This window comes from Haliotis asinina, chromosome 4, assembly GCF_037392515.1.
Source record: "Haliotis asinina isolate JCU_RB_2024 chromosome 4, JCU_Hal_asi_v2, whole genome shotgun sequence".
Taxonomy (NCBI): Eukaryota; Metazoa; Mollusca; class Gastropoda; order Lepetellida; family Haliotidae; genus Haliotis; species Haliotis asinina.
Window position 1 is genome coordinate 17,152,023 of NC_090283.1, and position 72,089 is coordinate 17,224,111.

Consider the following 72,089-nt stretch of genomic DNA (forward strand, 5'->3'; position numbering starts at 1 on the left):
AATATGTAAATCTGGACCAGACAACTCAGTGACTGAGATCCTGAGCTAATCTACACAAGTTGGGCATAATGAATTGCATTACACAGAAACACACCTGTTCCACTTTGGTCTTATAACCAGCAAATGACGCTGGAGAACTTCAAGTCTATCACAACACTGGCATGGAATAGATGTATTGATTATGCCTTTTCTTCAAATGGTCAAGTGGTTGACTCTGGATATATCCTAGTATGGGTGGATCTAGATAGCCTTCAGAGTGACCATACACGCCACAGACCATTCACATATTGAATTGGTAATACAGAGTTTCTAAAGGGTTCCATATCTTTAAGGTAGTTTGTGTAGCTTCAAGGAGAGTTGTGTGTGGTTTTGTACGTAGTGGATGGTCAACATAGGGTGAATGGTCTCTGTATGGTGAATGGTCTATATAGGATGTATGGTCACAACAGGGTGCATGGGCTCAGAAGGGTGGAGGATGATGATATAAGGTAAGGGCGTTGCACTCGGGTAATATCTGAGGGGTAAAGGTACCCCATTAGTAGCCAGGTGGTATATAACCTGAGCACTCTGTTGTGACCTTTGCACAATGCAGGTGAACTGAATCTATAATGAAAATTACTGTTTGCTGAAATTATGATATTTTTCTGTGGGTTCAGATATGTATGGGCTATTAAGTGTTGTGTGTTGGTGGTGTCCACGTTAGCGACAGGTATGGATAACATTATTCACACTGTCACATTACATTAGAATATCTTCATTATTCCAATCTTTGCTTTAAACATTGTCATGACAGACAGGGACACACCAGCCACATGTTGTCCTGGGCGAGAAATATATTGTGGTATGGGTAGAGTTCTCAAGAAAGGAAATGACGTTAGTAAGTACATTACATATTGGTGGAGTGGAGGTCAGAAATAAAAGCGTTGAAATATTTGTTTGGTGGTGTTTATTGGCCGCTAAAGTTAGTCCCTTGAGTTGGGTCAATAAGCTTGTACACTCACTACGATGACTGTAACAGGTGCCAAACTTTACACTGGAAATAGCCTGCTCACAAATTATGCCCCAGTGTATTTGAAGAATATGGCTTTAAACGTGTATTCTTCCTGTGTGTGTATTCCTTAAGTCTCAAAATGGCGCTGGAAATTACACCTATTTGTGCCACTTACCAGCACTGACATCTAGGCTATGTATTTTTCAATTGTAAACAAATACTTGGTGAAAATACGGCAACACTGAAATTACGAGCGAACACGAATCTGTAACATTTGTCCTTGTTAAACATTGCTCGTTGCAACAAAAACAAATGTGATACATAGTACCAATGGTCTAAGTGTGAAATGGCATCATCGAACTCGCTGTGGCCCTCTCGCCGGTTCTCAAACATGGCGCTGATCACGTGACTTGGTAGATCGAACGTTCAGCGTAATATAGCTCTTTTTCAGTATATAACTCCCTTTGAAAAATCACCCCTGTCTATATTAATGCGTGACAATTAGGAGAAAAATTATGGCAGTTGTTCAACTCCAAATATGATACCATACACATACACGCTAGGCAGAAAACGCTTTCTAAAATTTACCAGTTTTCTGGCAGAGGTCGCTTGAAATTTGGGCATACTGAGTGACACTTTTTCCGACCACTGCACCAAGGTTCCAGTACATTGGTCATGATCGCCTGATCTGACGTCACGGGGTTCAAGTCGGCTGAGGGCTTGATTATTCTGGCGCAGTCATGCGGCCGTGCCCAAGTCGATGCTGTAAGCTTGGTTTCGGAGCGTCCCAAATATCACTATTTTCTTATCAACTCAACACAAAACATTTTCTTGACATTTCGTAACAGTTTCTTTAATTTAAAAACATGAGTACTTGTGTAGCCTTTTAAATATGTTTCGCAACTCTGAAAATGCTGACCCGTGAAGGTCCCGGGGTAGAATAGGCCTTCAGCAACCCATGCTTGCCATAAAAGGTGACTATGCTTGTCGTAAGAGGCGACTAACGGGATCGGGTGGTCAGGCTCACTGACTTGGTTGACTCATGTCATCGGTTCCCAATTGCGCAGATCGATGCTCATGTTGTTGATCACTGGATTGTCTGGTCCAGACTTGATTATTTACAGACCGTCGCCATATAGCTGGAATATTGCTAAGTGCGACGTAAAACTAAACTCACTCACTCACTCACTGAAAATGCTATTGAAATGTTCTGAAGAAATTCTGTTTATATTTAGTCATGTTTAACAAAAACATTCTGGATACTACCAAAACGTACAAATAAGGTGTGAGTGTCTCACAACTGATATATTTGAAATCCTCCTTCATATGTGAATTGTGCTTTAAATTTTGTTAATATGTTAATTGTGAATTTCAATCAGCAATTTCTTGACAGAAAACCTTTCCTGAAAGAGAGAGCGAGTTATGTTTTAACCTTGAAAACAATTTTGATTGTTGCCAAAGGGATTCGAAACAGAGTCTTTGGGATGACTAAGTAAATGTCCATCCACTAGATTACCCACACGGTCCGACCTAGAATTTGTACTTTACTAAGAAAGTGAAATGAAAGTCTGCACCAGACAATGCAGTAATCATTATGAAAAAGAGAATGGTTGCCTGGCGCAGTGTGTAGGCTCGTAACAACAATGCATTGAGTTCGGGGCCAACTGCATGAAACCAAACGTCTGTTATTCACGACACGACATCATATCATGAATATATAAGCGGTTAGCCGTACTTCAGGGGTACCAGGCAGTAAGAATCCACGTACATGTCGCAGCATACAGGACGTCCGCACGCTCCCGCGCATTAAAACCGGGGCTGGTGTTCACACGTATCCCGGCCTTCATGGCAAATATTACACCTTACGTTTCTACCTCCACGTCCACCCACAATTTCCCATCCAAACTGATTGGTCCAGACAAACAAATGACTGATATTATTATTGATGCTATGACGATCTTTCTCCGGCGCTAAGTAGCGGTCATTCTAAACATTCTGTATCTATCTGTAAAGATACACCAGCACGTCTCTTCAGTTTGGAAGCTCTATAGTACAGCACGGTGACTTCAGCACGTGACACTCACGTGGCTTCAAAACGTTGCTGAGGTTTGGGTTAATCTAGTTTGTAAAGCCACTTTTGTGTGCACTCTTATCGTGTTTTCACCACCCTCTGTATACAGTGCACATCCCTGTGCACTTAAATGAACCCACGAATCCGTTGGTATATGACCAGATGATGGCCACATGAATATGTCTAAACATTCAGTTGGAGGTACAGTGAACTTGGACAAAGTACTGTGATTATGTGAGTCCACCCAGCTGTGAATGGGCACCTTCTTAGGGGATGATAGCCACAATAAACTCGGTGCACATGGCGGCAACAGTTGTATATTCCCCGAAGATTTGAGATTGATAATACAATGTGACATTGAAATGGATAGCCAATGACCGAGGGAAACAAATATCAGCACCTTGAGCAGACACTAGTTGCATGTGTATGTGAGCTATGTAAATACCCTGTAATATAAATAAACGTTGAATGTTATTATCATGTTGGAAATTCCCACAGTCCTTTCAAAGATTTTGTGTATAAATAGTAAAATTTACAATGTGTAGGGTAGTGTGGACTGTGGCGGAGTAGGTCACTTCACTGTGAGTCTGAAACCGCTCACAGAAACACATGTAGACGCTCTATGCCTGTGTGTTTGGAGTAACATAGGTGTGCTTTGCTATCACACACTCGCTCGTTGGGCAGAAAACTTCCTCAAAAGTTCACCATTGTGTCAAATGTCGAATTTGACTGAAATGTCTGCACAGAAAGTGTCACTTTGCGCTGTCTTAGGATCTCACCATGCCATTCTACATCTCACCATGCTATTCTACTTCTCACCATGCCATTCTACATCCCACCATGCCAAGCTACATCCCACCATGCCATTCTACAGCTCACCATGCCATTCTTCATCTCACCACGCCATTCTATATCTCACCATGCCATGACACATCCCACCATGCCATGACACATCCCACCATGCCATACCACATCTGACCACGTCATGCCACAACCTCCATGCCGTGCCACATCCCACCAAGCCACATCTTACCATGCCATGCCAACCCCTATCCCAATACGACATGCCACACGTGCCGCCATGCTACATTTCACATGATATAACTCTCCATGTCATGCCGCATCCTACTATCCCACTTCACAGCATGCCATATCCCAGCGTGTCTCATACCACCATGCCATGGCACATGATGATGATGATGATGATGATGTTCAGGTATGACAAGGGAAAAAGTCAACAAATAGGTGCACGTTACTTTTCTTCTAAAGAATACGCGAACCGTGATATTCTCTTCATCTTCACATCTTAAATTATATGGGAAAACTCGTAAGTTTGCACAGGACAAGATGCCACAGTGTCACGAAGCTACATCTTACCATGCCATGCCACACCCTACTATCCCATTTCACAGCATGCCATGCCACACCCCACTATCCCACTTCACAGCATGCCATATCCCAGGATGTCTCATCCCACCATGCCACAGTCTCAGACTTAGGCTTCGTGGTTTTGGGAACGCATCTTCTTCAGATATTTCTCTGACGCTTCAGTCACTTTGCGCTGCTCGCCACACTATGCATACACGAGCAACCATGCCATCATGCATTTCATGAAACCTGCTATGTAGTACCTGCACAGGGCAGTTTCTGTCATATAGAAGATTAGGTCGGGTGTCAAGATAGTAACAGACTTTGTTCTTATTTTCCATGTATTGATCGCATTGATATAATATAACATTCGAGTATATGTGGCCGCTGATACCATGTTCAAAATTGTGCAACATTATCCTTCTCCCCTTCCATGAACACAATGTAGAAAGACGTTTTTGAATGTTGCTACACCCTCACAATTATATCAACTAGCTCCTGGCTCCTGGACACCAGTTAATTCCGGGATTTGCCTCTAGTAAATGGTTCAGGCGAACGACTGGCCACTTTTCAGTAATTTGTATGCCGTGTCCATGAATTAAAAAGCCCGTCATGGATGAAATGGTTTGGTTTAGTTTGCATGCTGTTCAAGGTCTCACGCAGCAATGTTCTTGCTTTATGCGGCGGTCTGTGAATGATCCAGACAATCCAGTGATCAACAGCATGAATCTTAATGTATGTAGTTGGGATACGGAGACATGTGACAACCATGTGAGAAAGAGCCTGACCACCCGATCAATTCTAAGCCCAGATTTTCAGGGGGTTGTCATGGACAGACGGACGCACGCACGCACGCACGCAGACACGCACAGAGACCAAATACATGTATAGCTTATAAATTCCAATCATCTTGATATAATAAAGCATGTGTGGTTGTTTTGCCAATGACACAATGTACATAGCATGTCCAACGTTGTCCAACATGTTGCAACATTGGCCGGAGTCAAGCGACCATTCTGCCTTACCGCCCATGAGATACGAGATTTATTCATCCCCTCCGTTACCACAATGTAGTTAGAATTTCAATGTAAACCTCGAAAGGAGAGGAGCCAGTGTTGAGTAGCCAACAGGTCTTTACATGTATGCTTACGGACCGTTCATACGTTGTGGGTAAGTGCGTGTGCGTGTGCGTGTGCGTGTGCGCGCGTGTGTGTGTATGAGGAAGAAAGTCATGTTCTGGGGCTTTTATTCTTATTGGAAATGTGTGAGAGGTATAATCCCTTTCTTGCAAATCCTGATGATGATGATAGGTATCAATGTAGCATTTGATCTGGGCCTCAATGGGTTGCACTTTAAACAAATTGTTAAGAAACTGCAAAAGTACGCCCCTCAAGAAATATCACAGGTAACATGTCATATTTACCAAAATCGCCACACATAATAAAAATACCAGGTGAGTAATTACCCTGAATATCGATGAACTACCGTATACTTGTGTTTGTGATTCATCTGTGATCAAGAATTGTAACGAAGCATGAGGTTGATACTCAAATATTGGTAAGGCTTAAACATTTCTGCAATGCTTAAGCCTACAATCACCCAGATTAGTGTACATTGTATATACATTCCATATATCTTTAAAACGTGTCATTGGACCACGTGTTTCATGCTTCTAAAAGTGCTGTTTGTGTGATGTGTAAGATTAAAGTGTATGAAAATATTACACACAACGTAGATGCAGATTAAAAGCTAATTCTGACATTGATTTGACATATGGCAGACAGAGGTTTGAGTGAGTGAGTTTTAGCTTTATGCCGCACTCGTGAACGGGGCATCAAAGATTATTACCTGGATGGTTTCACTAGAGAGCTAACCTTCTGAGAAACCATACCGCGTTGTATTATGCCGAGCGCCAGGCACAGCAATAGCAAGTAATATCACTTTAGTGTTATGTGATGAAGTTTGGGATGATGAATGCATTGATAACAACAGATTTGAGCTGCTGATAAAGACACTGATTTTTATGTTACTGTTAAAGGTTCACCTGAATGATGTCTTTGGTGTGCCACACTTATCATGTGAATGGCCTTGGGTCAGTTCTCCTGTCACCATGTAGCTGCTGCACTTCTCTTTGGGTAAGTTTCAATGACAGACAGACAGAGGGCTAACTGTCGATATGGATGTTGTGGCTTAGTGTGTTGTGGGCGCAGTCCGTTTGATAACATTTTAGACTGATGAATTGCTCGCCCACACAAAATCGAATAACTGCAACAGAACCACATTTTGCACAGTCACAGACCAACTCTGATTTCTTGTCTCATAAGTTTGTTGATAACCTGGCTGTTAGAACACATTATTGATATATTACTATATTGCAGAAATTGTATATACATGTAGATAGAACTCCCCTTGGAGCTATAGTGAGAGAGTTTAGTTGTACGCCGCACTTGGCAATATTGGCGGTGGTTGTAAATGACCGAGTCTGCACCAGACAATCCAGTGATCAATAGCATGAACATCGATCTGCGCAATTGGGAACTGATGACGTGTCAACTAAGTCAGCGAGCCTGACCACCCGATCCCGTTAGTCGCCTTTTACCACAATATCAGAATATTTGTAGGTGGTTGGTTTGAGGTTTTCCGGGTTTCCTTGTTTGTTTCGTTTCTTTTTTTATTTTTGTGTATGGTAATGTAATGGTTATTAACTCCAATCTGTTCTCAAAAGTGTATTCACCAACATTTACAACTGTTTTATAACTCGTTTGTTTCTTGTAATACCAGGGGCGGTGGGGTTTTCCTTCATCTAATCAGCTTCTAAAATGCCTTTCACAAAAGTGATCATGTACATGTATTTTGGAATCAGCATATTTTGAGCTCACTCACTCACTCACTCACTCACTCACTCACTCACTCACTCACTCACTCACTCACTCACTCACTCACTCACAGGCCAGGGAGTTTCCGGAGCATCATCACCGACTCCGCGAAGACGGTCACATACCGCCAGGTACCCGCTGTTGCTATTGGCGACTTCATCATGTGCGCAGACTGCATCGCAGTGGACATGTACAACATCATTTTAGACGCTTTGCCCCCAAAACCTCGATATCCAAACACCAGAGGTGAGAACTGTTCCGTTTTCTAACGTTTAGGTGCCTGTAACGTCTAGGTGTCTGTAACGTTAAGGTGTCTGTAACGTCAAGGTGTCTGTAACGTTAAGGTCACGGTAACGTTAAGGTGTCTGTAACGTTAAGGTCACTGTAACGTCAAGGTGTCTGTAACGTTGAGGTCACTGTAACGTTAAGGTGTCTGTAACGTGTAGGTCACTGTAACGTTAAGGTCACTGTAACGTCAAGGTGTCTGCAACGTTAAGGTGTCTGTAACGTGTAGGTCACTGTAACGTTAAGGTCACTGTAACGTCAAGGTGTCTGTAACGTTAAGGTGTCTGTAACGTTAAGGTCACGGTAACGTTAAGGTGTCTGTAACGTTAAGGTCACGGTAACGTTAAGGTCACGGTAACGTTAAGGTGTCTGTAACGTTAAGGTGTCTGTAACGTTAAGGTGTCTGTAACGTTAAGGTCACGGTAACGTTAAGGTGTCTGTGACGTTAAGGTGTCTGTAACGTTAAGATCACTGTAACGTTAAGGTGTCTGTGACGTTAAGGTGTCTGTAAGCTCACTGTAACGTTAAGGTGTCTGTAACGTTAAGCGACCGACCGATGGCTCAAAGAGTAAGTGGCTGGGTTGGGGTTACGCTGCTTTAAGTAATATTCGAACAATATTCCTGTCTGCACTGTCTTTCTGTTCAATGAAGAATTGACTATAAATTATTGGGGTTTTTTTTGTGTGTGTGTACAAACCTTCAAAGACGCAGTTCCGGAATGCTTAGAATTGCCCCTAACGGCCCAGAAAGACAACTCGTCATGAAATTGCTCTTCATGGCTCGTTTTGGAAGGAAACCCTTTGCTTGTTCTACCCCTATACTTTGGAACTCTCTCCATAAAACCATTAAATCAGCAGTTGACTTTAATTCTCTCAAACGCTTGCTCAAAACGGACCTGTTTTCACTGTATTATGACATGCCACTATTACCTCATTGTATATATTATATGTATCCATTCACTGTGTTAGCACTTTGAACATGTGGAAAGGCCGCATTATACATTCACATTTATTAATATTATTTTTATTGTTACCATAGTGACACCGGAAATGGGCTTCAAACATTGTACCCACGCGGGGAGTCAATTTGCTCCAAGAATACTAGAGATAAATAAATTGGTAAAACTAGCAAATTTCACAAACATTAAGAACTATTAACCGGATATCTTGCATAGTGAGTAATGCCGACAGGAAAAATAATATACGCCGGCTTAGGAGATTACATTCATTCATCGATTAAAATCACCCCAGTGTCAGTGAAGTTGGAATATATTTTAGCAAGCGGCATATGTCACGTGTCAGCTGTCTTGAAAAGACTTAATTTCATAAAACGTTTAACCTTTTTTAAACTTACACATAAATCAGTCACGAACAAGTATCAATTTCATGAAAGTGTACGGTATCTGTCATCATGTTTTCCGCGTATTTCGTTGTGTCCAGCCTCCTAGGTTCGAATCCCGTACCGTATGGAATATGCTGTTGAAAGCAGCGGAAATCCAAGTTCTGCAGCCATGGTATACAATCAGCTTGCCCCAAAAATATGCTGTAAAACTGAACTTGAACAAAAAAACTGAAACTCAAGACACAATACACAATAATGATTCAGTGCATCTCCCCTAGTAAACATTTATCGTTTTTATATTTGGCATAAATGAAATTTGGAAATTTCATTTACCCAGGACCTTACAGAATTATGTCAGAAAAAATATTTTTGATATTAACCATCCCCATTTTCCCTCTATGAAAGGATCCATGTAACGTCACAGCATATTTTTTTACAGAAACTTAACACAATTCCTGCTTATTCCGTTCCCTGACGCCAAAGTGACGCGATACAGTATTTCCTTCAAAGAGATGGTCTCCCAGCAATATTTGACCTACATTTGCGTATTTGATGTTAAACTAGGATCTCTTTCCCCGATCTATTTTGATTGATCTATTTCTATTAAAGGAAAAGTTTTTTTACGACTTGGTTGCCATAGATGTGTAACTGATATGAAATGACAACAAAAAATGAACTAAAAGACGGAAGTAGGACACGAGGCTGCTGGAAAAAAGTAGGCCCAAAGACAATAGCGGTTAACGCCCTTGATCGTCACGCAGAAGTTAAGATCTCCACGTATGTACAATGTGTGAAGCCATTTCTGGTATCCCTCGTGATATTGATGGAATATTGCTTAAAGCGTCGTAAAACCTATTCATTTATTGGGTCACAAGGGTATTTCGACAATGTCAATTGTCCTCGAACATTGCATTATGCACATTCTGATATGAATTCCAGGACTCTTCGACCCAAGAACTTATCAGTCTCAGTTCGTCCACCTGTTAACTGCCTTTCAAGAACTGAATTCTGTTGAATTCTCAGCATAAACCTCTCTGATTCTATGACAACTTTGTCAGGATACCAAGTCTTCTAAACCCACCCAACGGACACGGGCACATCATAAATATTCATTATTTTATCATAACAGTTGCATAATGTTTAGACCCGTGAAGGTCCGCGGTAGAATAGGCCTTCATCAACCCATGTTTGCCATAAAAGGCGACTGTGCTTGTCACAGCTGGAAATGCCGATGACGTCATATTTATGTTTATTTTCTGACCAACAATATGTCAATTCACATGGGCGTGTGAACATTTTCCCCGACGTTTTCCCTTCACAGAGACAACAGAATCCGACGTTTCTATCGCAGTCTCAACACCTGCACAAGGTAATGCCATGTTTAGTTTAAATGCCTCTCCCCCCGCCCCCCTCCCGGAATATGTGGTTTAATGTGATTTCATTCCCCGAACTGAGTGGTGATCCTGTGCATAAAGCTTAGGTCATAACCAGGTAAAGTTGAGCAACCATGGGCACAGGCAGTGCACGGATGGGTCACCGGCAGCTTAATTCCTGAGAGTTTCTAGGACTTCAGTCCTGTCCCACAACCAAGCACATGACACATGTGCCCCTGTTCACACAGCAGAAAATGGGTACCCGGTGGGATAAGTAACCTTCTAGCGCCTAACAGGCAGCTTGGGTTATCCGGGGTAATAATATGCCTGCTTTGGCTGTTAACGCTATGAGCATTCACCCCGTGAGTGGAGTTTGGCGCATTATAAATTTCTGCGATTCAGGGGGTTATGTGTGTGTTTTGGGCATGACGTATCTTCGGATTATATTCTTTAAAAGCCTGATCCAGCTAAGTAACGTTAAAACTATTACAAATCTGGATGTGTTAATTATATTCCTCAACTTCAGCAGCTACAATCCACACCACTTCGTCTACGACCGTCACTACACAAGATCCGACTGCAACATCAAAACAATCAGGCACCCCACCAACCACGATGGCAGCAGCAGCTCCGACCGATCAGACGTCATGTGAGTAGGACGACAGTTTATTAACTCACTTCCGAAATTATCCCCACTATGGCTGAGAAATGAACGGTTGGTGGGTTACCCGTGTAGGATAACACATGATCCTCGAACATTATGACGAAGTAAGGATGCTTTCCCGAGGGAATGCCCAAGGGACGACCATTGATCCACAGGTGTCCCATACACACACATACACATACACAAACACACACACACACACACACACACACACACACACACACACACACACACACACACACACACACACACACACACACACACACACACACACACGTATGCGCAGACACGCTCGTACGCATGCACAAACAGGCACGTAATTTTAGTAATAAGAAAGGGAGGACACACTCTATATTATGAATGGCGATTTCTATTTTTATGATGCGACGTCAGATTCCTGTACCGTTGTCAAGCTACACTGGAAACACCGCATCGCAGACTTTCTTAATAGTCATCTGATCTGACATGTCAATCAACGGGTTAACGAACGCAGAATTCAACCCCATCGTCAGATAGTCGTAATTGTGCTTTGATGCTGACGTCGACAACATTATACCCCTTGAACTCCTGCGTTGTTGCCAACAACGTTGCGTTTCATTGTGTGCCCTGGGGCCAGGACGTCATTGCATTGTCTCGTTCCAGTACCACTAACAAGTAACGACATCTCATCGACGACCAACAAAGAAGCGTCTTCATTATCAACCATCACTATGAATAAAGCTTCAAACATGACAACAACGTCTGTGACTATGTTACCGTCTGCAGCAACGACAGCAGCTACAAGAGTTACGACAACGACAACCACTCCAAGTACACGTTTTCATTCAGAACATCTATCAATTACGTGTGTACTACTTTATTTTCTAAGGTTATTTTTACATTTGCGTGATGCACAAACCTGGTTCTAATATATGTCAAGTGTATGCCTATAAAGAATTTGATATCTCCTTATGTAAACTTGGACAGTGCGGAATGTCATAATATGCAATCCAGAAAACGTTCAAAGAACATGTGGAATATAAAAGTTCGGATAATTATATGACTGCTTTAGGGGAGTTATGTCCCTTTGTTGTATGAGGATCCGATATCGTAAATCATACTTTCCCCTTTTATAGTTCTGATATTTCATTGTACCTTTCCCTACCGGTACCAAAAGAGGCAATAAATTCGATTCTGTGTTATTTTTGTCTAACTCTGGATGAGTCGATGTAAAGGTATCGCGGTAGACTCACTTCAGTTAGTTCAGCCAGCTAAATGTCGTGTTCCTAGCATGTTTTGCAGTATGCTAAAATATACTTGAACACGACAGTTAATTTTCGGTTGTCCCCACTCTAGCACCCGTGCCCAAACAACACAGTAAGAGGTGACATAATGAGTCGGGTGGTGAGGTTCGTCGATGTGGTTGATATCGCGGGATCATCCCCGACGGTGAGGATCGGTGCTCGTGATGTCGATCATTCGTATATCTTGCCCTGTGTTTAACCTTCTGTAGCCGAACATCGAGTCCGATGTTGAAGAAAACAACCATAATACAAAACAAAAACAAATCCCCCAAAACGACAATAACACGCACGCACGCACGCACACACACACACACACACACACACACACACACACCGAAACTGCAACAAAACAAAATAAAAGAAACAAACGTGAAAACAAACAAAAACAAAATCCCTAACCCCATCCTCCTATAAAAAGTTTTAAAAATGGATAAAAAAGAGCTAAAAATCACTAAAAAGAAGAAACATATGAAAATAAACGACGTTCTTCTCCTGTTTTCAGCTGTCTATATGAACAGCACGACGACCTCTATCGGTACCGTCGACGCAGTGATGACATGCGCAGTTACATCTGCCAACGTTTGGAACCATCTCCTCGTTACACACGATACCCCAACCGAGGTTGTTCCGATTGTCACACTTAATCCGAATGGGAGTTATTCGATTGCTAAGGAAGAAGTCAAATCGAATTTGATTGTCACAGTCGACGCAAGAGACGAGAGTGTAATTTTGACCTTGACATTCAAAAACGTCACGTGCAGTGACGAGGGAAACTACGCCTGCACGTTGTTCACTACCGTGGATATTTACACTGCGCATGTGCTGTTGGAGATCATTAGTAAGTAGTAAGTGCACGTGTTTTGAAAACATTTTCCAGTCTTTTTGAAGATCCAGTGTTAGCCAGGACCGCCTGCACAAAGCGATCTCAGGACTACGTTAAAGAACTCCCATACACGATGGCTTAAGATAGTCATAGCGCTAAGATCGCTTTCTTCTGGTGGGCCCAGATCTAGATGTCATAACTGGTGAGCTGAGTGAGGTCAGTTGAGTGAACGGGGCATCAAAGATTATTGCCTGGATGGTTTTACTAGAGAGTTAACCATCTGAGAAACCATACCGCGTTTTATTATGCCGAGGGCCAGGCACGCAATAGCAAGTACCATCACTTCAGTGTTACGTGAGTGAGTGAGTTTAGTTGTTCGCAACACTCAGCAATATTCCAGCTATATGGCGGCGGTCTATAAATAATCGAGTCTGGACCAGACAATTCAGTGATTAACAACATGAGCATCGATCTGCACAATTGGGAACCGTTGACATGTGACAACCAAGTCAGCAAACCTGACCACCCGATCCCGTTAGTCGCCTTTTAAGACAAGCATAGTCGCCTTTTATGGCAAGCTGAAGGCTGAAGGCCTATTCTACCTCGGGACCTTCACGGGTTTAGTGTTACGTGTGATCGAGTGAAAGAGTGATTGAGAATTCAACGTTATTGTGTGAGTTGGCGGGTTGATGGATAGCTGTCTGGTTGGCAGAGTGAGTGGGTGGGTGGCTCAGTAGATGGGATGAGTGAGGGAGTGAGAGGTGAGTTGTTTGATCGAGTAAATAAACAATGGAGGGAGAGGAAAAGTGTGCACAGTTTTGTTTACTGGTTCTTACTTTATCCTTTCATAGATATTTTATTCAGATGGTATTTGGTAGTTACAATGGCCAGGGAGGGCGGGATAGACTAGTGGTTCGATTCTTGTACAATGTATGAAGTCTTGAAATTCCTGACACATTGTTCAAAGCGGCGTAAAACCATATTCACTCACTCATGCCATCATCGGCCGAGTTGGTCATATCTTTAGGATCTGAACAACTAACAAACTACTCAATGTGGACCGCCGTATCCTGTGTATGAGAGCAGAAAGTCATGGTTCTGACCTAATCCGTGTCATCCGAAAATTGTCGCTCTCTCACTCCTTTTTACCGACTGAAATTGTATTTTTCTCCCGACTGGCATTCCGACACAGCCTCATCTTAGTCTTCCTGTCGAGCTGATTGCAAACCGGAAAACCAAAGAACCAATCAGCTGCGTTGGCAACGTGGGTTACCCAGAGGGCTTTCTGTTTCTGCAAATGAAGTCCAAATCTTCACCCCATTTCATCACATTTCCGGCCCACGTGACCTACGACCGCCATGAATGTCACGAAAGTCCAGCTGATTGGTTTCTCCCCAACGCTGGAAGCCAATGGAACTATCATTCGTTGTGCTATAGAAAATAGTCGTCTGCTGTCCGGTGACGATGATGTGTCCGCTGCTACCGTCATGGTGGTACTGCCAGGTAATACCTTTGTCCTGTTCAAACCTAGATATCGGTCCGATTCTAGATTAGACAAAGCGTAGAAACAGCCTCGTAGAGAACGATTTCACGTTGCTGGAACGTCGTGATCATGTTAGGGTGACGTTGTAACAGCGTTATGGCACTGCGTCCATGCAACGTTGTCCTGTGGACGTCCAGTAATCTTGTTCCAACATCGTGGCCAATCGCTGTAGAACGTCATTTTCACTTAGCCACAGAGTTGGGGAACGATGTATTTTACAAGGAGGGGAACGTCGTTTACAAAAACAGTAGGGGATAATGAACGTTCAATTTGGATAGGCAGAGTAAAGTTATCAAACGTTTCAAGGACAGACATCTTATGAATGCACCACCATTTCCCTCTACTACCACCCTTAAACAAATGGTAATTCACTCTCAAAACATTCAATAATATCATGTTAACATTGACTGACTCTGATAAAGCTCCTAAATATTTTTAATCGTAAAAAAAGAAAATAATGATCCCCTACTTTTTAAAAGAGTATAATAGCAGCAGTGATATATCAGAATGCAGATGCTGGCACGCATGTGTTGTACATAAATTGGAATCTACTTCACACCTGCAAAACAGATCATACCAAGCGGAAAGGGCCCGAATCATCCCTCGTAGGTTTATGTATTAATACACTAATCACAGAAACCGCTCAATCCTGAAACTGCTGGCCACGTTCACTGTAAACAACCAAGGGAAGTAACTCCATACCCCTGTAAAACAATATGGTTTCAGAAATTTCTACACACGCATTGAACCGTAAACGATACAGTTTTTAACTGGGCAAGCACAGACCCTCCTGTGGAACAATGCCCCCAAATCCCCATTGATTACGACCCATGAAAAAAAAAATCACGTCATCGTATCCAGTGCTCATGATGTCAGTCACTGGATTGTCTGGTATAGCTGGCATGTTGCCGAGTACGGCGTTAGACAACAAACACAACAGTCCTATGATTGTCACACGACGTCAAGAGAGACACAAATCGTTTGCGCAGCACTCCCATAGCACGTTATAAACAAATACGTGTCTATGAAATCAATATCTGGCTAGACCTTCCAAGTAGATGCTTGTCGCTATGGACGAGTTAATGATGCGCAGAGACGCTGTAATCCGCCTGTCTAATTCCATCAACTGAGTCAACGGGCATGTGTGTTTTAGCAATTGAATCCTTTCCGTGGTGTTTGTTCGTATATTCGCTCTACACGAATGTTTGGAGAAGAGAATGATATAGAAAATAATCTTGGTTATCAATGATTTCTGAGTGGTCTTTTCGTACATGTTTCGCAGTCAGGGTGCCCTTGACGCCAAATGGAATCCGTTTTGACCGGTTGACAAGACAGGTTGTCTTCACGCAGTGACGTTTTATATTAACGGGAGTAAGTGTTGGGAAGGACATCCTCGAGTGTATGCACAGGATAACCTCTAGGGCGATATAAACTTCCAACGGTCGAGGCCTCCGAAAGCTTTGGAATATCGTGGGGGATAGGCGGTAAGTTGCTTACAAATTGAAGAGTGTGGATATTCCAGAGGCGCCAACATTTTTCAGCTCCAAATAGTTACATTGCCTGGTAAAAAAAACAAAAAAACCCAAAAAACAGTATTAAATTTCACGGTCGACAATTAAGATCATGGCTAATAGATTATGCAGCCGTGAGTTAAACACGTGAGGATCTGGGTTATGACTGGCCTTCAACACCCCACGCTTGCCGCAAGAGGCGTCGGGCGGTCAGGCTCGCGCTCTCGTGGCTGATTCAGATCAGCGTGCCCCAGTTATGTACATTGATGCTCAAGGTGTTGATCACTGAATAATCTGACCCAGACTCGCATATTTATAGACAGCTGTAAATTATTCAATAAGCAGATGAATTTCTTTTATCTGACTGGTTATCGAAAGGGGTTTTCTTGAGGATTTCTTCCCATTGGCCAATCAGTACTAGCGTACTATTTACCCGCTACTAATTATAGTTACGTCATAGCTTCGACGTAAGTACAGATTAAACGGAAAATTACAGATTTTGAGAAGACAGAATTGTTATCAATCGCAACGCCATAGAATCACTAACACTATGGTAGTAATATTATCACATAATCGCATGCTAACAATTTCAGAAATCCGTACTCTCACCGAAAACGTCATACAGACGTAATTTGGGGTGGAAAATCGTAAGAAACGCGAAAAAATTCGTTTGCGTAAACACCTGCTTCTTTTCACAACAAAGTCGCCTAAATTACAATCATAAATACCCCACTTAACATATATGTGTTAATGACCCAGTTCTAGCGAACACGTGATCTCACAGCCCTTTTCTTGCTTTAGAGGTGATTTTTTTGTTTCGCTCGTTCGATGAATAGACGTGCATGGATATTAGCCTATCCTTAGCGTGATACTGCCACGCCCAAGTAATTATGTAATTTTAGTCATTTAGTCATTTTAGTTCTCACTACACGAGGCTGTTTAGCTATGGCTATGAGATTAGATTTGTTTGGAGTTAAAGGTTGTAGTTGGCTATGTTCCAGCTGCATGAGCCCGTGATTTAACATGGCGCGTTAGGGTAGCTCAGTGGGTAAAGCGTTCGCTCGTCACGCCGAAGATCCGGGTTCGATTCCCAACATGGGTACAATGTGTGAATACCATTTCTGGTGTGCCCACCTTGATATTGCATGAATATTGCTGAAAGCTGCCCAAAACTATATTCACTCACTCACTGCGATTTAACAAGTTCGGCTGTGAAAATTCCAGATAAATCTAACAGGAAATGCACACTATAACTCAGCATTATCAGGACAGGAGGATGTAAAATGGAAGCTGTTTTCATGATTTATTAATTAACTGTTCATTAGTTACTTAGTGAGTTGGAATTTCCGCCGTCGTACCAATATTCAAACAACATCATGACGGGGAACACCAGTAATCGGATTCACACCTTGTACCCATGTCGGGAATCGAACACGGGTCTGACGAGTGAACGTTTTAACTAACAGTCTACAGTCTACAGTCTACAATACTCCTGAACCATTTGATATGATACTGTGGCACTGTACTAGTCTAACTGGCGTCCAATTATCCGACATACTTTATTCATCGTCATACAAACACGGATATCGGAACTACCAAAAGTAAACATTACCAGACGCGCTATGTGTACAAGACAATCAGCGGAACCAACTCAAGCTGTAGGAAAAAAAGGTCAATAATATTCAATATGAATATACCAATTTGCGGATCAAGAGAGACGGGGGAGCTTTGTTGGCCCCCATCTTACAAAGAAGTTCCTAGACATGGAGAAGCAGACACATTAGCAAAAATCATCCACCCAAAGGGGAAATAAGTCTATGCCCCCCAGCAAACTGGCGATAAAAAACAAATTGAAGGCATCAAATGACATGCCAAAGAGCATAAGATCGGCAGATGGTTACACTAAATGCAACTTCAAACTCACAAATAGCGGTAATCAAGTTTAAATGAAATTGAAATTTTGAGAGTTACGGGGAGCTATCAAACGTTTTGAGCCTAAAAAAATTCTGACCTGCGCATGATAAAAATAACTGGACGATCTTGAAGAATGGTTTATATATAAAAGTGATACTGACATGTACACGTCGCAGGTTTCCGGTCACGTGGCGTCTTTATTGCATGTACTCAGCGATCTAAGAAATAGCCAGTGGTCAGCTGTCCAAAGTCCACCTGACTGTCAATCTGGCCAGCAATATAGTGATAAATCTGTGCCATCTGACTAGCTGAAAATCTCAGATAAATTGATGAGGTCACTTATTAAAGATATTAAAAGATCGTCCGCCAAATTCCGTGATATTTATGATCTATTGTCACACGAAGATCGCTATATTTAAAAAGGTTTTACTAATCCTAGACAGGTATTAGATGCACCTGCGCAGTAAACATATATTTGACAAGTAGGCGGGGCAGGGAATATAGACGAATACACTTGGTTGGTACAGGTACACGAGGTAGATCAGGGAATAAGTATGTGCAATACATGCTGAACTCGTGGCGTGAACTCAATGTCGCTTCTGTTTAACACGTGTCCCGCAGACACGATTCGCAAGAGGACATTGACTTTGTCAAGTTGTAGACGACAACCTGTTTCACCCATTTTTGCAAATGGAATGTTCTGGAGGGCCTTCGCAAACTGGGGTCATTTGTCAGGTAGTGTCTCATCTAATACTGGTTGATCAGTAGCGTTGCGCAAGGGAGAGTAGGAACCATCAAAATACAAATGCAACGGTTAACAGCTTCAGCTGCCAAACATCACACCGATTCTGACCGATGAACATTCAGGTTTTGTTATTTACCGCCACCAGTGAAGTAGGATGTGGGTGGCGACACTTATACCTTCCAAGCCCTCTTGGACAGTGATTTTTCAAAATTAATTCATACCCTGAAGGTATGAGTCCCAGCATATGCCATGATAACCATGACGGCGGAATCAGTTTATTAACAGGAGCCATGCAGTTGGAAACGCTGGACCGCGGCGTTAAACAACAAACAAACAAACAAACAAAAGAAAACGAAGCACACAGCTAAACAATCTCATAAGAGGACAACTAATTATGATATATTTACTATGGGCGTGGCAGTATCACGGAAAGCTAATGTCTATATACGCCCATTCATTGAACGAGCAGCAACACCACGCGATTGACATGTCCCCAAGTTCCGTCGATTCATAGTACACCGAAGTCAGGCCGTGGACGACAACTGACGCTTACCCTTAATACTCCGTAAGCATTGTTGCAACTGTTTAGCAATATGGCTGATGATTTTTATGTTATTGTCCATCTACTTGGTATTATGTCCATCTTCTTGTCATTATCATCAGTAATACACCATGTCGTAAACATCATATTATTAATAATATGTCGCCAGTAATCCCTGGTTAAATCCCCGTCGTCCAATTATATGAATTATCATACTCGGCATACATCATGGATACTGCTCCGTCAGCAGGTTGTGCATCTTCTCATCTCGGGGATGGGGGTGGGGGGTTGAGTAGCCGAGCTGTTAAAGTGTTCCCTTGTCACGCCGAAGATCCCGGTTCGATTCCTCATGCATACAATATGTCTGGGCATTTTCTGGTGTTATCCTCCGTGATGTAATAGTTTAAAAAGCCGCTTAGAACTTATCTCACTTTTCTGGTGTTATCCACCGTGATAGTGATGTGATATTTTAAAAAGTGGCTTAGAACTAATCTCACTCACTTCTCATCTTATATGAACGTAGTCCCGGGTTCGATTCCCGTGAGGGATACAGTACCCGTATCCGTTGTCCCACGAGTATTGGTAATATGCGGCGTAAAACTCAAATACGTATCAAATACGCAGTAGACAATAGTGTCATATAAAAGCTGATTTGCTGATTTAAATTAATGTTGCCGTGTGAACGGTGCTATTTCTCTCTGAAAAGTTTGTAATTAAAATTTAAGGGAATGTTAACCTACTGAACTTCAATGTAACTGTTACATGGGATTTAAAGCCACAATGGCACACCACACTTCTCTAAAATATACAGTGGATTTCTCTCATTAATACCTAACCCCCCTACTCAGACCTACATAACAATAGTAAACGTACTAAGGCAGCGTTGCATAAAGTCTACTCTCGCGTCCTCTACCGGATGAACATTATTTAAGCAAACCCTATAGAGTTATGAGACCTGTGAAGGTCCCGGGGTAGAATAGGTCTTTAGCAACCCATGCTTGCCATTAAAGGTGAGTAAGCTTGTCCGATGAGGCGACTTACCGGATCGGGTGGTCAGGCTCGCTGACTTGGTTGATACATGTCATCGGTTCTGAGTTGCGTAGATCGATGCTCATGCTGTTGATCACTGGATTGTCTGGTCCAGAGTCGATTATTTACAGACCGCCGCCATATAGGTCAGTGCGGCGTAAAACTAGACTCGCTCACTGAAATTTCAAGTTTGTGTCTTGAAATAACAAGGCACGTAAACATATTCCGGAGTAAGTGATTATTTTCAAATTTCAAGCTAGTGTCCTGAAATTTGCAGGTAGCATCTTGAAATTTCAAAGTCCCTTTCACTATCTTAAAAGTTTAAGAACGGTATGGCCCCTAAGCCTTCCGCCCTTCCCCTCAAGCCAGAAATACGCAAAAGAAGAGAAGAAAATACAGACATGACTTTTTTTATTTGTAATATCGTTTGTCATAGCATGCACTTGACTTTATTCCAGCAAAACAAAGATTTATCCGCACGAAGCGCGCATACAATCTCTAAAGTCTCCATCATCAATTGTGACTCCATTGTTTGGACCCAATCCAGTTAAAGTCACATACTTCATTGCATGGGTATTTAAACACCGATGGAACTCAGCTTATTTACAAGGATTGTGTAAGAATCATCTATCGTAATTTTCAGACTTTTGACTTCTTTCGAAAATGTTCGACTTGTTATAGCAATATTCACACAGATGATGTTTTTATTAGTCTTCAGTGGACTCTTGATGCAAAGAAATCACCGCATTAAGATAAAGGCGCATCTGTAGTCGGTTTTTGAGATAAAGAAATCTGACACAGATGTCTTATTTAGAGGACTTCCTGGTGTTCTATCTTACCACGCAGTGATTGAGGTTAGTTTTACGCCGCACTCAGTAATATTACAGCTGTATGGCTGTAAAAAATCGAGTCTGGACCAGGCAATCCAATGATCGACAGCATGAGCTTCGACCTGCGCTACTGGGAACCAGTGACACGTGTCAACCAAGACAGCAAACCTGAACACCCGTCCTGCTAGTCGCCTCTTACGACAAGCATAGTCTTCCTTTGTGGCAAGCATGGTTTGCTGAAGACATATTCTACAGCGGATCTTTACGGCTCTTATAAGGCACGATCTCCTCGAGGGTAGACTAACGTTTAGTATAAAAATTTTAATTATATATAATTCTGGTAGTAACAAACAAATCTATTTAAACTGACACCTGGGTAAATGGAGATTCAGAACCTGAGGTAATAGAGGCTTATTTCATTTCGGGCTTTCGCATTGCAGAGAGGCCTTGGTGTTGGGGAAAATACTGTGTTCCAGGGACTGTGCGACAGACTGCCTTCGGGTATGACGCCGGAGATGCCGTGTAGCAGCTATATAGTAGTAAAATATTGATGAAGATAGAAGGCAATGAGGAAATAAAGAAAACTCACGTTGTAATAAGGAGAGAGGTGGAGAAGAAATGACTATAAGGATCTGGACACCAATCAATAAAACGTTATTAGTTGGTCCATCTATAAACACTATTAATTATCTTAACCAGTTGTTAACAGCTAATGAGAGATTTCTTTGTCAGGCGATGCACATGTGCTCAAAGCGTGCTGTGCATGTGACGAATGAACGTGATGTACTGAATGTATGGAGGATTTATCTTTGCCTTGAGTCGCATCCTTCTTATACGAGGGTGAGTGAGTGAGTTTGGTTTTACGTCGCTTTTAGCAATATTCCAGCAATATCACGGCGGGGGACACCAGAAAATGGACCTCATACATTGTACCCATGTGGGGAATCGAACCCTTGTCTTCGGCGTGTCGAGCGAACGCTTTAACCACTAGGCTACCCCACCGCCCTATACGAGGATGAACAGTCAAGGAGCTTTGTCCTACAATATAGAACGCCTTTATCGTATGAATACTTGATACGTTGTACGAATACTTTTGATATTATTATTCCTCATCCGGAGATTTCTTCATCGGGATGAATGAGCAAGAATGAGCTCTGAAACTCCGAATAGAGCATTACTAAGAAGTTGTTATCAATTAAACATATCATGTATTCACGTTCTTCTAACTTTTAAATGGCTATATATGGCATGAAGAGGGGCAGTGGTTTGGTTTGGCATCTAAAGCTTTAAACTTTGTTTTTTGCTCTTAAGACCAGGGTTTAGTACTCAAAATCTCAACTACCAACTTAAAATTCGCCAGTTAGTCAGGCTTTCAATCCACTACTAGTTCAGTGGATCAACTAATCGGTAGTCATTCGTACCAATTATGCAATTCAATCAATCAATCAATCAATCAATCACTCTGTCAGTGAGGTAATTTATCAGTCTCTTACCTGATCATTAACCAAAAGGTTCATTCACTCTACTAATAATTACATCAATCACTTAATGTACCGTTGAACCAATCATTCAACCGACGGTTCAATCAATGACTTAAGGTATCAGTTAATGAAACATTCAACCGATCGTTCAATCAATCATTTAACAGATCGCCCAAGAAAATGGCATCAGGTAACCATTGCCCCTCTTTCCAGACGACATCTGTGGTCAGACGGTCAACGGCAATATTCGCCACCCGTATTCCTGCAGCAAGTCCATCGTCTGCACCCACTCTGTCCCCTCCGTTGGACAATGTCCAGACCAACTCTGCTTTGACCGAAGCAGTGGAGAGTGTGGCCGAGTAGGTAAGCTGACCAGTCGGGAATACCTGTTAAAGTGATGCCTCTCCTTGTGTGCTGGCAGATGTTCAAGGCTTGTCTTTGTCCAACTTACAACGTTTCAGATATAGGACGACAGAGAGTGATTGATAATATGACGAACGAAACCGAGTTTGGCAGCAAACAGCATCACCCTGTTTGTCGCATCTAGCCACATGCTTTCATGGAGATATTATATATTTGAGCGCTTATTTGCATTTACTTGTTGACATGGAGCTCCCAAAAATAAATAATGTCCACCATTTCGTCAGTTGTCATCTTAAGATATAGTATCCCAATTTACAAAAATACAGTGGTAACGTGAAGATTTCCGCATTCAATATTGCTGATTCAAATATCCTTTTGTATGATAGAACTACTACTGCTGCTGCTGCTGCTGCTGCTGCTACGGATACTACTGATACTACTGCTACTGTTACATCATACACGAGTTGTATTTTGTTTCAGACACAGTTCATTCTTAACGACCGTAGACTAATGGCAGTTAGATGGTGAATCGGCTTGCCTCTTTTGCATGGACCGTTTCTCTAGTTTCGAGCCGATAAGTTGCGTGATGTGGACGATAGTTCGGAGTTGTACAACATTCAGTCACTAACACACGAGCTTCTGTTTCATGTCCCAGCGCTGTCACTATGCACCTCTACGGGCTCATTGAACAAAGGCCTCACCGCCATAGCATGTCGTCTGCTTCACCTAGGAACATGGGACATCCTGTCAGTGAGGAGGCAGACGACATCCGGTTACGACTATGACATCATGCACGTGCACAACAACGGAAGTGTCGACTGGCTAGATAGCAACCTCGAGTCTCGTGCCCTCAGCAAAGTGTTTATCTCCAAATATGAAGCAGAAGTCCTGATATGGATTTCGGTCCTCAAGTGTGGTGACGAGGGGCGCTATGTTTGTGAGACGTCTGGCATCCCAAACCGAACACAGGCACAGTCAACACTGAGTGTCATTTGTAAGTTCATTATGATCCTCTAACCTGATAACCGTGCGCGGAAATATTCATGAAGCGTCTTCTCTCAAACGCTGGCTTGTAATCTTTGACCAAATATCCACACAAACGTGTCATGACTGTTCGACCTTATTATCATGTAAGTAATAAGAGATCTAATAACGCGTCGAGATTGTCAACACAGCTCTACATGACACAAGATAGTTGTGAAGGAAGTTCAGCTTCAGTGTGAGTTTGGGATGTATTCGTTTCTGGTGCATGTCATATGAGGTCTTTGACTTCAAATTAGATTAAACGCCGCGTTTAGATATTCTGGTGAGGACGGGACAGGCATATGTGAGTCTATGTGAAGAGTGTAGGGAGCTAGGCTTCAGTTTGAGTAACCTGTTTGCTTTACACATTTCGATTAAGGGGCGGTGGGGTAGCCTAGTGATTAAAGCGTTCTATCGTTAGGCCCATATGGGTACAATGAGTGTGAAGCCTACTTCTGTTGTTCTGTGCCGTAGAATATTGCGATATCATCATCGTCAGCATCATCGTCAGCATCATCGTCATCATCATCATCATCATCATCATCATCATCATCATCATCATCATCATCGCGACCTTCATCACCACCACCATCATCACCACTACCACCACCATCATCATCTTCATCGTCATCGACATAGTCATCTTCACCTCCACCAGTAGGAGCAGCTCCAGTGCCACTGCATCTCCATCGATCACCTTTCATCTCTCACATCCTCTGTTCCACCCCTCATTTAAACCTCATCCCTAGAATCGCGCATGATGCAACGTGTACCTAACTCAATACCACTAGGATCTATACACGACACCGTCGGCTCAGACAGTCAGCTGTAATACTATCAGAGCGTTAAGACGAAGTTTATTACCTTTCCCTTACGTGACCAATAGCAGTCATGGCAATTCACATAAATCCCCTCCCTCGGTGTTTTTGTATTCAATGTGGATGCGAACAAATCAATCAAATCTCTAATATTTACTCCTGGTTTGTCGTTTGTCTGCATTCAAAGTATTTAACCTTTTCTGAGAAAGGTATTCGAAAGATCTGAGCGATTTTATGGCACTGTACAAACAGAGTAAAAGCTCGGGTTTCAGAACGATGTGTTGGTGCACTTATTAAAACTGAAACAGTTGGAAGCACGCATTTCCAAATACTGATTACAGCGCCTCACAGTCACGGTCCGAAGGTGTGGCTGTATTGAACAAATGTGCATTTGACGGTTTGGATCGTTGAAAACTTACATGATCTTAAAGAATATATACATTTTAATTACGTTTGAGGACCTTCTTGAACCCCTAACATCAATTTGTGTAAGTTTCAATCAATTAACGACAGAAGACGAGTTGATCATGATTTGTACATTAGCTTTTACAATCAAAGACATACTGGCTAACCAGTAGTGAAAAAACAGTTGTAAGGAGCTAAGATAACTTTAGTCAGTAGCAACATGGCGTTCACGTTTGTGTCAGTTGCACATTATCTTTACGTTTGGGGATTGCTTTTGTATTGCATAAACCTGTATGATTCGCCTCGACGCTGCAACAACACGGAGAATGCAACATCAATTTGACGTCAGAAACATCGGTTTTTTTGCGGTAGTGAAGAAAATCATTATCGAGTCGATATCATAAAGTAAAATTCTCACCCGATTCAGTGCTGGAAAAACACCATACCTTTGTGATACTCAAGGAAAGGATAGTAACGAAAGGTGTCTGCATGCATGCGATTAGCAGTGGACATGACCTTTTCAATAACTCAAGGGCAGCTAATCTTAGTTCTAACGGTAGATGGGAGTGGTTTCCCTTTGCATATTATGCCGTTGCCGTAAAATCTGACATGCCCAAATACAATGCATCTTCTGTTGTGACAACACAGATCTCTACATACATTTCTTTCCGGTCAATGATTTTGTCTTAGTTTATCATTAAAATAATCTAGAGTTGGACAACGTACACAAAATCTAAAATTGAATCTATGCAAGTATTCTTGAAACAGGAAAAATACACTTGCTGAGGTATGTGAAATTTGCGTAAAAAGTGATTTTAAGAAAAAGAAAAAATAATTATCAACAAAATAGCGTAAAGTAATTAACATACTGTGGATAAGCTTTTCACAACACAGACCACACACACGGAATAATATTTATTTATTATATTTCCCTGTCATGCATTTTCCACAACACTCCCACAATCATGTCACCCTTTCACATCTTTACAAATCTAATGCCTGTGGGATATATTTGGGATTTTTCTCCAAACAACACCGACCAGCTTCCAAACTATGTCTCATTGACAGCCACTAACAAATCATGGTACATTTAGGTGTTATATCATAAGGAAAATGTATTTGTTTTCTATTAATTTCTAAGATTATTAGGTCAAATTTGTTAATGTATTTGTTTGAATTTCATTATTGTCATAAAACAAGATATTTCTGTGCTCGCAGTATCACATCCGTAGTTCATAATCAAATTAGAACGTAGACAAATTAGACAATAACCCACCCACGAGGTACGAGTGACTATTGTATCATTTATCTCTTCCACGTTATCTCATTTCCTTCAAAGATTTGTGTTTTTTGTTTTGTTTTTTTGTTTTGTTTTTTTTGTTTTTTAAGTTTTTGAGTTTTTGTATTTTTTTTCATCATGAAAATCCTGCAAGGTGCGATTAAGGAAGGAATGTCAGGTGTGCAGTAACCAGTTCCACGTTTTATTTCCGCTGCATGCTATGCGCACTTGCAGACAATTGTAGACAGGAGCCGAGTTTAAGAATTTTCTACCTCCAGAGTTCGATCTTAGTTAAGATCGCGATCTTAAATCCATGGTATCTTAAGATCGTCTTTGTGCAAGTGGATTAGGGCATGCAGTTGCAGTTGTATGGTGATTGTAAAGTTGATTGTACGGGCCTAAGATTGATTGTAACTGAGATTGCTTTGTGCAAGGGGGAAGTGTCGAGGCGAATCATACAGTTTTATGCAATATAAAGCAATATATAGTAAAGGTAATTTTTTGAGTGAAACTGACACCAACTTGAACGCCATTTTGCTACTAAGTACAAGGATCTCTGCTCCTTACAATTGGTTCCGAACATTTGTAAGTTTTGATTGTAACTTATAACGATCTTAGCCTACAATCGCTTTGTGCAAGTGGATGTCGATTGTAGCCGAAGTCTAAAATCACGATCTTAAGGATTTACAATAACTGTAGCGCTAAGATCGTTTTGTGCAAGTGGGCCCTGAGTGTGGCGAAAAACAAGGAACCAACTAGCCTACCAAAGACATCTGTGTATAAGTTGCTAAATTTTAACAGATTAAGAGAATGTGCCACCTCCTGAAGACTCTTGATATAATATTATGATATGATATGATATGATATGATATGATATGATATGATATGATATGATATGATATGATATGATATGATGATATGATATGATATGATATTATCTAGTGTTACGCTTAGCTGCAAAGATTGAGTGAATATCATTTTACTGCGCTTTTGCAACATTTCAACAATATCGGATGGACGACACCAGAAACATTATATTCCATGGGAATCAAACCCGGACTTCTGATAATACGCGTTAACCACTTGTCTACCCGACAGTTTCTTGTACACAGTGTACATGTAACAACTTAGATTGGTGAGTGAGTTTAATTTTACGCCGCTTTTGCAATATTTCAGCAATATCGGATGGACGACACCAGAAACATTATATCCCATGGGAATCAAACCCGGACTTCTGATAATACGCGTTAACCACTCGTCAGCCCGACAGTTTCTTGTACACAGTGTACATGTAACAACTTAGATTGGTGAGTGAGTTTAATTTTACGCCGCTTTTGCAATATTTCAGCAATCCCACGGAGGGAGACACCAATAATGGGCTTCACACATTGAACCTATGTGGGGAATCGAACCTGAGTCTTCCGAACGCTTTAACCATCTGGCTACCCTACCGCCTCTACAGCTGATGATAAAAAATGGTCGTATGCTGTTCCGGGTTTTTTTTTCAGCTTATCCGTAAGAGCCTGTTTTGACGGTTCCTGCTCAGGTCGTAGAGAATGCCCTCTCCCAACACGAAATCACTTGCAAGGCAGAAGCTGATTACCCTGCTGGAAGGCTTGTTTTAAAGTTTCGCCTAAAGAATGAGACGGACTTTCAGCGAGTTGAGTTTGACAGTACGGAAATAAAATCTCACGCTTGTCGTACACAGATAGAGGGGAAGTACGCTATGACAGGCAACTCCACCCTGAACGAAACTTTGGTCATGTGTGAGGTGGAGTCCAAGTTGATTGAAGCCAAGTCGGTTACAGAGATGTTATTCATTATACCAGGTAAGCTAAAGGTGTGGTCAGGTAAGCTAAAGGTGTGGTCAGGTGAGTTAAAGTGAGGGGAGGTAAGGTGAGTATGGTGTGGTTTGGTTTAATGATGCGTTTAGTGTTACTTCACATATCAGTAGTTTGTTTGGTTAGTTATTTAACGCCACACTCAACAATATTCCAGGTACATGGTGGCGGTTTGTTAATAATCGAGTCTTGAACAGGAAACCTGGTGATCAAACAGCATGAACATCGAGTTTGTTTGGTTCGTTGTATTACGCTGCACTGAGCAATATTCCAGCTACATGGCGGCGGTTGTTAATAATCGAATCTTGACCAGGAAAACCAGTGATCAACAGCATGAACATCGATCTGTGAATCAATTGGTGTACCATGACCTGTCCCAACCAAGTTAACGAACCTGACCACACGATCCCTTCAGTCGTCTCTAAGACAAGCATGCGGTGCTGAAGACTAATTCTAGCCCGGATCTTCATAGGTATTGTGTATTGGAAACATGCAATTAAAGACCACAACCATTTTGTGTCTTTCAGAGAACTATTGTGGAAACGAAAACAATACATCGCTAGAACATCCATTTGACTGTCGTTAATACATCCAGTGCCCTGACTGAGGGATATATGTGTCGAAGTGCAGTGTCGGACTTTATTTTAATCCAGTCAAAAAACAATGTGATTTGCCTGAACCCATGGAAAAGAAAGGTAAGAATACATTTCTTTCGGTAACACAGCAACATATTAATGCCACAGAGAGAGTGGGGGTGTGGGGAAGGGTGTCCATTCCATGGGTGCAGAGAACCCGAAGGATCTTTGGCCATGCTGTTGATCACGGGGTCCCGGCTATGATCAAATACAAGAGGTTCTGTGAAGCGGACCTGAGAGAATTCTAATGGATGCTGAAGTGGCCTTTTCGCTTTTATTCCAATAATTATGCCGCAATATGCCCGTTGAATGACAGAGTGATGATATATTCACGCAATGTTGGGCAGTATGGTAGCCTAGTGGTTAAAGCGTTCGCTTGCCAAGCCGAAAACCCGGTTGGAGTCCCACATGGTTACAAAAAGTGAAGCCGTTTTCTGTTGAACCCCCCCAATGCTAAAAGCGGCATAAAACCGCATTCAGTCACCCAGTGTATTCGTGCCATAGATCGTTATTCACAATTCTGGTCATACGACTCGTATATTGATCACAACAAACAAACAAGAGTTGAATATACAATGCCTTTCAGAAAGTAATAATTTGCAACGTGTCATATTTGTTAGAACACATTCTTTTCCCACTAAAGCACGGATATTTGTTGTGTATTGAGTATCACACTCTCAGAGTAAGGTCCCAGTCGCCAGCACACAAAGTCAGCAATCTAACTCGGCGGGCATGAATTCGATTCCCACATGGGACTCTTGCCTCAAGAGCACGATGACCTGTACCTTACTGAGAAAGTGTAATCGCAAATATAATATAGCACACGCTAAACAAGCCTTGACTGAATCAGGGTCCAATATCGCCACTGGCCCGCTGGCTCGTGGCTAGTAAATCCACACACTCGTATCTCTCCGACTTGTTAAGTATAGGAGGAAACACGTCTCCGAGGTTTTGGAAGACAATGTAAAACAATGAAACCCTGAAGGATTTCTCGAACCCGTTTTACATTATCTACCAAAACCGAGGAGAAGTGTTTTCTCTAACATATATACCGTCAGTGATGGGTAATTACAATGTAGATGATCATTTAATGACGTTAGATAACAATAGCAGAAGCGCGCGTAAAATCAATTTAATGACAGTAACTATAAGTAGATAATTAAACCCCTCCACCCTCGTCAGCCTGGGGGCCGTGCTGTAGAGCGTCTGCCTACGCATGAGGGACTTGCGGTTCCAATCCCGCATCGGAGAGTCTTGGATTGTAACTTTAATCTCGAACGATATTTTTCTATTGATTTCAAACAATCATGTATCATTCGAATGTTTATGTTCATTTAAAGTTAGGGAAAGTGAACCTTGAGATGCGGTTATTCTGTGAAAACAAGAGATGACCTAATATATAGCTAGAAGCACACTTTAGGGTTATATGTAATAATACAATTTAAAACCATGCAATATTATGACTTGGTAATAATGTCCACTGCATAAACAGCTTAATGCTGAAACTTGTCTCTACATTCAAATTTAGGGCTAGTGAATTATTTTGTCTGCTAGTGACTTTTCAGGCATAGCTAGACCGACTGGACAGCAAAAGTTGCTGAACAGACACATGCATCATGAACGACACTGAACAAGAACGAAGCTTCAACATGCCCTGCCCCATTTCATCAAATATAGGGCGGTGAGGTACCCTAGTGGTTAAAGCGTTCGCTTGTCACGCCGAAGACCCGGGTTCGATTCTCCACATGGGTACTATGTGTGAAGTCCATTTTCTGGTGTCCTGCGTCGTGATGTTGCTGGAATATTGCTAAAAAGCGGCGTAAAACTAAACTCAATCACTCATCAAATATAATTAATCACATGTCTTTTTCATACATCCCCAAGGTGCTGTACATCTTCCTGAAGAAAGGCATAGTCTGCAAAAGAGGTTAAAACATGTTTCTCCAACAATGCTTGTAATTAGTCTTCGACGGCGGGAGGGACTGTTTAATTGCCACGGACAAATCCGAATAAGTCCGACTGTCAAGGCGCATATTAATTATCCCTCGTCCATCATGGGAAACCTGACAGCGCAACATGCAAATGAGTGCACTGCTGAAATGTGTTGTCTTTAAGTCATTTTTTTCAAAAGTCCTTGTTAATGGAAGATGTTCTTTCTATCCGTTCATAATTCGTTACTGTATATCCTTTGGTGTCCGTGCCTTTCCCAATCAATTAAAGTCTGTCCGAACAAGAAAGAAGAAATGTCCTGGCATTGATCGAAGAGACAGCATTGATCGGAAGACGCTTTTAGAACCTTGCGACGAATCGTAATTTCTCGCGTGTTTCCGCTCAACAACTGGAAATGGTGGTCAGGCTAAATGATGCATGTCATCGTATCCCAATTGCGTCTATCTTTGCTCATGGTATTAGTCACTGGTTCTCTTCTACAAACCCAATCAATTACATACCGATGTCATATAGCTAAATAACAAACAGACCGTAATGTTCTCTCAAATCAACTGGATCTGCCGTGTAACGTTCTGCGCAACGTTGGGTCATCGCTATCGTTCGTCGAGTTTACCTCTGTGATATAGGTGTACATGTACTGATATTTTGTGATATTGGTATAGAGCATCGGTCCACCCGAAAGAAATGTCGGAAAGAAATGCAGCATATATATTTGTAACTGCAAACCGTGAATAATTCTGTCACATTGTTTACATATTAGAAAAAAAATGAATTTTTTATTGTACAAAGTCAAACGTTTACGGCTCATTGTCAATTATGTTTTTACGAAAATGTTCAGCACTATTTCTTTGAATGTTCTTTGTACAATCAGCATTGAAAGGTCATGCTTAAAGCTATTCAAGATGTATGTGGTAGTAATTTTGTGATTACATTATCTGTTATTTCAAACGGCATTGCAGATCTGACAAATCATGAAAATGAAATTACATTAAAATGTGCATCAATGCATATGCAAATCCACAGGATTCTAGTGGTCTTATCCTTAAACACCTTTTGTATTATAACATTTCTCTCTGTTACCCTTCAATCTGTCTCTGTTTCTGATAATGAGTGATCAGTTAGTGATTGCAAATATCTTTGGAAAGGGACCTTATAAGTTGAAAGAACTTGTCCCTCATCCTTTTCACATTTCATCCTTTTCACATTTCATCCTTTTCACATTGTGAATAAAATACGTTTAAAGTATGTTTTTACCACCCACAAACCTATGTTGACAAATTGAGTCCGTCGAGCAATCACAGGGCATTGTACTTAACACCATATTTTGATCATTTGGCTTTGTCAGACTTAAGGAAAGATGACAATATATGGATGGACAACTTCTTTATTGCTACGAGAGAGACGTTTCGGTGCAGGTTCTAACACCGTTATCAAGCCAGTGATGAACAGCATGAAGAAGGGGAACATATATACAAATCAGAGGGTATGTTTGTACGGTTTAATTGGAAAGCCAATCTAGAAAGCCAGACACAATAACAACGCTCTTTGATAAGAGCGTAACAAACAAAGCCTGCAAAATACACAAAAGGGTAGTGAAGCCTGCGGTATACATAGGCTGAGAACAGCCAATAAGGAGGATGTTTACTGAGTATATAGTATGCAGGAGGTATGTAAAAACCTTGGTCACGGTTGAGTGATGGCTGGAGTCTTTTGATGTGGATAAATTCTTGGACTTTCCTGAGCTTAAAGTCTTTGAGGTTAGTTGTTAGGGTTTGGGTTCTGTCCCACTGTGGTCGGGATTGTCTTTGATATGATCTGATAGGGCTGATTTTGAGTCAAGTATTGATACTGAGGTCTGGTCTTCTTTGAATCGGGTTTTTAGGGGTCTCCTACGTAGGTTTGCCCACGATGATATGGGACGCGGTAAACTGTTCCGAGTGATTGTTGTTTCTGGCTGGTAGGTGGTTTGCCACTCGCTTTGATGGTGTTCAGGATGGTCTTCTTGTGTCTTTTTAAGACGACATCTATATTGGCTTGTTTTAGGAGTCTCTGGACATTGTGGCTGACACAGTATGAGAGGTTGATGACAAAGGGTGCAGGCTGTTGGTTTCCTCTTGTTTTAGTTGAAGTTCTGCCTAGGTTGTTGCACAAGCTGTACGGGGTAGTTGTACTGTATGAAGACTTATTTTAGGTGTTGGAGTTCGGTGGTGAGGTGTTGCTTGGTTGAGCAGACATTGTGGACTCGTCGGACAAGGGTGGAGATGATTCCTTTCTTGACTCATGGATGGCTGGAAGCGAAGTGAAGGTACTGGTCTTCGTGGGTTGGTTCCCGGTATACTGTAGTACTTAGTTTATTGCTAGTGTCCTTCAGAAGGACACTGGTTTGGCATTTGCTCCCATCAAATCACATTTACACAACTGGAACACATTTTAAGAAGCGCCACAACCAATTTATCCCACCCACTCACATTTGTTGCGCTGAAAGAAAGGTCAAATTACAAGGATGTATAACAAATACGAACAAAACTCGCTTTTATTATCCAATCAAATATTGCAAGCACTATTACACACAAGTGCATTTTTTTCAGATAAGATAAAATTATACTATTTACATAAAATTCGAATTAAAACCGAACAAAGGGAAGCAATCTAAAACTTTAATGCATACGTATTATTCAAATTAGCCCAGCTCAGAGAAATTTAATTACATTGCAAAAAAGTAAGGAACTTTTAATTTTCGTTTCTGGGGCTTAGTCTTGTCTGTGAATTAAGCACAATAGATTGCCAAATCCCCGTGCAAGCGTCTCCGACAGGACGCAACCAGAAGATCCATACACCCACGGTGCTTTGGGGTTTAATGACAACTGCGCAAGCCTCTGGGCTGGAGAGAATACGAATATTTTATTAAGCAGATAAAAAAGTCTTACATGGATTGAAGGGCTCCCTGTTTCTCAGACTCTAGCACGGTAGGAATGAGATTCCTGCTGAGTTTAGATTAGGATTTTCGGCACTCGCGAAAACTGAAGTAATTCATCAATAGTATCTTCTTTGATCAGGGGTCGACAGCCATGGTGAGACGTTTGATTCGATTTTTATTTTATGGGTGTCCTTGAGGATATTAATATTCGATAATTCCTATAGAAGTGTTACCCCGAGACGAGTCGGGGACTGTGGTAATTCTGGCTATTATATAGTCTGTTAGTCCAGATTTTGTGTATGCTATTCATTATAACAAGACGGTTTGGTTAACGTTGGTCATCGAAAGATTCCAGGAAGTGGGTTAACATTGGTCAGTTTAAGGTAGTTGAATTTTTCTTTTCGGGATTGAAATATACTGGACAAAAATAGTTAGGGATATGTGTACACTTTGAAATTATGAATAATAATCTGTTTATTCATTGATACACTGATGAAATATCAATCATAAAAATAACAATGTCCCTAACTTATTTTGTCCAGTATAATTCATCCCGGTGGTCATGTAGATAACGCTGACGCCAGGGTCGATTCCAGACCTGATACAGAAGGCGTAACGCAAATTAGTTATTTCACCACAGTGGGTGAGTGTAATTTTATGCCGCTTTCAGAAGCATTCCAACAATATCACGACAGGGACATCAATGGGCTTCACACGTTGTACTGGTATCCATCTGGGGAATCGAACCCGGGTCTGTGACGTAATAAGCGAACGCCGCATTAACCACTGGGCTACCCCACCACCCGTGTTCTCACAACATATTGGTATAACAGACTGACTTTAGCCTTGTGGTTAAAGCGTTCGGAAGACTCAGGTTCGATTCCCCAAATGGGTTCAATGTGTGAAGCCCATTTCTGGTGTCCCTCGCAGTGATATTGCTGGAATATTGCTAAAACGGCGTAAAACTAAACTCATTCACTCACTCACTCACTCACTCAAATCGTCAACGGTACCTGATGTATTGTGTCCAGATTTTATCATGCGTAAAAAGGTACTATTGAGTATGTGAGTAGATCTCTGAAACTCGGCGGTGGCACCATTTCCTTTGCGAAATGGAATCGTATCCTGTTCAGCCAATGACACTTGCACACACTCTTCACATAGGATAGAATGATTCGAATGAGCTAACAGAACCAAGATGTTGAATCAACTAAACTCAGAAAGAAAACGAATCTGCCACCGAGGCATTTTCCACACCCCAGTTTTGCGTGCTTTTGTCCTAATCGGCAAGAGCAGCACAGCTCGGCATTTTTAGCCAAATTGAGAATACACACTTTGCGGTCTTGTCGTCCCAACTACACTATTACCTTAAGGTAACTTTAGAGTTCGTTCCAGTAAATGTCGCAAGGAAAATAAGAGCACGATCTAGAATTTATGTTTACCGAAGAAAATGAGTTTTTCGAGATGTTATAAGAATGCGGATATAAACTAGGCATTTTTTCATCGATTTCTGCCAAGTTGGACGACCCAGTTCAATGTTTTGCCTAATTTACGGGTGCTTCAGTGTATCAATCCTAGCCTTTTTGAGCTTCAAGTTAAATTGTTTTACTGGACAAAAATGCATTTTTGGTTTTCATCGTGCTTGGTTGACAGTGTTATGAGGATGACACAATGAATGTCTTGCTCCAAATCAGTATAGTGTGTTCGTGTGAGGTGACTGTATGTACCCAACAGCAAAACAAACGCACGTGTGGTAAATCTCATTAAAAGTAAGCGTTCATGTTTATGTCTTCTATTTCAAAACTTGACAAAAAATATACTTGACACAATATATGTAGCATAATACTATTAATCGCACGCGACTAAAAGGCGACTATGCTCGTCGCAAGAGGCGACTAACGGGATCGGGTGGTCAGGCTTGCTGATTTGGTTGACACATGTCATCGGTTCCAAATTGCGCAGATCGATGCTCATGTTGTTGTTCACTGGATTGTCTGGTCCAGACTCGATTATTTGCAGACCGCCGCCATATAGCTTAAATATTGTCAAGTTCGGCGTAAAACTAAACTCACTCACTCACTCACACCCACACACGTTTCTTACATTTACCCCCATATATACGGGTAAGTGTTAGAAACCACACGGCGTTAATCTCATTTCACACCACCTGCTTTCTCCTTGAATCATCTTATCTCTCTCGTGAAGATCCGGGTTAGAATTGTTCCTCAGCAATCCATGCTTGTCGTGAAAGGTGACAAACGGGATGGGGTGGTCAAGTTTGCTGACATGGTTCACATGTCATATCTCAGTTGCGTCCATCGATGCAAATGATGTAGATCACTGGATCTTCTGATCCGAACCCGATTACTTACAGACCGCCTCTACAATATTGCTGAGTGACGTTTAAAGCAAAGAAAAACAATTTGTATTGTCACACACACATTGCATTTTGAAGAAATTTGTGATGTATTATCTAGAAGTGTGCATGTAATAGTTTCTAAATGCCTGTCGATAATGGTTCAGTTTCAGAAAGTACTAATATTTCCCCTTTGCCGCGTTAAACAAGAAACAAATCACATTCCGACCACACTTCACCATAGCTTCAAGGGGAGATAAGCAATCTTTGAATAATATGAAACCCCCCCAAAATAAGCATTAAAATTTAATGTATATTTCTGCTGAAAACATTACCTTTTACCTATTCCGTTTCAATTTTGCATTGCATCACTGTGTCTTATAATAAGAAATAAATAACCATTAAAAGTTTGGTTCATATTTGTACTGAAAACATTGCTTTTTTCCTATCCCGTTTGTATCGCATCACTGTTGTATATAATAATGAAAAATAACCATCAAATACTTGGTTTCGTATTTCTGTTGAAACCATTAATTTTTCCTGTCCTTTTTTCGCTGAATGCTGTGACCTGTGATAATTAAAAATGGCAATAAAACATCTGGTTCATATTTGTGCCGAAAACATTACTAATCCATTTTCCTATCCCGTTTGCATTGCCTCACTGTTACTTATGGTATTTGTGCGGAAAATATTACCTTTTCGTATTCCATTTGCACTGCATCACTGTATCTTACGATAACAAAAACTACCCCTAGATTACTAGGTTTATATTTCTACTGAAAACATTACCTTTTCCCTATTCCGTCTTTATCACTGTAACTTATGGCTTCAACTGTACTAAGTACTTGGGAATGAAATGATGTTTTGTTTATTCCAGATGACCCCTCCCACCCGTGTTATCCCAATCGCCATGGGGAGTACCTGTCCCACCCCTTCATCTGTAACAAGTTCTACTGGTGTGTGGGGGGTCGGGAGGAGGTGCAACACTGTCAGCAGGGCACCTTGTACCTCGGGGAGGGGCAGTGTACGTTCGACGTGGAAGAGTCCCATTGCTACAACGCTCTCAATACAACCGTTCCAGCTGTGTGACATGTATAGGCAGTGTCTGTCGTAACTACTGCTAGACACATATCAGATGATCCTGCGCACTAAACACATTTGTGACAAGAGAGGCGGTACAACGAATGGGCGAGTACACTTGGCTGCTACAGGTAGCTTGACGATTATGCACGTGCAATACATGCTAACCGTGATATGAGATCAACACCGCATATTCCTTCGAATGATAAGACTGCAATTTCAGGCATAAGATACTGATATTCCACGCTTACCTTTAGTTAAGACGAAGGCAAATAGATGATTGGGGCATTGACAAGCATTTTAGATATTCAGCAATTTTGTCAAAGAAAACTCATAAAAATGTCATTTGCTTCGTGAAATGGATCGGTGGCCCTAAACATATTTGCTCAGTACATTGTGTTGATTCAATTCGTTGGGATTGTACCTGTTCCCAAATCGAGTGTGCTATAACAATTCATGCGTGAAACGCACGGGGAAAATGAACTCCTCGATATTTATCATACAACCTAGCTCCCCCTTGTTTCAAGTGGATCGTTCTGTGGGGCGTTCCCAAGTATGCAAATTGGGGTCATTTGTCAGGTCGTGGATCATCTTATATGTGTTTACCATTATACGAACGCATTGTGGCTTTGTAGATCAGGACTCAGTACGATAAAACGAACGAACAAACAAACAAACAAAAGAAAACAAAGCAGATCCCCCCAATAAAACCCCAAAACAACAAAAACAAAAACAACAAAACAAAACCAAAAAAGCAAAAAAAAAAATAATCCCAAAACAAAAACAAAAAAACAAACAAAAGAACCCAAAAAAACTGAAATGGCCTCACAAAATCTGGGAACCAGTATTTACGAGCTCTGTAGCAGTGCAAGAGCGGTATCAACAATGTAATGCGATTCCTATTGACTGGTGTGTAGTGTATACCAACTGGTCTTGTAACTCCGCTTGGTTTCTATAACTGAATAACAGATTTCTGTGCGGAATACTGATTCACTGATTACCGTAGATAGACAATATTGTTTTAATTCATATACCATGTCCACAGCCTAAAATATTCTATCAGTTCGAGAAACTGAAAACTATCGGTTCAAGAATATATCGGCCCGGACAACTGGCTGACGTCTGTTGAAACATTGTGTGTAGGGATTGAATAAAGTTCTATGCCGTTTGTAGCCATCTTCCCGGTGGAAGGGGCACAGTGCATGGACATCAGACATACAGCCCGGACCCAGGGTGTGACGCCTCCATCAGTCGGATATTTTTATCGTCGTGAAAATGAGAAGAATATTATTCGTGAACAATACGTCATATGACTGACCCGTTAATCGTCGAATATATATTGTTCTCTTGTTTGATATTTAACTCGGACACATGATAAATCTTCAAATGAAACTCACGAACACATGGTAACTTATACTTCTATTCCGTTTCAGCCGGTGAGTTTAGTTTTACACCGCTTTTAGCAACATGCCACCAACATCACAACTGGGAACATCAGTTTTCAAACATACAAGAAATGCAACCTATGTCTCCGGCGTGACTAGCGAACCTCTAGGCATCTCACCATCCCATCGAAACAAGCCGAGTTCCTATTATTTTTTTTAACTGAACGATTAATATTACTTTTGATCAGTACTGTGTATTTCAACTTCAGTGAAACTTCAATAACAGCACGATACACCATCGAGGACAACACCCATTGAAACTATGATCTGCACCCGTTGTTCGAGATGGTACAACGAAATGGAGGTTTGAACCGTATTGATTTTCGTTTTTAAATCGTTCTAATCGCAGCAAATCAGCCCGCTCTTTGAACTCATTATATCAACGACAAATATCTGTAGACGACGTTCACGATACGACGTCAATGCAGTCGCTCATCAACAACAATAAATCAGAATTATCCAAAAATATACCAAATGTTGAATAAATAACTAACAAGTAATGCTCAGTCTTTTTAATTATTTGCCAATCCCGGAACAGCATGCGCAGTCGTGGGCGCGGTCCTGTTTTAGATTAGCTAATAAAGAAACATACACGGAACAATTTGCTTTTGGTTAGCCAATCAAACATGTAATCACCTGCAATATATTGATGTGTAGTTCCTCTTTAGTTTTCTTGTGGTTGTCGGTGTTGTTGTTGTATGGTACTAGATGACTTTGGTTCGGGTCAGGTCACCATTTCACCTCCAAACATGAAGCATAGTTTCCAGGAGAACAGCATTATTTAAAGAAGATTCATGCTAAATTATCTACAGAAACTAATATTACTCAGTTAAAACGATTCTGAAATTAAATTAGATAATTCTGCCCGAAAGTTCTACAGGGAAAAACTTCCGGCAAAAAAATCTGCATGAAAAATAATGACCTCAGAAATTCTGCTGGAAGAATGTCGTCAGAAATTTCTGCGGAAATGCATTTCAGAGTCAGTTTGTGAACTTATGAACACGCGCATGTGATATTTTTAGTTCATCACCTTGAGATCTTTCCAGTGAGATATCTTTGTAGCTTGTTTCCTTCAGTGTTAGTTGTCAAGTGGTGCTTGGAGTTGCATCCCTTGGGCACACCGGAAACATGTGTTCGGATCAAGGTTCGGAGTTGCAAACAGTTTAGACTTGTGTTATTTCAACCTTTACTCACACGCAGTCGCCCTGTGATACACCTTGAATACAGGTATAATCGTACTAAACTACAACATACCATATGTTCACCACGATCTTTGCAAATGACGATACTTAATGAAAAATGAGTAACCGAAAATACAGCAGTGAAAAGTATACGTACCATAATGATACATTACTAAACTGTAATGGGGGGATTCCAAGTGAGAGATCTGAGTTGCCTGAAATAGTTGTCATACAAATAGTATCATACCCTTGCTCTCTGGTGTGTATTCAACTGACAGTTACCAATTATCGTGGGACCACAAATTTAAAAGACGATCATATATTTGTTTTTACGATGCCAAATTATATCATATGTATAGACTGCTATTTATGTTGCCACTATGTTATTGTCCGTGTTCAGGGCTCCGGGGTGGCCTTGTGGTTAAAGCGTTTGCTTGTCATGCCGAAGACCTGGTTCTATTCCCTACATGGGTACAATGTGTATACAAATTTCTGGTGTATCATGCGTGATGTTGTTGAACTATCGCTTAATGCGCTTGAAAACCACGCTTATTATTGACAATATCCACGGTTTTTCACGATCATTGATGATTGTGATACAATATAATGTTCACTGGCTTAAAGAAATGTTGCACTTGGCCTAAATTTTCGAAGCTCTCTTAGCGCTAAGATTGTCGTAAGGTAATTTTAATGAATGGCACTTACGACTATCTTAGCGCTAAGAGAGCTTAGAAAATATCGGCCCTGGACTGTATCAATTTCATGTAAAACGTGCTCCTCTGAAAGTCAGTTGTATTTAAATGTGTACAAAACTAATACAATTAAGTTGTTTCAATAATTAGTTACGGCCATGTATATTCTAGGTTTAGCTTTATATCATTTGCGTCTTTTGTATTAAATATTCAGACCATTTGAAGATTTCCTTATTTCAAATCAGCATCATTTGCCTTTGGCACTGGTAAGTGAGTATAAGTGAGTAATTAATAGGTACCGAAGGAGAAGTATATTTTCTATCTTGCAATTGATTTGGTTTAAAATAATTTAGTTAAGTTATAAAGACCAGAAAGGATGAAGAGAGGATGAGTGCACTTTGGTTCTTTGATGTGTTTTAGATGCGACCCCAAGTCTCTGAAAGATATCTGTTGCTAATGCACACGGGCATATGATTAAAAAATATAATCATCACAAACAAATAAATTTAATCAGTATACTTGCTTATTAATCATAGCAGTTTTTGGTTTGACAATGTTTGAATTGAAGTAGATTGTCTCTACGACACTTGTAACGTGTTATTTGGAAATTGGCCTGTGGCTTTCTGGATGAAGTATTGTCTCTGGGATTGAATTTTCACGCCGTTTTGACCATCGTCACGCCTCGTCAGTTAGATGAGGCAGGAAAGTCCTCAGTGATACTCATTTACCTCTGTTGAATACGACCGGTGTGGTTGCCGAGTCTTTAAAGCGTCACGCAGTCATGCAGAAGACCCAGGTTCGATTCCCCACATGGGTACAATTCGTAAATTTCTGGTGACCCCTGCCGTGATGATGCTGCAATATTGCGAAAAGCGGGGTAAAACAAATCTCACTCACTTACTCACTCACTCTGTTGAAAAAAAAGAACGCTCTCGCGGTGCTGACTATTACTGTGAATAGGATTCGAACCCACGACCACTGGATTCTGTTACGCCTAAGAGGGGCCTTGTTTGTTGTGCTACACTTCTAGTTTTGTCATCCAATATCACCACGAGATACATATTTGTATACCTGAAGTCATGTTTTATTTGAAATATCCCTTGTGTTTCAAAGGCAATTACAGTAATTTTACTGTCCGTATTTATGTCCCAAGGTTCTTAAAACAAACTATCATTAAAATATTGTGACAGTTCACTATTTGTTACGAGGGATGAGTACAAAGACAGGAACAGCCAGGTACACGAGAAACACGTGCACAAGAGCCAACAGATTTATTGATTCATTTATATTTTATTATACCTGTTATTATTATACCTATATTATGCCGTTTCCATCCTTCCTCTTACGCCTGGCTATTCCTCTCTTTTGTATTTCCCAACTCGTGAGAAAGAGTGAACTGTGTCAATATTTTAATGATAGATTGTTAAACAGCTTTTTAATTTTAGAGTATTAAGTCTTTGAAAAAATATTCTGCTGTTTTGATCAGAATCAGCGTTTCAATGAGTCTTATATGTTTAAAGGTTTTCGAGTTTTGCAATTTTGAGCCAAACGGACTGTAATTTACTACAGGTATACAAAGTTTAGTCCATTCATAACTGTCACTCGATGCATTTCGGGAGAGGTGAGTTAGCGTGAGTGAGTGAGTTTAGTGTTACGCCGCACTCAGCAACATTCCAGCTATATGGCGGCGGTCTGTAAATAATCGAGTCTGGACGAGACAATCCAGTGATCAACAACATGAGCATCGATCTGCGCAATTGGGAACCGATGACATGTGTCAACCAAATCAGCAAGCCTGACCACTCGATCCCGCCTCTTACAATAAGCATAGTTACCTTTTATGGCAAGCATGGGTTGCTGAAGATCTAGTCTACCCCGGGACCTTCACGGGTCAGGTCAACTAGTCTAATGGTTAAAGCGTTCGCTCGTCAAGGAGGCCCGGGTTCTATTTCCCATATGGGAATAACAAATGAAGTCCATTTCTGGTGTCCGCTGTACATTGCAAAACCTTGGCTAAAAACGGAGTAACTGAACTCCGTCACTGTAACGCCTACTTGGCACATTTGTACAAAGAAATTCATTGCGACAACCCTGCTCCCACTTACGCAAAGACAGAAACAAAAACGAATTCAGATTGCGACAAAAATAATATCGGTATTTTTTTTTATTAGTATTGATACAAATTATTGAACAGGAATTCTTGTTTGATGGAAAGTGAAGAATAGTAATGCCAGAATTCCGCAATACAAAATCCCCTGTGCGAAATGACCCCCAGGGCGCATAGCAACGGGCACGGTAGTGCTTGCATGTCGGCCACCAGAGGTCGCCTCGAGGTATCATCTTCATTACCCGCATCATTGCGTGTGATTGATAGACATAGGGCGGAGACACTTTGCCCGAACATTCAGGCCTCGAGTCAGCTAAAAGCCACGTTCATTAGCTGTCACGTAGGACCTGTCCTCTAGTAGAGTCTGGTGGTCTTTTTCTGAAAGTAGGCGGTCATTGATTTTATTACCAGCTGCGAGAAAGCCGCGGTGTTGTGACTTTAAATGATACTTGTTCTTACCCTGCCTTCTGTTGGACATTAGTGAGTTAGTTAACGTCACGCCTTCCTAACCAATATACCAGCAACATCACTGCGAGGGACACCAGAAATGGGCTTCTCACACTGCACATATGTGGGAAATCGAACCGGGTCTTCGGCGTGACGAATGGACGCTTTAACCACTTGGTTTCTAGCCTTGATCACCCGACTGTAATACAAACCACCAATGGCAATTTGAGACTGCGATCGTTTGTTACACACCTTGTACTTAAGTTGAATAAGATTCTGACATTACAAGGTTCAGTTAGCAAGGTCAAATTATAAGGATTCGCAATCTTAATTTCACGTTATTTTATTAACTTTTCAGTCTAAGTGAACTTATGTTCAGTATTTCTCGTTAAAGTCCACTACTGAGTCTAACAAAACCTTATGAAAAACCTCAGGTAACCTTTGAGATTGACCAATCAGAACACAGCTTACCAAATCGCGAAAGTGCACATTCACACAGTCGCTGAAAATAGTGTTTTGGCAACATTCGAGGATGTTATCTCGCGGAAATAACCATGTCAACAGGAACCCCAGAGCGTATATCCTGCAGGTCAAATAACCGTGTTATATGCGGACTTTTGTTTGTGCAGAGATCTGTGTCAGTGACCTGAATATTTTGAAAGTACCTCCGATCCCTGTATAGTAGTAGGGGCAAGAGTAGCCTTTGTCTGATTGGTTAAATCTATTTAACCATCTTGCTATTGATTGGACGGACATTGGTCGCTCAAAGGTTACCTGACGCGACCTTCTACTGGGTTTTGTTAGACTCAGTGGTGGAGTGTAACGAAACACACTGAGACTAAGTTTACTTAGATTGTTAATTTTCGTGTTTAAAGTTGAAACTCATCTCTACAGTTTTACTGCACACAGACTATAAATAGATTTCTTTCACAAAGCATCGTCATGTAAAATCACAATAAATACTTGAACTTTGCGAGTTGCATGCCTTTTTATTGGAATGTATCTCGTAAGGATGGGAAAGACATATTAACTCGGTGTGAATATCGTAGCAAGAGTTGTATGATCCCCATTGAGTTGAGATTGGAAATACAATGTACCGTTAGAGATTGACTTTAAATGATCTGCATTGATATCAGAGCCTACCAGTCATTCATATCTGTAATTAATCGATCACTAAATAATCTTGAACCATGAGCTATTTTTTGTCCACACAAGGCACTAGTACCCAGTTTGAGAGACCATCAATGTATGCCTCACTTGTATCCCTTTAAAACGCTAATTTTCATTTACGTAGATTATGGGTGTATTTGAACAGATTTGAGACACATCGAAGACAATTAAATCTTATACATGTTTGTATGAGATGTGATGAGTCATCAGTTTTACTTATACAGCAAAACATGACACATGCATTAGATCTATCTGACATTAAATTGCGATTCTATAACACAATAGCAAGATAAACCCTCTGTACATATTCAAAAAGAGAGACATAAAGAAACGGATTTGCATTTCACATTTGTCGGTTTTAATAAAAATACATGGGAGACTAGATTGCTATTTTATTTGCAATGAATATGATATCTGTAGCTGCTCCTTGCTATTGCTTACTATGCATCGCCATTACGCTTTATGATAACGGTTAATACAGATTGGCTTCATACATACAAATACGTATGTAAGCAAAACAAATGGACTAGACAAATCACCCACATTCCATGTCGTATGTCAGTATTAACCAACTACTGAATTGTTATTGTAGCCCACACTCGCGTGTCATGCCAACTGTCAGTGACTGAGTTTGTTTTATTCCAACATAATCACAGCGGGGTACACCAGTAACAAGGCTTCGCGCAACACACCTACATGGAGAATCGAACCCGAGTCTTTGTCGTGATGAACGGACGCTTTAACCACTTGGCCACCCGACTGCTCCCTATAACTATCAGATAAAGATGGCGATGAAGTGGCCTTTTAATAAAATGGGTTTTGACGATTTATGAATATCTGGTAACAAAAGGGTTAAGCAAAACATTCACTTGTACGTTTAATCCGACTAAACATTTTCAAACGTCTTAAAAACCGTAGGAAGCTACAACAGCCCGAAACTCGACGAACTTAAAAAACTGACGTCCGTGTAAAAGTGCATCATCATCGAGTGACCATTTCGTTATTGTTTATCACTTTTAGCCATCATCGAACCCATATATACTCTCTGTGGCCCTGAGAGTATTTTCAGAACGAATATCACACCATATGTCGTGACTCCTTTCGACGAACGCCCCCTATGGGCCGTGTATTAGTCAACATATTACTGCGCAAATCTCAAATCGGAAAACCGGTCAGTAAAATGCGGTGCACTCCCTGCTGCCGTGTCAAGCTAAGCAAACGCATAGTTACTCTGCGACTGAAACCATCACATCAGTCCTTTAATATAACTTCAATCTTAACTTAGCAAAAAATTTACACCTAGAAGAGATTTGGTATGATTGTGGTGTGGTGAACCCGTTTGTATTTGTAGGACAATAACCTGTTAATATTCTTTTGCATTCTTTTCTGTTGGTAACTTAGACTAATGCGTTTATAGTTGTTCATGTACTGGAAATATTTGATTCTTCGAGTCAGTTTGTTTCTGCACGTGACGCAGAACATGAAATTAAGATACATCACCCAGGTGATACATCATCCACAAAAGCGTTCGTAACGTTGCGACCTGTCGTAAGTCTATAGTTTGCCGTATGTTTAAGAAGGGACATGATGCTACGAATGCTGTGTGGATCACGACAAGAGTCTAAATTTTCGAAGCTCTCTTAGCGGCAAGATAGTCGTAAGTTAATGTTAATGTATCGCACTTACGACTATCTCAGCGCTAAGAGAGCTTCGAAAATCTGGGCCTATATACATAGGACCATAGCTCTTAGTTTGCGACCTTATAAAATGGAGATTCGTATCTTACGAATAACCAGCCTCAGATATACGTAGACAAAGATTCTGTTGGGCAAAAGAGATGAAGGCTTTAAGAATGGAACATTGGAAATCAGTGATGACACCATGTACCCAAAAGGGCAGGGTCGATGGGGTAGGCGAGCTGTCCAAGTGTCCCTTCGTCAGGACGAAGGCTTTGGTTCATTTCCCAACAGAGTTACAATGTGTGAAGGCCAGTTCTTGTGTCATGTGCTGGGCTATATTGCTAACCGCGTCGTGAAACCTTATTCACTGACTCACTTAAATCGCACTCATATACTGCTCTGCAGCTGCAACAGCCATTCACACAATTTGCACAGAACTGGGCCACCTTTCACAAAGCACTAAGGTGATCGTAAGTCACTAAGGGAACCTTAGTGCAATGTTAAAGAATGGGTATTAAGGTTACCGAAGTAAAGGCTGCTTTGTGAAAGGAGCCCCATTTCTAATCCGCGTTTTCAAAGGGTTTTCATAAGTGTCCATTGTCACGCTGCTTACAACACAGAACCTATGATTATGGTTAGAAGATGTAGACTCAATCACAGTCACAATCTTGATTTAAGATATCTGTGAAAAATAAGATTTTGAAAAAAAATGTGATGAGATGTTTAATAACCATTTGTGATCACATAAACTGAAACGTGATTAATGAATGCGGTATTCGTGCTGACTCCACGTGTATGCATATTTGCAGACCTGTTATTTCGGACTAAGGTCATCGGGGCTATGTTGAACTGTCAGTTGCGGGCCGGTGAGTGACGACATGTATATGTGGGTACTACGTCATTTCCACTTCCCTTGGGATGCAGTCCACCTTCTCGATTCACTGCACGGATTTAATTCCTATCACTTCCTGATAAACACAACCCTTGCCTCGCAAACAAGAACGATGTGCTTTTGAAGGCTGGTGATAGATTTCTTTTTACCCCGACACCACGCACCTAAATCTTTTTAATATTTTCATTTTTGAATTAAAGTACTCTCAAGACAATCATCGCCATAATTGGTTTCATCATTTTCTAAAACGTATAAATGCAGATTGTAAAAAATATCGAGTAAATTTGTGGATGAAAGGAAACACGGAGGGAGCCTTAGATCAATGTTTAACGATATTAAACTTGACAATAAATCGATCCAAGGACGTCTTCGTTCTCTATGATGGATAATTGTTGATTAAACTATGGTGGCGATACGTCACTCTCAGGAATCGATGACAGCTTCGATACGATTGACCACAACTGATGAATCCCAGGGTGGTTCACTTTTTCACATGTCAATCAATGTATGTATGATATTTGAATTTTAAAAAATATACTTAAATACCAACAGAGAGCTATTTTGTGTTTACTCATCTTTGAAACGCGTGTGGATTGTGCTTCGGGCGCTATAGTATTTTGAACGAAGGGAAAACAGGACTATAATTTTGGTGCTGAGTCAACGAGTACATTGCATTGTTATAGCCGAAGAACAAAAACATAATGGCTACACTGGGCGGAGATTGGTGAGTTTGTGTATAAGGAAAAAAAAAGAAACAAAATATGTTTCTGATGTGTAGTTTTTAAAAGCATCTTGAATACTAAGGAACATGAACAAATATCCCAAAACGAAAGATCCCCTAAAACAAAAATAGCCCCATAAGAAATATTGTACACCATTCCCCCAATTCCAAAATATCGTTCCCATTTGTGTAGTATTCAGTCGGGAACATTCCTCTATGAATTTGGAAAACACGTGTTTGTGATAGCTTTCAAAACACAATCCCTGACTGATAGCGATGTGACAGGTGGATCGTCCCTGATGCATTTGATACAGGTATTGCAGTGTGTTTGGTGTCCGTTTTTGGGTTAGCAAAATCTTGCATTTTCCCATTTGTATCAAATTCAAATTGCCCTGTGGTGTATAAACAGGGCGTGGCCAGCAGTGTTCCACCAATTACATTAGTTGAAGTGTCTTTGTCACCTGTCAACAGCGGCCAACAACCGACACATAACCTTTGACTACAATTATCAAAAGCAATACATATTTGTTTTGTACAGACAGCAATGTGATGTTTGGTAGTTGTTTCCTCGCTTTACGAGGGCATTCTGTTAAATATCGAGTCTGTCAGTCAAGTGATTGACATCATGAGCATCGACCCAAATACGTTTAGATACGGAAAACGTTTACATGCAGCAACCAAGTCTGACCACTCGATCCCGTTTGTGTCCTCTTACGCCAAGCATGGGTTCCTGAAGATCAGTTCTAACCGGGATCTCCATGGGTCCAAGGATACTTTCTTCTAATGTCAAATTATACCATTTACACGGTACCGTGAGGTAAATGAACACATCGGCTTGAACACCACGTTATGATACAACAAGCTGTTCACCTGCAACGGAAGATTCAATTAAACCAAACCCGAGGACAGAGTTCATGCTTTACGTGCATGCCAAATCAACGGGACACATGCAATGTATAGATTGTAAAGGCTCCGTCTCTTCCACTGGGTACATATTAAACACAGATGTGTAAGACAAACGCAAATCCATCCTGGGAAGTAATAAAAATGACAAAGAGATGGAAACAGCCGCGAACGAAACCACAAACGCTTGTCCAAACTGCTACCCCAGTTGATGTTACCGGATCTGCATCTAATAAGCAGTAACCATGACGATGACTTAAGGATTAAGGTTGGTTTGCTGTTTAACGCCGCACTCAGCAATATTTCAGCTATGTGTCAGCGGTCTACAAAATAAACCTGTTTGTTCCAGACAATCTAGTGATCAACATCATAAGCTTCGAGCTATGCAAGTGGGATACGATGACGTGTGTCAACCAAGTCAGTGAGTCCGATCACCTGTTTCCGACAAGCATGGGTTGTTGAACACAGTTCTAACCCGGATCTGAAGGTGTTAAGGATCAACTGTCTATATAGAATAATCAGTGCCCTATTTACTGGAATATATAACTTATGTCTAGCATCTGCATATTCAAAAGCGTCAAAAGAATACAGTCTATCCTTTTATTCCTTCCAAAACAAAATGATATCGCTTTCCTCCTGAACAAGAACCCTAAAATGGGGATATCATAATCTAATCATAAATTTATGAATTTACAAACCTACAACTAATGCAGCAAGTCAAAAGAGAACAATTACACGAACAGAAATTTTTGTTCCTTAACCATTGCTTCATGCATACAAGTGTCTTCACACACATGGGAGTTTTACGCCATACTCTGCAATATTCCAGGTATATGGCGGCGGTGTGTGATAATCGAGTTTGGACTAGACAATCCAGTGATCAGCATTTGGGCTATGTGTCAACCAAGTCAACAAGCCTGACCACCCGATCCCGTTAGTCACCTCTTGCACAAGCATGGGTTGGTGAAAATCAATTCTCACCCCGTTCTTCACGGGTGACTATACTTGAAGCACACGGCGAGTTTGTGTGATGAACCAGGACAATACGAGACAGGTCACGTTTTCTTTCAAGCATTTGATGACCTTTGATTGTGTTTCATGTCCGCCAATATAGACCTGAAGCCATATGGCGGCACGCTCTCCGCACGTAGATGAGACAATCTATCCGCAATATATTTTTAATAGCTAATATACACAAACCGTAATATCAAAGTAATAAATTGAACAAAATAAACGTGCGCGCTCCCGGAGAGACAGAATTAAAGTTAAAAGCATATAGGGGATTTTGCAAGCGGAACATCAATCTTCAACGTTGATAACGCACTCTTTAATGTTTACAGGAGCGCATCTTGCAGTTAAATATGACCAACCTTTGATGTCGAGAACAGCAAAAACAAGAACCATAAAACAATGCGTACTACCTGCTTGCTTCATATGAAGTTATTGAGGGACTAGATTGCCTCTCTGTCACTCCTTTGAAGCGTAGCAATACATCACCTGGGTCTTGCGTCAACTAAACGTGGTCTATACAAACGCCCAATCAAATTCGGTTGTAAAGTAAATGAAAGGACTTCTAATTCTGAGGATTATGGCTATATTGTAGTTAAAATCATTGAAAGGGCCTTGAGTGGTTTCATCGACGATCAGTTTTACCGCCATTGCAGAAAAGGGCTCATGCAGGCTTAAAAGTTCGGTTTTGGCAGGATATAAAACGAGCTTTTTGACGCAGTGACGATTACGCTGTTATAATGGGCGACACAGATGCTCATTGCAAAGGCTTGATTCTGCTTCAGAGGTGTATGAACGTCCATAAAGGAACGTCCCAAGTACACAAAGGTAGTGGTTGAGTAGTGGCCTTGCCTTTCAAACGTCCGTTTGTAGCGACTGGTGCCGTGTTGCCTTTGCTACATGTTGACAACATGTGTTTTTTCTAGTCCTGGTTAGCCCAACTATGAACGAGGAATTGCAGAACTCGTTGATAAGACCGTCCCCTCTGATACAGAACCTTCAAGTTTGGCACTTTTATTGCCTTTCTCAGAAGGTGCCATGCTGTCTTCAGCCCGAATTATGCCAAACTCTAAACATATTTCTGTTCTCGTTATGCTCAGAGCATGTGTAAGAAACTTCCCATCTGTTATAGAACTTCAAGTCTGTCGCTAATGCACCCCTTGGTTGATTCTAGGATGTCTGAAACCTTAGTCATGATACACTCTAAACATACTGTCTATTTCTTGTGAGGCCATCCATGAATGGCACACTACAGCACTGATTTAAGAAGGCTATTCTGATTCCAACTGTTACAGAGTCTTCAAGTTTCGCACTAACACCTTTCACTTGGCTCTAGGTGTCATTTACCTGAATCATCCAAGCTTGATAAATAATACACAAAATGTCTGTTGGGGTTGCTTCAGAACAACTACATCCGTGAAGGTCCCAGGGTAGAATAGGCCTCCAGCAAACCCATGCTTGCCATTAAAGGCGGCTGTGCTTGTCGTAAGAAGCGACTAACGGGATCGGCTGGTCAGACTCACTGACTTGGTTGACACATGTCATCGGTTCCCAATTGCGCAGATCGATGCTCATGTTGTTGATCACTGGATTGTCTGGTCCAGACTCGATTATTTACAGACCACCGCCATATAGATGGAATAATGCTGAGTGCGACGTAACACTAAACTCACTCACTCACTCAGAAAACTAGTTACCTCGACGAACAGACGAACACAATACGGAGCTTGGAGCAATATATTCTTTCCTTGAACACATTTTAAGAACACGTTGCATGTAAACCCAATATTTCTTGTTCTGAAAAATAAAGACTTTAACGTAGACTTACGATGCTCGTCATCGTAACTCCCATAGAAATACGACTGTCGTAGCGCTAAGAAGAGCGTAACTCACAAAACCTTTACATAGACTTACGATTGTCGTAGCACGAAGAATATGGTAACTCCCATACTTTAACATTGACTTACGACTGTCGTATCGCTAAGACGATCGTAAGTCACATACTTTAACGTAAGCGTGCTACTGTCGTAGCTCTAATGTGATCGATCGTAACTCCCATACTTTCACATAGACTTACGACAGTCGTAGTGCTCCGATCAATTTGAAGAACGGGACCCAACTCCTTCTTGACGAAACCTGGACACCAGAACGCTGACTGTCCATGATATTAATGTCTGGTGTGACTATATCGATCACCACTGGACGATAGACGACTTGTCGGACTTATCTATGTTTACTTCTCGATCTAATGTCTGAAGTCCAGCCACTGGGATAAACATTGTAATTGGTTCCCTGTTTGAGACACATCTGTTGTCCTCGTAAAGTAATGGTAGTCATCGGCTGCTTGAGTGAACTGCTGAAACTTGTAGTTCGCAGACAAAGAAATTGTCGTGTTCGTTTTAAATGATGTGGTATCGGGCGGCATGACCCGACACCGGCTTGGTTCATGTAATTGTTAACACGCCTAAAAATTTAGAAATAGAAAGTCGTTAAACTTATGCATGTTATCAGAGGATGAAATGATCAAACGCTTAGCTGAGTATGCTTTCTAGGTTGCTTCATGTGATTGTTAACACTCGTAAGAAATAATAAAATAAAAAAATGTGAAGAGAATCCATGGTCTAACAGTTAATTCATTTCCAGTACTAACAAAGAAAACAGGGACAAGTCATCGTGTGTTTTATATTTTTACCCGTAAAGCGATGATTTAGATTGAGGAAACGCTGTTCACAGGACCTACTGAAAGGAAATATTGCATGAAGGGTTGCAGGATGTTCTAAGATCGTAATAAGGGTCTCCTATAAGTTTGATTGATCTGAGCAGAAACATTCAAGTCCAAATGTTTAAAAAATGTTAAGAAAGATGTGAAGGACATTTCTAAAATTGACACATTCGTGTCTGAAGTGAGGTAAAGGTTATTCCATGTTTGACCAAATGTGTTCATGCTTTGCAGGTGAGTAATTGATTTGCCTTTGCTTGTGACTGTTTGTGCGTAGAAACACTTGTTGTTACCATAATTTGTAACACTTGCCTTTGGTAGACTGAGAAAGTGTTTCAGCAATTACATGGTGTCATCACGGACTCTTTGGTCCTTTTGTTTCAGACGACAGTCTAGTTGGTGTTGGTGTTTTGTGCTCATTTTAGCTTTTTACCAAAGTTGTGAGAATGGTGAGATTCGAACCTAACTCTTAGATGTAACGGTTGTTGCGAGTGATGGGTCAAGGGTCAGGCTGTGTTACAGGGGAGGACCTATATGTAATTAACGTCAACAACAAGGGAGGTCATCAATGTTTGGTGCACTTTGAGGTGCAAATGTATCAATCAGTGTCAGTAGTTATCTTCCTCTGGTTTACCACTGACACTGTTTCAAGGATTCTCAAATTATTTCTCCAACACCAATTTCGTGCACCTTTTTGCACAGAGTTGTCGAGCAAATTAAAACAAGGTAATTAGTGAAGCGGACGTCCAAACTCGCCTCACAAGTTGACAGAACCATCATTTTCTTGAGCAACATTTCGGAACAAGGCTACTCTTGCGTTCTGCAAGTATTGAGAAAAGGGCAGATAACGTAGCTGTTACAAGAGTCAATTAAAACCACATCCCCAGACATTTATGCTCGAGCAGGTGAGAGTCTGAGTGATATTTGATTGTCCCCGTAACGGTTCTTTACGCCTTCAGTTGATAGTTAAACGACTGGAATGCGTGCGTTACTGTATCGAATTCGCGTTCAACTCAGACGCGAGGATTTTTAACGTCCTGTTGTGCTTTAATCAATTACACACAATCGATCGATCTGATCTCGTGTCATTGTTTGTATACTTGGACTGCAACGCACTCGGGAGATGTGTTTTATAATTAAAAACGTTCTTCCCGATTCTCAGTTCGTATGGCTATGGTGGTTAGTTCATCGATCAGACGGTAGGGGGCGTCATGGCAATACTCGAGTGCGCGTGAAGAGACAAAACGTGTGTCGTCATTAGATTCCGAGTGCGTTTTATGATTTCGATTTGTGGACAACGAGGGTCGTTTGGCATGGCGGAAAGGTCATGTGACCTCCTCGTTCGGCCCTCTTCGCACCTCTCAACAAAGAAAGATATTTATTGAGAAATTGGTGTATTTATATACAGGTAAAAATCAATACAAAGGACCAGTGTTGTTAATGAAAATAAACGTTAAGAGCTTTGTAGTGGTAGTGAGTTTGCAGGCGGATCTCTTAGCGCTCTAGGGGATATCATACCAGTGTTTCTGTTAACTGTTTCCTGTATACAGACATGTGGTATGTCAATATGGAGACACCGAGTTATACAATTATACTGTCAAATACCTTTCATTTCTGGAGCCATGTTTTTTATTCCATCAATTGCTGATGCAAATCAAAAACGACCGGCTCTTTTGCATTACAATCTCAAAGACAAAACGTTTAATGGTACGTTGCACTTGACTCTTTTAATCCCTGGATGTTTGGACAAATTTGGAAGTGGATGGTGTGTAAATAAGCCGTGTTTCATATTGTCTAAACTACATGACGCAGGATTTATGCATTGTCTTACAGTAAGTCGAGTACAATTTTGCCGCTGGAGTACAAGGTGAAAAGTGATGAAATACAATGTAAAGAGTTGTGAAGAGAGCCATGGGAATTGGTGCAATACAGATTTTAAACTTATGCAGTATTCCATGAAGAGCTGTGTAGTGTTATGTGGCAAGTGGCGGTGTATTGTATTAAAAATTATACAGTATTATATTTGTAAAGTATTGCAGTACAATGTGTAAAGCGTTGCAGTAGTATGTACAGTTATGCAGTATTCCATGAAGAGCTGTGCAGTATTATGTGTCAAGTGGCGCTGTATTATATGTAGAGTTATGCGGTATTATTGAGGAATAGAGTAGTGCTGCATTACATATAAGGTGGTACAGTATTGTGTGTAAATGGGTGCAGTATTATCATCCATTACACGTAAAGTGGTACAGTATTGTGTGTAAATGGGTGCAGTATTATCATCCATTACACGTAAAGTGGTGCAGAATTGTGTGTAAATTGGTGCAGTATTATCATCTGTTACACGTAAAGTGGAGCACTATTGTGTATAAATTGGTGCAGTATTATCTTCTATTACACGTAAAGTTGTGCAGTCTTGTCTGTAAATTGGGGCAGCATTATCACCCATTACACGTAAAGCGGTGCAGTCTTGTATGCAAATTGGTGCAGTGTTATCTACTATAACACGTAAAGTGGTGCAGTCTTGTGTGTAAATTGGTGCAGTATTATCATCCACTACACGTAAAGTTGTGCAGTCTTGTGTATAAATTGGTACAGTATTATCATCCATTACACGTAAAGTGGTGCACCATTGTGTGTAAAGTGGTGCAGTATCATCATCCATTACACGTAAATTGGTGCACTATTGTGTGTAAAGTGGTGCAGTATTATCATCCATTACACGTAAATTGGTGCACTATTGTGTGTAAAGTGGTGCAGTATTATCATCCACTACACGTAATGTGGTGCGCTATTGTGTGTAAAGTGGTGCAGTATCATCATCCATTACACGTAAATTGGTGCACTATTGTGTGTAAAGTGGTGCAGTATTATCATCCATTACACGTAGAGTGGTGCACTATTGTGTGTAAAGTGGTGCAGTATTATCATCCATTACACGTAAAGTGGTGCACCATTGTGTGTAAAGTGGTGCAATATTATCATCCATTACACGTAAATTGGTGCACTATTGTGTGTAAAGTGGTGCAATATTATCATCCATTACACGTAAATTGGTGCACTATTGTGTATAAATTGGTGCAGTATTATCATCCATTACACGTAAATTGGTGCACTATTGTGTGTAAAGTGGTGCAGTATTATCATCCATTACACGTAAAGTGGTGCACCATTGTGTGTAAAGTGGTGCAATATTATCATCCATTACACGTAAATTGGTGCACTATTGTGTATAAATTGGTGCAGTATTATCATCCATTACACGTAAATTGGTGCACTATTGTGTGTAAAGTGGTGCAGTATTATCATCCATTACACGTAAAGTGGTGCACTATTGTGTGTAAATTGGTACAGTAATATGTATAAAGTGGTGCAATGTGGCAGACAAATTGTGGCTCGTGTCATCTGTAAAATACTGAAGTATTTAATAAAACATCGGAAACAATCAATAATTAACAGACTTCTCCAGACGGTATTAAAACTGACGTCTCGTCAAAACGTTTACGTCAAACCTACGGCATAATTTCAGTTTCACCACATCAGGCCACAGACTGAAGCTTCATCAAAAAGCCTGAGACCTAGTCCACTCGTGAACACTTTCTCAAAACACCAATCCAAACCCACTGTCATATCAAGTATCTTGCCTGTCTCATCACAGTAGAACTGATGCGTCAAACGGAGAAATGCTCAGCAGCTATTACTCTGACGACAGTTACAACATCACAAGGACTGGTTCTGTCTGCGTGCTGCCCTTATTGCGCCCTTCACCTACTGGAGAGGGCATTTGCCTGCCGTGCTGGGGCACACTCATGACGTGCAGGTAAACGTTAAGTTGGTTCAAACAGATTCAGTTTCTTTTTGCAGAGCGACTGTCTCCGTGAAATATTCATGTAGCACGGTGCCCAGGCATCAACAGATAAGACATGTTTTTTTCATTCTATTTCTGTCTTTTTCCGAACGTTTTCTTCAGTTGTCCTGAAGGAAATGTTTCTCCAATACCTTGATCTGACTTTCCCACAAAACTCCCAGCTGAAAGAAGAAAGTCCACCTCAACGGTTTGCATTCTTTGCATCACATGCCCATGTCATTGAGGAGATTTTCCATCTTGGATGTCCTATATGCAGCACACAATGATCTTTGACATCATAACTAACCTCCTCAGCCATCCCCTTACTTGGCACAACCTTGTGGATATTAGTCTCCAATTATCAGCCTTCTATGGAGGACTTCTTTGAGAGGCGTTTTAGAGGTTGTATAGTGAAGGGAAACCTGTCTACGGATAGTCAACTTCTTTATTGCAATGCAGGCGACATTTCGGTGGAGATGTTATTAAGCAAGTGGTAAGAAGAATTTTAAGGGGGCGAATATATACATAACTGTTACAACTTCCCCATGGGCGAGAGAGTTTAAATTTTGAGTTTTCGAAAAACGTTTTTCATATTTTCATCCTTAGCACATATTCATAACAGCTGCATGTTTATTTTTGTCAGTTCCCTTGCGAGAGAGTGACCACAGTGCAGAGACTTTGTGGACTTTTGTGACTCCAGAATTAAATTGTGACGTGGTATATATACTACTGACAAGGTTGACATACATTCGATCGCTAATTAGTGATTTGGGCAGAATGGGTTGGTGTACATGGTGATTTTGTTTAAAACAATAAGGAGAATAGGTTGATACAATAAAGAAGTTGATGTCCACTGTGATGGTTGACGAGAGTAGATTCATGTGCACATTGATTGCTTGTCATTACAACACACAAAAGGAAGCGTGGAAGCCAACTGGGTGATCGAGGTATGGGTGGATTACTGGTGATAGTACTTATATCAAAACGTCACTCACACTGCAGCGTTACGGATTATAATTTGCCGCGACAAAAGGTGTAAGAAATCCCCTCAGAAGCAGCAAAATACAACACAAACAAGTCTAAAATATTCAATAAAATGTATTGAGCAGGCAAGAGCAAGATACAAAGATTCACAACAGAGGTTTCTAGTACAATGCAACTGAGACAAATCTAAAGTAATGGGTCACAAATATAATATCAACCCACCAAAGTATTGGTTTTCAGTGAGAAACTTACACTAAATGTTACTCAGCGAGCCGTCTTGAATGTAGGTCAAGCTTGACCAAGAGGCAGACAGATGCAGGTACGCTAAGTGAGTGAGTGAGTGTGTGAGTTCATATGTAAGGTCACACCGGCAATATTTCAGCCATATCGTGACGAGAACATTTAACACTAAAATGGAATATATGTATACTATAAAAACCGGTCGACGATGGACAGATATAAATATAAAACCAGCATGAAAAACTAAAACATTGTAATTAAAGAAGACAATACACTATAAAACACGGGCTATAGATCGCCAACAACTGAAGGTAGATCACCATACTAGGGACCATGGCGACTTAGAGTACCTTTGCTACCTGCATGGACCCTAGCTGGATTTACACCATCCCTTCTGCTGCTGGCGAGTGTACGAAATGCTAACCAAAATTAAAATAACAAGAATACTACGATTAAATACTTGGTAGACTTAAATTTACATCGGATGTTTTGGGACCTACGTACCCTCTCAGGAAGATAGGCAGAATGATGACACAACTTCTGTATTACTCTGAGTGTAAGTCCATGTGTGTGTCATCAACACAACAACCAGCCTTATATCTATACACAGTCACTGATTCTTGAGCATGTCAGCAAAGTATCGAACCTTCGGACTTCTGTTTACCAACAGGGAAAAACACATAGTCATATGCATAAAAACGCCTAAGGGGAGGCAACTCTGAAGCGCTACTTAAAATAGTGTGCTGCTAAAATACTATTACCGTGATACTAAATGTGACCCATAATAACTATCTCACAAAACTCTAAACGTTGTGACCCAATAATAACTATCTCACAAAACTCTAAACATTGTGACCCAAGAATAACTATCTCACAAAACTCTAAACATTGTGACCCAATAAAAACTATCTCACAAAACTCTAAACATTGTGACCCACTAAAAAATATCTCACAAAACTCTAAACATTGTGACCCAATAATAACTATCTCACAAAACTCTAAACACTGTGACCCAATAAAAACTATCTCACAAAACTCAAAACACTGTGACCCAATAAAAACTATCTCACAAAACTCTAAACACTGTGACCCAATAAAAACTATCTCACAAAACTCTAAACACTGTGACCCAATAAAAACTATCTCACAAAACTCTAAACACTGTGACCCAATAAAAACTATCTCACAAAACTCTAAACATTGTGACCCAATAAAAACTATCTCACAAAACTCTAAACACTGTGACCCAATAAAAGCTATCTCACAAAACTCTAAACATTGTGACCCAATAAAAACTATCTCACAAAACTCTAAACACTGTGACCCAATAAAAACTATCTCACAAAACTCTAAACATTGTGACCCAATAATAACTATCTCACAAAACTCTAAACATTGTGACCCACTAAAAAATATCTCACAAAACTCTAAACATTGTGACCCAATAATAACTATCTCACAAAACTCTAAACACTGTGACCCAATAAAAACTATCTCACAAAACTCAAAACACTGTGACCCAATAAAAACTATCTCACAAAACTCTAAACATTGTGACCCACTAAAAAATATCTCACAAAACTCTAAACATTGTGACCCAATAATAACTATCTCACAAAACTCTAAACACTGTGACCCAATAAAAACTATCTCACAAAACTCAAAACACTGTGACCCAATAAAAACTATCTCACAAAACTCTAAACACTGTGACCCAATAAAAACTATCTCACAAAACTCTAAACACTGTGACCCAATAAAAGCTATCTCACAAAACTCTAAACATTGTGACCCAATAAAAACTATCTCACAAAACTCTAAACACTGTGACCCAATAAAAACTATCTCACAAAACTCTAAACATTGTGACCCAATAATAACTATCTCACAAAACTCTAAACATTGTGACCCACTAAAAAATATCTCACAAAACTCTAAACATTGTGACCCAATAATAACTATCTCACAAAACTCTAAACACTGTGACCCAATAAAAACTATCTCACAAAACTCAAAACACTGTGACCCAATAAAAACTATCTCACAAAACTCTAAACATTGTGACCCACTAAAAAATATCTCACAAAACTCTAAACATTGTGACCCAATAATAACTATCTCACAAAACTCTAAACACTGTGACCCAATAAAAACTATCTCACAAAACTCAAAACACTGTGACCCAATAAAAACTATCTCACAAAACTCTAAACACTGTGACCCAATAAAAACTATCTCACAAAACTCTAAACACTGTGACCCAATAAAAACTATCTCACAAAACTCTAAACACTGTGACCCAATAAAAACTATCTCACAAAACTCTAAACACTGTGACCCAATAAAAGCTATCTCACAAAACTCTAAACATTGTGACCCAATAAAAACTATCTCACAAAACTCTAAACACTGTGACCCAATAAAAACTATCTCACAAAACTCTAAACACTGTGACCCAATAAAAACTATCTCACAAAACTCTAAACATTGTGACCCAATAAAAACTATCTCACAAAACTCTAAACATTGTGACCCAATAAAAACTATCTCACAAAACTCTAAACACTGTGACCCAATAATAACTATCTCACAAAACTCTAAACACTGTGACCCAATAAAAACTATCTCACAAAACTCTAAACACTGTGACCCAATAAAAACTATCTCACAAAACTCTAAACACTGTGACCCAATAAAAACTATCTCACAAAACTCTAAACACTGTGACCCAATAAAAACTATCTCACAAAACTCTAAACATTGTGACCCAATAAAAACTATCTCACAAAACTCTAAACATTGTGACCCAATAATAACTATCTCACAAAACTCTAAACATTGTGACCCAATAAAAACTATCTCACAAAACTCTAAACATTGTGACCCAATAATAACTATCTCACAAAACTCTAAACATTGTGACCCAATAATAACTATCTCACAAAACTCTAAACATTGTGACCCAATAATAACTATCTCACAAAACTCTAAACGTTGTGACCCAATAATAACTATCTCACAAAACTCTAAACATTGTGAACCAATAATAACTATCTCACAAAACTCTAAACGTTGTGACCCAATAATAACTATCTCACAAAACTCTAAACATTGTGACCCAATAATAACTATCTCACAAAACTCTAAACACTGTGACCCAATAATAACTATCTCACAAAACTCTAAACACTGTGACCCAATAAAAACTATCTCACAAAACTCTAAACACTGTGACCCAATAAAAACTATCTCACAAAACTCTAAACACTGTGACCCAATAAAAACTATCTCACAAAACTCTAAACACTGTGACCCAATAAAAACTATCTCACAAAACTCTAAACATTGTGACCCAATAAAAACTATCTCACAAAACTCTAAACATTGTGACCCAATAATAACTATCTCACAAAACTCTAAACATTGTGACCCAATAAAAACTATCTCACAAAACTCTAAACATTGTGACCCAATAATAACTATCTCACAAAACTCTAAACATTGTGACCCAATAATAACTATCTCACAAAACTCTAAACATTGTGACCCAATAATAACTATCTCACAAAACTCTAAACGTTGTGACCCAATAATAACTATCTCACAAAACTCTAAACATTGTGACCCAATAATAACTATCTCACAAAACTCTAAACATTGTGACCCAATAAAAACTATCTCACAAAACTCTAAACATTGTGACCCAATAATAACTATCTCACAAAACTCTAAACATTGTGACCCAATAATAACTATCTCACAAAACTCTAAACACTGTGACCCAATAAAAACTATCTCACAAAACTCAAAACACTGTGACCCAATAAAAACTATCTCACAAAACTCTAAACACTGTGACCCAATAAAAACTATCTCACAAAACTCTAAACACTGTGACCCAATAAAAACTATCTCACAAAACTCTAAACACTGTGACCCAATAAAAACTATCTCACAAAACTCTAAACATTGTGACCCAATAAAAACTATCTCACAAAACTCTAAACACTGTGACCCAATAAAAGCTATCTCACAAAACTCTAAACATTGTGACCCAATAAAAACTATCTCACAAAACTCTAAACACTGTGACCCAATAAAAACTATCTCACAAAACTCTAAACATTGTGACCCAATAATAACTATCTCACAAAACTCTAAACATTGTGACCCACTAAAAAATATCTCACAAAACTCTAAACATTGTGACCCAATAATAACTATCTCACAAAACTCTAAACACTGTGACCCAATAAAAACTATCTCACAAAACTCAAAACACTGTGACCCAATAAAAACTATCTCACAAAACTCTAAACATTGTGACCCACTAAAAAATATCTCACAAAACTCTAAACATTGTGACCCAATAATAACTATCTCACAAAACTCTAAACACTGTGACCCAATAAAAACTATCTCACAAAACTCAAAACACTGTGACCCAATAAAAACTATCTCACAAAACTCTAAACACTGTGACCCAATAAAAACTATCTCACAAAACTCTAAACACTGTGACCCAATAAAAGCTATCTCACAAAACTCTAAACATTGTGACCCAATAAAAACTATCTCACAAAACTCTAAACACTGTGACCCAATAAAAACTATCTCACAAAACTCTAAACATTGTGACCCAATAATAACTATCTCACAAAACTCTAAACATTGTGACCCACTAAAAAATATCTCACAAAACTCTAAACATTGTGACCCAATAATAACTATCTCACAAAACTCTAAACACTGTGACCCAATAAAAACTATCTCACAAAACTCAAAACACTGTGACCCAATAAAAACTATCTCACAAAACTCTAAACATTGTGACCCACTAAAAAATATCTCACAAAACTCTAAACATTGTGACCCAATAATAACTATCTCACAAAACTCTAAACACTGTGACCCAATAAAAACTATCTCACAAAACTCAAAACACTGTGACCCAATAAAAACTATCTCACAAAACTCTAAACACTGTGACCCAATAAAAACTATCTCACAAAACTCTAAACACTGTGACCCAATAAAAACTATCTCACAAAACTCTAAACACTGTGACCCAATAAAAACTATCTCACAAAACTCTAAACACTGTGACCCAATAAAAGCTATCTCACAAAACTCTAAACATTGTGACCCAATAAAAACTATCTCACAAAACTCTAAACACTGTGACCCAATAAAAACTATCTCACAAAACTCTAAACACTGTGACCCAATAAAAACTATCTCACAAAACTCTAAACATTGTGACCCAATAAAAACTATCTCACAAAACTCTAAACATTGTGACCCAATAAAAACTATCTCACAAAACTCTAAACACTGTGACCCAATAATAACTATCTCACAAAACTCTAAACACTGTGACCCAATAAAAACTATCTCACAAAACTCTAAACACTGTGACCCAATAAAAACTATCTCACAAAACTCTAAACACTGTGACCCAATAAAAACTATCTCACAAAACTCTAAACACTGTGACCCAATAAAAACTATCTCACAAAACTCTAAACATTGTGACCCAATAAAAACTATCTCACAAAACTCTAAACATTGTGACCCAATAATAACTATCTCACAAAACTCTAAACATTGTGACCCAATAAAAACTATCTCACAAAACTCTAAACATTGTGACCCAATAATAACTATCTCACAAAACTCTAAACATTGTGACCCAATAATAACTATCTCACAAAACTCTAAACATTGTGACCCAATAATAACTATCTCACAAAACTCTAAACGTTGTGACCCAATAATAACTATCTCACAAAACTCTAAACATTGTGAACCAATAATAACTATCTCACAAAACTCTAAACGTTGTGACCCAATAATAACTATCTCACAAAACTCTAAACATTGTGACCCAATAATAACTATCTCACAAAACTCTAAACACTGTGACCCAATAATAACTATCTCACAAAACTCTAAACACTGTGACCCAATAAAAACTATCTCACAAAACTCTAAACACTGTGACCCAATAAAAACTATCTCACAAAACTCTAAACACTGTGACCCAATAAAAACTATCTCACAAAACTCTAAACACTGTGACCCAATAAAAACTATCTCACAAAACTCTAAACATTGTGACCCAATAAAAACTATCTCACAAAACTCTAAACATTGTGACCCAATAATAACTATCTCACAAAACTCTAAACATTGTGACCCAATAAAAACTATCTCACAAAACTCTAAACATTGTGACCCAATAATAACTATCTCACAAAACTCTAAACATTGTGACCCAATAATAACTATCTCACAAAACTCTAAACATTGTGACCCAATAATAACTATCTCACAAAACTCTAAACGTTGTGACCCAATAATAACTATCTCACAAAACTCTAAACATTGTGAACCAATAATAACTATCTCACAAAACTCTAAACGTTGTGACCCAATAATAACTATCTCACAAAACTCTAAACATTGTGACCCAATAATAACTATCTCACAAAACTCTAAACATTGTGACCCAATAATAACTATCTCACAAAACTCTAAACATTGTGACCCAATAATAACTATCTCACAAAACTCTAAACGTTGTGACCCAATAATAACTATCTCACAAAACTCTAAACATTGTGAACCAATAATAACTATCTCACAAAACTCTAAACGTTGTGACCCAATAATAACTATCTCACAAAACTCTAAACATTGTGACCCAATAATAACTATCTCACAAAACTCTAAACGTTGTGACCCAATAATAACTATCTCACAAAACTCTAAACGTTGTGACCCAATAATAACTATCTCACAAAACTCTAAACGTTGTGACCCAATAATAACTATCTCACAAAACTCTAAACATTGTGACCCATAATAACTATCTCACAAAACTCTAAACGTTGTGACCCAATAATAACTATCTCACAAAACTCTAAACGTTGTGACCCAATAATAACTATCTCACAAAACTCTAAACGTTGTGACCCAATAATAACTATCTCACAAAACTCTAAACGTTGTGACCCAATAATAACTATCTCACAAAACTCTAAACATTGTGACCCAATAATAACTATCTCACAAAACTCTAAACATTGTGACCCATAATAACTATCTCACAAAACTCTAAACATTGTGACCCAATAAAAACTATCTCACAAAACTCTAAACATTGTGACCCAATAATAACTATCTCACAAAACTCTAAACATTGTGACCCAATAATAACTATCTCACAAAACTCTAAACATTGTGACCCAATAATAACTATCTCACAAAACTCTAAACATTGTGACCCAATAATAACTATCTCACAAAACTCTAAACATTGTGACCCAATAATAACTATCTCACAAAACTCTAAACATTGTGACCCAATAAAAACTATCTCACAAAACTCTAAACATTGTGACCCAATAATAGCTATCTCACAAAACTCTAAACATTGTGACCCAATAATAACTATCTCACAAAACTCTAAACATTGTGACCCATAATAACTATCTCACAAAACTCTGAACGTTGTGACCCAATAATAACTATCTCACAAAACTCTAAACATTGTGACCCATAATAACTATCTCACAAAACTCTAAACATTGTGACCCAATAATAACTATCATTCAAAACTCTAAACATTGTGACCCAATAATAAGTATCATTCAAAACTCTAAACATTGTGACCCAATAATAACTATCTCACAAAACTCTCAACATTGTGACCCAATAATAACTATCTCACAAAACTCTAAACATTGTGACCCAATAATAACTATCTCACAAAACTCTAAACATTGTGACCCAATAATAACTATCTCACAAAACTCTAAACATTGTGACCCAGTAATAACTATCTCACAAAACTCTAAACATTGTGACCCAATAATAACTATCTCACAAAACTCTAAACATTGTGACCCAATAATAACTATCTCACAAAACTCTAAACATTGTGACCCAATAATAACTATCTCACAAAACTCTAAACATTGTGACCCAATAATAACTATCTCACAAAACTCTAAACGTTGTGACCCAATAATAACTATCTCACAAAACTCTAAACGTTGTGACCCAATAATAACTATCTCACAAAACTCTAAACATTGTGACCCAATAATAACTATCTCACAAAACTCTAAACGTTGTGACCCAATAATAACTATCTCACAAAACTCTAAACGTTGTGACCCAATAATAACTATCTCACAAAACTCTAAACGTTGTGACCCAATAATAACTATCTCACAAAACTCTAAACATTGTGACCCATAATAACTATCTCACAAAACTCTAAACATTGTGACCCAATAAAAACTATCTCACAAAACTCTAAACATTGTGACCCAATAAAAACTATCTCACAAAACTCTAAACATTGTGACCCAATAATAACTATCTCACAAAACTCTAAACGTTGTGACCCAATAATAACTATCTCACAAAACTCTAAACATTGTGACCCAATAATAACTATCTCACAAAACTCTAAACATTGTGACCCAATAATAACTATCTCACAAAACTCTAAACGTTGTGACCCAATAATAACTATCTCACAAAACTCTAAACATTGTGACCCAATAATAACTATCTCACAAAACTCTAAACATTGTGACCCAATAAAAACTATCTCACAAAACTCTAAACATTGTGACCCAATAATAACTATCTCACAAAACTCTAAACATTGTGACCCATAATAACTATCTCACAAAACTCTAAACGTTGTGACCCAATAATAACTATCTCACAAAACTCTAAACATTGTGACCCAATAATAACTATCTCACAAAACTCTAAACATTGTGACCCAATAATAACTATCATTCAAAACTCTAAACATTGTGACCCAATAATAACTATCTCACAAAACTCTAAACATTGTGACCCAATAATAACTATCTCACAAAACTCTAAACATTGTGACCCAATAATAACTATCTCACAAAACTCTAAACATTGTGACCCAATAATAACTATCTCACAAAACTCTAAACATTGTGACCCAATAATAACTATCTCACAAAACTCTAAACATTGTGACCCAATAATAACTATCTCACAAAACTCTAAACATTGTGACCCAATAATAACTATCTCACAAAACTCTAAACATTGTGACCCAATAATAACTATCTCACAAAACTCTAAACATTGTGACCCAATAATAACTATCTCACAAAACTCTAAACATTGTGACCCAATAATAACTATCTCACAAAACTCTAAACATTGTGACCCAGTAATAACTGTCTCACAAAACTCTAAACATTGTGACCCAATAATAACTATCTCACAAAACTCTAAACATTGTGACCCAATAATAACTATCTCACAAAACTCTAAACATTGTGACCCAATAATAACTATCTCACAAAACTCTAAACGTTGTGACCCAATAATAACTATCTCACAAAACTCTAAACGTTGTGACCCAATAATAACTATCTCACAAAACTCTAAACATTGTGACCCAATAATAACTATCTCACAAAACTCTAAACATTGTGACCCAATAATAACTATCTCACAAAACTCTAAACATTGTGACCCAATAATAACTATCTCACAAAACTCTAAACGTTGTGACCCAATAATAACTATCTCACAAAACTCTAAACGTTGTGACCCAATAATAACTATCTCACAAAACTCTAAACATTGTGACCCAATAATAACTATCTCACAAAACTCTAAACATTGTGACCCAATAATAACTATCTCACAAAACTCTAAACATTGTGACCCATAATAACTATCTCACAAAACTCTAAACATTGTGACCCAATAATAACTATCTCACAAAACTCTAAACATTGTGACCCAATAATAACTATCTCACAAAACTCTAAACATTGTGACCCAATAATAACTATCAAGTCTTTGAGGGGCATTTGGAAGTGAAATATGGATGTCAACTTCTTTATTATGAGAACACAACGTTTCAGAGTTAATGCTTACTCCTTCATTCTTAATAACTATCACTTAATCAATAATAATACAAATTTCAGAAAACACACTCTCGTTACTGCAGTAAAGAAGCTGACTATCCATACAACATTTGGAGGACATAAGCATCTTTGACACCATGACCACCTTAACCATTCCCTTACCTTGTGTAAGCTTGGGGTTACCGTTGACCGATGCCATCTTAGATTTCTGTGGCGGACAAAAACTCGTTTAAACTTCATCCCTAACCGTTCTCCACGCTTTAAAGTACAAGTACGGGTTAACGAGGGCCGTTTCCATCTTGGACTTGGCGAACTGGACGATCAAGCAGCCCTATCGTTGTATGAAAGATAAATGAAAACCCACGCAATAATCTCCCAGAGCGGAAGATTCGAGAAAAGTATGTTTGTAAAGCATGCGTGTGGATTAATAGGTATGAGGTGTTCTTCGTCGGCTTACACGTGTCGGAAATGTCAAACTTGTACATCTTTCAGGAGATGGTTGTTTGGGGATCGTTTTTCATCAAATACTCATGGAATCCTTACCGGACGATTCTGCACGCCAGCTTAGAAACGCTACATGTTGATGGCACCCGATGGCCTGCTGGCACCCGATGAAATTGCGACCATACCGGGGTCACGGCGTACCCGGCCAGGAGCCATCGATCATTTGCTAGTGCAGGACATACATATATTGAGATCTGTCATGGAAGCAATTATGGAATGTAGGCCTGGTTAGTCAGACTATCTGACAAGGGGATTTAACCAACATTGAAGAGTAGTCAATATTGGCGACTTGTACATATGTGACAATAAACATCTAAACATAGTCACTACTGTCGACCAGTCAGTGTGGACGATGAGTCAGCATAAGAACCACGATCAGGTCGCATACAGTTGCCATGGCAATGGTTTAAACAAGGGACATAATCCATAAAACCATTAGAAAAGATCCAGACTCTGTGCGATGAGTTATAGAACCTTGGTAGCCAAACCGTCATTCTCTTTTGCTTTCAGTATCTTCACAGCATCCCTTTATCTCTTTGATGCTACTTGAATTTTAGAGTCAAAGCAAGTCTGTACAAGTAAACTCAATCAACGGCATCGTTCTGTGAGTTATCGCTATATCCTAGAAAGGTCAGTATATTGACAAACCTCAACGGCCGCTTTTTTATACTCATAATGTCAAGGTACATCGATTATGTCCTGAACATCTCGACGCTGTTAATTGTTAAATCATGATCTCGATCTCGCATAAAACTAACTTTTATTGTGAACACAAGAGGTATCTGACATCCATCCCTGAATCTTTACTCAACCCAAACACACAGGAAATAAAGTAGGCACACGACACTGCTCCTTGAGTGTTATGATTTAAATGTATTAACTTTTTAAGGACTCGTTAAGCCATCTGTACTTTTGCCTCAGTTCTCGCAGGGGCTAAAGCGTAACACATGACGAAATGCATACTTTTGTAGATTATGAGAATACGTTTGTGTTTTCTATTTCACCCCAGTGCAAATACATTTTGCCTACTTATACATCAGCTACATATATAGAGTCAATTAAACAAACAAACAAACTAAAAAACAAAAACAAAAGAATACAATCCAAAACAAACTAAACAAAAGAAATTACAAAAACAAACAAACAAACAAAAACCAAACCCAAAAACCAAACAAATATACACATGCTGTATGATTGCACAAAGCTCATTTAGAATAAGGTCTAATATACCATAAAATATTCAGATTTTAGTACAGGTTCGGTACCGTTTTGGGGATTCGAACTCACACTCGAGTCAAGCATTGTGTAATGATAGCATTACGACTGTCGACATATGTGACAGCCAAGCGAGGTTGTCCACTTAGTCCGGTCCTCTAAAGTCACATTTGGAGGCTGCGCAGTTTTGAATCAGAAATGGTTCTTGGATATACGCTTGTCACCGGAAATCTGATACCGGAAGTATTCTGGTCCCTGTGTCGCATATTGCTAGTTCGCGCGCGCATTCTGAGAACAGCCTGGAACCAAGTTTAGTAAGCTTGTCACCAGAAATCTGGTACCGGAAGTAATCTGGGCCCCGTCTTGCATATCGCGCGTACAAACTGAGAGAAGTCTAAAGCCAAGTATAGTACCGGAAGTAGTGTGCACCAGCGTAGGAAAATAATTAGGGTTTAAACACGCGATTATAGATTTCTGGTGTGCTCAAGAAATGTAACTTTGCACATTTACGAACTACAGCGCCTTAGATGACGGGGGAACCCTATCCATACCCTATGTGTAAATGTCACGGTATTTTCTAATACGCTATACCCGTGAAGATCCGACCCATGCTTGTCGCAAGAGGCGGTTGGTCAGGCTAGTTGACATGGTCGACACATGTCATCGTATTGCAGTTGCATAGATTGATGTTCATGCTATTGATCACTGGATTGCCTTTACTAGACTCGATTAATTACAAACCACCGCCATCTAACTGGAATATTGCTGAGTGCGGCGTAAAACTAAACTCACTCATTCACTCTTATACCCGATACTTTCTTCTTTAATGGAATTACTTCTAATACAATACCTAAGTTCCAAACACCCCACACCTCAATTTTACAGCTGCAGGAAATTCCCATAACTACATCTCACAGTGTACGTCCAATAACTGATATCTGCACCGTACAGTGAATTCCCGCTACCTTCAGTAAAGTCAGGATAACTAAATGTTTTACTAATGTTACAGAAAATTCCCTGTGCCCAGTATTCCTTGTACTACCTACCCATACAGCTAAATTTGTCATTAAGTTCCAACAGACGTTACTGTGAATTCCTCATCATAAGAATATTTGATAAATTCCTGATGCCTGCGATGAATTCCCAATAGTATTCTGAGACGTAATTCCTTTACGTTGCAGGAAATTCCCACTATTATTTAGTTTCGTGTTTCAGTATTTCGGTTATTCCAAATATATAAGGACATTATTAATGGGTTTCCAGAACCTGTGTGATACACAGAGTTCCTAAGGCACAAATGTCATAATACATTCACAACATCAACGTGTTAACTTAAGTATTAACACAGTAATATTACCTAAAAGTGAGTTAAATCCATTACTGCTTACATGTCTTCAGTATACACCAAACAACAAGATGCTATGCACTAGCAAATCGCTTTTCCTTAAAAATAATCGACATAGCAATTGCCGAAACCGTACAATGAAACTGCGGACAAGCAAATGTATCTACACTTCACTGTCTACTTTTTACAAAAGACACAGACTTGTAATAATTCTGCACACCGACTCATCGTCATGAAAGTTTCAGGAGCGGCTTCAGAAAATAATTTCCAAATTACGACCTTCTCAAGGCTTTCAAAGCATGTTGATCACACTCCCGGTGTTAGGATATATATCTTCTCTAGCCATCGCTCTACATGTAGCAAGGAAGACATTATCACTAAGAAATGGACTTGTACATACAGCGTGTCATACGAGTACAGGTTTAGACGGCATCTAAATTATTAATGAAACGATGATGATTGATCTTGGGTTCCATCAAAGTGAGAGCGTCGGACTTTCGGCACTAAAGAGCCGGAAATGTCTTGCTTCAAATTTAAGGTAAGAATTAATTTCACCTGACGCTACCATCTGGTGAAGGATGTGCCCGAGCTCTTTCTTCTGTAGTCTTATACAGCCGCCGTGCTCAGTTACCACGCTCCAGTATGAATAGGAAAGCCTTACCCTACATACAGACTTGGAACAGCTTCTCCAATTTGAAAATGTTCCGAGAATATATAGAAATAGATATAATATGAACAAATATATAAATATATATAATAATATAAAATGGTTGCTATGCCCAGATGAATGTACTGAGTCGTGCAAAAAGTATTCGGCACTTGACGTAATTTCCATAAACTTACATGTCAATTTAGCGTGGCATAATTTTTTGTATATACATTTAAATTTGGTAAGATTCAAGTCAAATTTTGGACATTTGTGAGGCATCATCTTACTTACAAAGACATAATTTCTATCTAATTTTCCGTTGCTTATTAATCAGATGGTAACAGTATATTCACAGTGCCGTGAACGCCTTCCTTTAATATGGCGGCCTGTTGGATTCAGCATTGTGGAATCACAGTAAGTTACGATGTTACTTGTTAAATAACTGAAAATTGAACTGAACTTATGTGCGCAGAGCAGAGATGAATTCCACTTTGCCGGTCAAATTTTACAAAGATGCATCTTGAACTCACTTCATGAAAGTTATTTATGTTACACTGAAATAACATGTAAGTCTATGGAAGTACCGAATACGTTTTGAACGACTCTTTAACTGATGCCCTTAACGAAAACCACTGCATTGCTTCATTTTCCAATATATACAATGTTAATGTTTAAATGTGGATATGCAAGAATTCCCTTGGTGTATAATTTTAGATTAATAATTATTTAACATTGTCTATAAAATTATGCCCCAAAGAACCGGGGGTGATCTTTTTTGTCATGCCGAGTCATTGGTCGACTCCCAATATGTACACCGTGTGAAGCCCTTTCCCGCTGCTGAAATATTGCCACAGTCGGCGTAAAAACATATTCATTAATTGTTATAGCATGATGTGTGCTTAATTTGTGTGTGTCTTATTTTCTGTAAAAATCCACATCGTTTTCCACATCAGTGCACAGATTCTTCACACACTCATGTTGTCATCACTGGATTGTCTGGTTCAGACTTGAGTATTTACATTCAACTCATGTAGATTCAATATTACTGTGAACAGTGTGAA

The 72,089-nt window shown here is 39.7% G+C and overlaps 1 pseudogene; it reads left to right on the top strand.

The window, feature by feature from the left end:
- The first annotated feature begins 10,920 nt into the window (after nt 1–10,920).
- LOC137280810 (uncharacterized) lies at nt 10,921–37,345 on the top strand (annotated as a pseudogene).
- The last annotated feature ends 34,744 nt before the right edge of the window (nt 37,346–72,089 follow it).